Here is a 72,089-nt window from a genome sequence, read left to right on the forward strand (position 1 = left end):
GAAAGAGGGAGGGGGGTGAGTTAGTGGGAATAAGCGGGAAAAGTACAAGAGAGCAGTGATGTGCTGATGGCAGCCTCAGCCCGGTGGGTCCATCCCGTCCCGTCGTGTTCTGTTGTGCAAGTCTATGTGGGGTTTGTTTTGTTGTTGCACTGTAGTGAAGTTAGTGCGGATTGCTGCGTTTTAGGCTTGTGGTTGTGTTTGGTTAGAGTTTGAGAAGTGTATGCAGAGGGATGAAATTGTTAGTGGATTAGTTAGTTGGCATTGCTGTCCTTGCAGTTATGTCTATGTCTGATGTTTGCTATCATTCACTATTCCATCGTTGCTAATTTTCAATATTCTGTCTAGATGTGAGGCAGGCTAGTGATCACAATTCCAATCAAGTGTTGCACTTACCATCATTCACAGTTTCATCTAAGTGTGTTGCATGCTAACATTCACATTTCTATCTAGATGCGACACAAGCTAACGTTAAGAATTCCATCTGAGTGTGCTACATGCTAATATTCATAATCCCGTCTAGATGTGATGCAAGCTAACAATAAGAATTCCATCCAAGTGTGGCGCAAGCTCACATTCACATTTCTATCTAGATGTGACACAGGCTAAAGTTAAGAATTCCATCTAAGTGTGGTACACGCTAACATTCACATTTCTATCTAGATGTGACGCAGGCTAAAATTAAGAATTCCATCTAAGTGGTGCAAGCTAACATTCACATTTCTATCTAGATGCGACGCAGACTAAAGTTAAGAATTTCATCTATGTGGCGCAAGATAACATTCACATTTCTATCTAGATGCGACGCAGACTAAAGTTAAGAATTTCATCTAAGTGGCGCAAGCGAACATTCACATTTCTGTCTAGATGTGACGCAGGCTAAAGTTAAGAATTCCATCTAAGTGTGGTACATGCTAATATTCATAATCCCGTCTAGATGCTTAAAGGCAGTTGTAAGGTGGCCGTAGAGAGACAATTATTGAAGAAGGAGGTTAGATACGGAATAAGAAGGGGGTAAACCTTTTGAATAGGAAGGGTAGGTATGTAATCCGAAGGGGCAGCAGTAGGGTGGGATTTGGTTAGGAGGAGAGAAACGTCAGAGGAAGTGATAGGAGAAAATTCAGACATACAAACCGAGGGGGAATGCAAGGAGGGAGGGGGATGGGAGTAAGAAGGAGAGGAGATCATTTTATGGCAAAGAGAAATAATTTTTTCAGAGAAGAAGTTAGCAAATTCGGATGAAGAGAGAGGGGAAGTAGAAGAGAGGTCAAGAGGGGGCGGGGGGAGTAGACGAGAGAGGGTTTGAAAGATACGATGAGGATGAGAGAATTGGGAGTGAAGGAGGTTAGACTAGTAGGAGTGTTCAGCTGAATTAAGGCAGGAGTCATAAAGGGAGTGATATGAAAAGTAGGCAGTTTGGTTAGGGAGAGTAGGGGATTTGAGCCAGCAATGCTCGAAATGGCGGAAAAGATGCCTCTTGATTAGGAGGTGAGGGGAAAGCCAGGGTTGAGAAGGCTTACGAGTAGGGTGGAAAGAAGAAAGGATATAGAGTTGATCGAGACTAGAGGTTGGAGAGGAGGACAGAGAAGAAATGGCAAGGTCAGTTGGGAGAAAGGAGAAGTCAGAGAGGGGTGGAAGGGATGAAGCAAGTGTCAAAGAAGAGTAAAGGGTTAAAGTTTTGTAGGTCACGTCGGGTGAAAGAAGTGGAGAGGGGTGCGGAAGTGGGAGGAGGGGAGCAAGGAGTAAGGGAGAAGGACAGCAGAGTATGGTCAGACAGATAAGTGGGTAAAGAGGAAACAGGGGAGGAGGAGTAAGTAGAGTTAAAGATGAGATCAAGTGTGGAGCCGGAAGAGTGAGTAGAAGACGAGGGGAGAAGAGAGAGAAGATAGGAGTCAAGGATTGCGAGAAGGGGAGAGAGATGAGGAGGAGTAGGAAGTTGAAGGTTGAAATCATTGAGAACAGTGTGGGGGGAGGGCAAGGGGGAGATAAGAGAGCAGCGATGATCAACATCCTCTGGCAATAGATCAGGGCTAAGAATAGGCTCAGTAGGCACTATGAGATAGAGGAGGTTCTGGGCTCCCTCATTGAAGAGTCAGGATAGGGCTGTAATGGAAGGTGTCACTTCTGTCCAAGGAAGACAGGTGGTGGTCTTCAAAGCTCAGGTAAAAGAATTTGAGGCAGAGGTAGCTGCCGAATTAACTACAATGCAGGGTCCAGGTCAGACAAAGGGGGGTGAGGGAGGGGATGGCCAGCAGACAGGACTGGAACCTCGGGATCCACTTGAGCAGTAGGTGGAAGTGCTGCAGAAGGCGAGCGGTAAGTTAATCGAGGTGCAGGTCAACTCAGAATCCGGACGGGAGGCCACACCAGTGCCGATGAGCCCTAGGTGAAAGGGGCAGGCACAGAGGAGAGGCCCCAGGGCAAGCTGGTGGGGAGGCAAAGGTCACTACTCCCAGCAGAGCATTCACTGTCAGCAGGCAGGGACGGAGCCCAGGGATCCACTAATCAGCAGGTCAAAGCACTGCAGCAGGCGAACGGGAACGGTAAGATGATAGAGGCGTCCGCCCACTCGGAATCTGGGCTGGAGGCCACAAACATGTTGGATACTCTAACCACTATCCTTAAGAAACGTTGACTAGTGGTGTTGAGTTTACCCCCAACCCTTGCTGTTGGAAGTGGTAATTAAGCTGAATATGGGTGTCAGGGTTTTTTAGTTTCTGTCCTCTTTTAACTTTAACTTCCAGTGAGAATTGTTGGGTCCTTTTTGGGATGGTGACTTCCATGACCAGTGGGTGTTCCCCACCTCATTCTAAAGCCTGATGCTAAGTCACGCCCATGATGCGGCCACAGCCGGTCATCAGGGGTTTCATATGACACTAGAAATCTTAAGAGAGGTTGAATACTGGCCACCCATGGGGCAGGACCTCGACCAATACATGAAGGGTTGTCCTGTGTGTGCACAATTTCAGCCAACATCATTCACACACTGTGCTCCTCTCCAGATTTACAAGTCGGCTTTATCGGGCCCGTGAATCGCTCCTCCAGGGGGAACAAGTACATGTTGACCGTGACATGCTTGTTCACTAAATGGGTGGAATGTCTCCTGACCCCAAATTACAAGGCAGAAACACCAGCTGCCCTGATGATCAATCACATCTTCTTGTGTTTTGGACTACCCCAAAGGATTGAGTCAGACCGAGGTAGCCACTTCACTAGCGACCCAAGGGGCCCGGCGTATCGCTCCATACTCTCATCCGGAACCGGCGAGGAGAACCTGTCGATCCAGCGCTGATGGGAGAAGCAGACGAATTTTGCCACTTGGACCAAAAAGAAAAACAGAACATCCCAATCGCCCGACTTCCCCTTGACGGGTGGTCAAAAGTCAAGTCATGAGGGGGGGTTTGTGGGTTGTATTAACCCACTTATGCTCTGCCCTGTGGCATCACTGGGTGCTGATGGTTCAAGAATGATCAAAATGGCCGCAAAACCCTTGGGCCCGCCGAAACCTATGGAAATCGCACCACAACATGAAAAGATGGCTGACAAATCCACAATGAATGTCAGTGGTGGAATGGAGATTGCACTCCTGAAACATGTCACTGGGCTGCCCAACAAGTAAAAATGGAGGCTGCATGAAAAGCAGTGCTTGCTGAAAGAAATCCGAAATCTTGCATTTTAAATCTTTTCCTGGTTGCTGAAACTGCAGAGTGCTGGTACAAAACACCCACAAACATCCAATATTCTTGCTGGGTGCCACATTTTACTGAATTCAAGAAATCATTGTGAAATTGCAATATCCTGGAAAGCTAAATTGGTCATCAAAACAGCCACAGCACAAGTTTGCCTTCCTGTGGGATCTGTCAAAATGTGGGCGCAGTACCAGCGGCCGCCTGAATGATTGTTTTCAAAAGCCTGCATTAAAACTGTAAACTTGTATCACTAACATTTAATGTCTGAAATCTAAGTGACCTGTTATCAAGAGTAACCTAGGTTGTAACTATTTAAACCTCATGCTTTAGAGTCTGGAATCAGTGTTCTAGCTGCTTGTTTTAAAATTACAAGTTTATTTAAACCAAGAAAAATGTAACAAATGACATTTAAATTAAGCCTGACTGCAAGCCAAAACCAGTAGAACAACTTCCCCCACAGGGCCAGGCACCTTCCTTCTGCTCTCTAGACCAGGAACTCACACCCATGTGATGATTAAGAGGGGAGGAGAACTGGGGCTGCTGTGGGAAGAACACAATGGACTTCCTCCAAGGCAAGGAGATGCTAATCAGGAAGGATCATAAATGGCCTCTGCCAGAAGGAAGGGGGCAGAGATTGCTCCTGAGCTGCAAGGAGGAGAAGGAGGTGGGACCAGACAACCTTTTGTTGATTCACAATGGACAAAAAGCACATTTCTAGAAAGACTGATAATTTACTGTGTACAATTTTGAAAAATAATTAAACCCCGGACTTCTGAACCTCATTTTTGGGTGCACATTTTAAGAGGAACCAGAACTCTGTGCTATGTTCTGGGAAGTAACTGTGACAATTATCGTTTTGCAGCAAATGTATTTATGTAAAAAGCATGAAACTCACACGCTTATGCCCATGTGCAATGCTCACAGTTGTACACTTTTTTGGATAAACTAGATATTGCGTTCCGGCCCAAAAGGACAGAATTCTGTCAAAAGCTGACACAAGATCCTACAAGGACGGGGTTTGGAAGAGTATTTGCTCCACAAAATATGTGATCTAGATATGTTATTGTTATAAAGTTTGCAAAATTGCAAATATGTATTGCACTAAAAGTAGATTTTATGTTCAAAAGGCAAGGGGGGGATTCTCTGACTCATAAAACAACATCATCATGGTGACACCCTGTTTTCTCCTCCAATCAAGGGATAGGGAAGACTCTAGCCAATAGCCTACCTAGGGGGCGCACTTAGGATAAGCCAGCATACACACCCCCTTATCAAATGCCTAAAAAGAGACAGCTGAGGACTTAGCAAGACGCACAGATTCACCATCCAACCGATTGCTGGCGGAGCACCCTGCTAGAGGACTAGACATCTTCCTTGCTCCAGACTCCAGAAACTTGGCAAGCAGAAAGGCCCATTCTATAGCTGATCCATTCTCAGCTTGGCCTTAAAATTCCAGAAACCAGAATTTACCCCAGACCTTTAAGGGGAACCAAAGAACAGCCGGGCTGTGCTGTAACTACTTTCCTGCTAAAGAATTATTACCAGAATCCAAAGACCCAATACAGTAGTGTCGTGCTGTGACCAGATAGCTGTGACCAGAGCCATTGCTGACCCAGTCCAGTCCGGTGTGCCCAGCAGCCTGTCCCAGTCCGGTGTGCCCAGCACAATTTCTGAGCACAATCCCTGATCTTGGCGGACCAGAATTCCCAGCGGTTCTGTTCAAACCTATATAGTGAGTATCCATAGTATAGGACTGTCACTATGTACTATCCATAGTCAATCCCTATCTCAAATCCATCCTCTCTTATATCCAGAACTGCATTGTTAGGATTATTTTGAATTGCCTGAACTCTCTATCTCATCCCTACTATCTTCTTCTGTAATAGTATTGTTAAAAATATCTTTGCGCTGACATATTTCATCTGAAGAAGGCACGCTCCTCGGCACGCAAAAACCTGATCCAGAGGCGCTGTGGTCTAGTGGCTGCGCTTCTGTGTGCTATTTGCTTCTTCATAGTCAACCCCTAGTGTAGAGAAATCATGTTTGTCTTTTGAAAGCGCATCCCTGTTTTCTCATTTTGGTGCTCATTTGAAGAAAAAAAAACAGCCTCCAGTAAAACGTCCATAACTTCTTAGAATGTTATGCTAGACATAAAATGTAAACGTCTGCTTGTAGCTAACATCCACAGCTTTCCATATAACCAAACCGCATCTCAACTCCCTATAGTTTTCCCGCAATTGTGATTACCGCACACAGAAAAGTTTGCCGCAAATTTTGTTTTAGGTAAAATATTGCACGTGTAAAATAGCTTTTGATTGCAACCGACCTCAGTTTTCAGTTTGCACATTGCTTCTTAGTGTCAAATCATTGCTAGTGTTTGTCTGCAACCAGATAAAGTGGCTCCCATTAGAATTTAAACAATTTCAGTGATTTAGCCCATATTTAGTGTTTTACCCATGCCATTCAAAGCCAACTTTAAAACCATTTTGAAACCATTTTGACAATTTGACAATCAATTCTGTTGCTCTCTTGTGTTTGCTGGGGGGGGGAAATTGGGATTGACATTTGTTTGAATTTGGTATTCCTGGAACCTGCTCTCTCTCCTCCTATCCCTCTACATTGCATATTGGGGGTTGAGGAGTGCGCAGGGGGAAATAGTAACCACATTGCTATTTTGATTTGAACACACACCCACAAAAGTATTAAAGCATTGTTTTTGCTCGTTATTACTCCTTGTGATTAAAGATATTGCTTAGTGTGACATCACCCCATTGGTGATCATTGTATTCCCATTAAAATAGTGTGCTTATAATGTGAATATATAAATAAATATTTTAACTTTGCAAACCACCCTGATTCCTGATTCAGTGTGACCGGGGGGGAGGGTGTTCCAAGAGAGGGGTGTGATATGAGTGGTACATCGTTCAGAATGAAAAAACTTTTAGACACAAATAAATAAATAAGGATTTTAGTTGGGCATTACACGCTAGGCATTGACTTAGGTGAAATGCTGGATTGAAATCACTTACAATGCTATGTTTCTTCTACTGGGCTACACCATCCTGTTCATTGGGCGCGGAAAGTGCAATTAACGGTCCCTACACAGGGTAAATTTGGTCAGCATGCTGACTCTGCAATGTGTAAGTAATAGGTTCTGTTGGCATCTTGGCCAAACGTATATTTATTTTACCCTGGCCAGTACTTTTTTCTAGGCTACACCCTAATGGAAGTAATTTAACATTTTTTAATTTCATCTCAATTTCATTCTAGTTACAGACAAATGTTCTATGGAAAAGCCACAACCACACAAGGAAGGGTTTTATATGTTCCTTGAAATAGTGAGGGGGGTCCACTATACAAGGGCAGCCACTTTGCCCGGCTTTTACTCAGAGGTCATATGCAAAGTCAACATTCTGAGTGATTAAACTGACATTTACATTGTTCACTTTGACTTGAGCTGCCGCATACAGAGGAAAAAACAAGCAGTTGAAGCTTTCTGTGTGCTCTTATACACAGCCTGCCTCTTACTTACAAGCCAATTTCACAAACAGCATAGCCATCTGTTTCCAAACCAGATTAATAACCTTTATTGCAAACTATATTTCTCAATGTGTGAAGCTTATACTCATTTGAGTTGCAAGTGCAGAATTTAATGGTTGGAGATACTTTATCTCTGGGCACAGCTTGGGTGGCTCCAGAAAGCAGGTCTGTTCATTGCTTAATGAGGTGGGCCTTTCGCCGAGGGGCTGGTTCATTGCATATGGGTGTCGCCCAGACTAGCACTAATCCCTTTGCCTACATATACCTACTTATTTTGATTGTGTTTACCAAACCTATATCTTTTATACTTTCATATTGAATTGATTTGTATTATTTATAATGTTTGCATATATGTAAGAAAGGAATATTCATTACATCCATTCAAGAAAACTATTTTAATAGTACATACAATATAGACACATTTTAAATATAAACCTAAAATCAACATACTTTGGGCATAATACAGAGTTTGCTGGTATCCTGGTATACCCCCAGGATACTGGCTGTCAAAACCGCTGTTACCGGCACTTGATCTGCCGCATTACTGGCAGATTACAAGTGCCGGTAAGGGCGGTAAATCCCCATTTCATGGAGTTCCGCAGGACTCCATGGGGGATTTCCTGGCATTACCGGCACTGGTATTACGGGCTATTTCTGCCAGTGGAATGGTGAAATAGCCTTCAGCTCTCATCTGAGTGGCTGCCATAGGTAATTTCAGCAACCCCAGCAGCAAATTTGGAGTTTGAATCAAGGAAATAATCTCTCCAAGCACAAGGAAAGCCCACAGACGCTCACCAACATTAGAATATTTATTTATTTATTTGCATTCATATAGGGTGCACGCAGCCTGGGGGCATCAAGGCACTGTTACAAGATAATAGGCATCATTATGAGACAGGCGGCGGCTATTACCGTTACCGGGAATCGGCAAATACCGGGGCATTAAGGGCCCACCGGACCCGGTAATCACCCATTCCAGGGCGCCGGAATAAAATGCTCCCCATTCCCATTCGAGCCCCATAGGGCTCAATGGGAATGGGGAGGTCGGATGCACCGGCACAATTCAGAATGGTGTTGGTGCATCCAACATGGTCTGCCAGCTGGTGCCAGTCCGCCCGCAAGATCAGAACTGGCGGGCGGAAAAGCATGCACGCAGAACTCGTAGTTTTCTGGTCTGGTAGTAATGGTGTAATAGCTCACCAGCACCATTACTACCAGGCCGGCAAACTTATATGAGGCCCAATGGCTTAGTTACAGTGCATAGATAGGCGGCTAGGTTATATTTGCTCACAGGATAAGATCGCTTGTTTGTATTACTTGCTAGGTGCCTGGGTTACATTGGCCCATACCTGCGTTTAGATAACACGGATTGGTGACATATGTGATAGTGCAGCACAGGGCTACAGGTTGAGCTGCGTATCATGCTTCATTGTCAATAGAATACAGTTGTTTGACTTGTGACACAAAAAGTTCAATGTCAATGGGATACATTTGTTTGGTTTGCATTTACATTTGTTTGACATTAGACATGTAGTGGTAGCTGGGTAGAGGCCTTATGGCGCCGTGTGCGATGATTTAGGCAAAATCAATCATGTTTTTATTGCTTTGTGGAAGGCAAGATGAGAAGATTCAGCTCTGAGGACGCGTGGCACAGAGTTCCGGTGCCTGGTGGCAATGGAGGAGAACCTCGCCCCTCCACCTCTGGCACGTTTAACTCTGTGAACAGGAAATAGATTGGCGTATGGTGTTCTCGTGGGTCTGGAGGCGTGAGGAAGGATGACTCTGTGAGATAGGTAGCGGGTGCTGTGTGATGGACGCATTTGTGCGCGAGGGCAGGCATTTAGAAAAGAATGCGATGGCGGACAGGCAGCCAGTGCGCTTAATGTCTGGCTACTGAGATGTGTTCTCTTTTGTGGATGCCCAGAGCTGCACAAAGGGCGCTATTTTTAATGGTTTGAAGTTTGTCAAAATTTTTAGTTGAGGTGCCCGTGAAGAGGACATTGCAATAGTTCAACCTTGAGCCTATTAGGGCTCTAGAAATTAACAGGCGATTTGTGGTGGAGAAGATCGGTCTGATGGCATTGAGGAGTTCAGAGTAGTAGGCTGTCGAAACAGTGATTGCGCTAACTTGTCTAGAAATAGTTAGGTTGGGATCAAAGTAGACTCCCTGTGTTTTGAATGATTGAGAGAAGGGAATGGTGGTGTTGTCAATGGTGAAGGATAGATAACTGGTCATCAAGTTTGATGCAAGAGTCAGTGGGGGCTAACAATAGTAGTTCAGTCTTATTCACGTTCAAGAAATGCCAATTTTCAGCCATCCATGGTTGAGAAGCGTATACAAGTAGTGGACTCTATACGTGTGTGATTTTTGAAAGCCCACTTGGAACTATAGATTGAGCCCAATTTCTCTACCCAGGAATCCGTCTCTCTAAGCGATAATGCTGCAAAGACCGCGCTGCAGACGTCTAGGATTGCTATTGGTGGATCATTTCTTGGGCTCTTTCTCTCTATCTCCTTTCTTATAGATAGGAATGATATAGGAAAGGTTCCTATTAGGGGTAAGATATATTTTTGGATACAAAATACAGGTTCCTGACCATCAATCCTCAAGAGCTTCCACTTCTCTTCCTTCTCTCTCCCTCTACCCAGCTAACCTAGCACTCTGCTCTTTCCCTCTCTGCCTCTTCTTCCTTACAGGTGCCGTCTGGCCAGGGTCCCTGGCACAGCCCGCCAGTTCTCTTTCACACATGCCCTAGGGCCATGCACCCCACCCACACTCAATGCACTTGTGAATTAACCCAAGAGAGTGGCTCTCTCTGCACTTACTCCAGTCTACTCTGACCGGGTGCACTTGGACCTCCCCCTCCATGTGACCGTCTGTGCACTTGCATGATCCGTACGCACTGCGCCTTAAGATCATCTGTCTGTTCTCCCTTGTCTTCACTCCTTAATTTGCACTGACAAACAAGTTTGAAAAACTGCACAAAATGATGCGATATCACTGTAGACTTGAGTTTGAATGGTTCTACAAAGTTTGGTGCTGTTTTGCCAAGAGGGAACAAAATTAGAGGTGGTGTCCCAAAATATTTGAAAGGCTTATAAATGTGGTTCTGTTTCACAAAACTGCACATACGCGTGCTAAGTGATTTAAGACCCAGATTTGAATGCTTTTGCAAAGTTTGGTGGGGTTTTGTGAAGAGATGGCAAATTTATAAGGGGGTTTCAACATTTTTAGAAGGCTTATAACTTTATTGCTGCTTGACAAATGTGCACAAAAGATTTTAGAAAGATTATAGACCGATACAATGAATTTTGCTGCAAAGTCTGAATGGATTTTGTCAAAGGGGAGCTAAGTTATATGACTATTTTATGTATGTACATTTTGACACTTTCCAAAAAATAAAAAATGGATGGGTTGCAGGAAATTTGTGCAAGTAGCATTGGGAAGGACTCGTAAACATGGTTTTGCAAATGTGTCTGTGTTTTATTTATTTAAAAGTGTCATTATGTAGGTACACACAATAGTGATATGTATTTGGTGACTGAGGTATAGCCTGTGGTCATGGGAAGTGGCTAGACTGTCAGAGTCATGGCCTGTGGCTATGGGCAGTGGCCATTTTATCTGGGTCATGGCTAAAGGCCATGACTCGGATAATCTGGCTACTAGCCATGACCATGAAGAACTGGAAATGGGGTTGAAGTGGGCATAACCACCAGGGCCTGGCTATGTGGTTAAGTCTTTCAAAATCGGGATAGGTTTGAATGGGAAAAGATATTCTGCCCATGAGTAAAGTTCTGTTCGTGACTACAACCCACAGTGCTGCACAGGATTGCATTAACATATCGCTGTGACTATCGCTGCATACACTCTGAGAAAATGCTAATCAGCAGATAATTACCAAGCACACTGAACCAGGTGCCCACGTGGTCAGCAAGCCACCCCTTGAAATCATGAACCACCCTTTTTTGTAAGCATAGTGGGACAAGATATTGGGATTGGATTCCAGACTTATTTCCAAAACCTCGCAGCAATGACTGGCCCACAATCCACATGCCTTGCGATCGACCCTAGATCGCTGAATCACGTGTCGGCTGACTTCTTACAATAAATATGGCATGAAAAATGGTTTTGAAGACCTGTTCATTACGACAAAAGTTACTTATTGAATAACTGAGTGCTGACGTGAACAGAGCTCGCTCTCCTCTTCGGAGCCTAACACTTGAAGGAAGGGCACATTCACAAAAGAACCCAGTCACCTGCAGCAGGGTAATCTTTTTAAAGTACTAGATGAAGTGCAGTGATCTACCGATTCTAGCGCCCTGCAATTACTTGATAGCCATGTACTCTGATTTGATTATTGGGGCATGCAGCATGGTCGACACCTAGGTTTGAATGGGAAGAAATATTCTGCCTGCGGCTACAGTTTGAAGTGCTGTACTGAATAACAACAAACCTGCACAAGGAACATCAGCAAGCACCTGAAAGCATTGTTTTGTAAATCTATTTTGTGTTTTCTTTTTCCAGAGTGTACAAATGTAAGCACAATATATGCCTACTCTGAGTTACTTATTGGGACAGGTGGCCTGGCGAAGCTGTAGGTTTGAATGGGGAAAGAAAATCTGCTTGCGGCTTCAGCCCGGAGTGCTGGATGGGATTGCAGAAAAGTTGCACATGGAGCGTCAGCAAGGATCTGAAAGGATGCTTTAGTAAATCTGCCCAGTGTTTTACTTTTTTGAAATTGTCAAAACTAAGTACAAAAATAGTGATATAACTATTCTGCCGTGGCAGAAGGTCTGGCATTTGATGAGGACAAATCTCTACTTTGATTTGTCGTTTGGGGTATGCACTGATGATAACGACTCACATAAGTATACATTGCAAACAATATGTTTGTTGAAGGAAGTTTATAGTTATTTCATATATGTTAAAAGAGAAACAATTAATAACTTATATACAGTGATGTAATATTATGAAACATTTTCCCTTATGAAAATGTATTCAATGGACAGAAGAACTTTGTTAAAGGGGCATAACTGTTATGGTGTACCCCACCCTGGGCACTCCTGAGGAATTTCTGTGCCCCAGCAGTTAGCTAGTCTCCTGCCACCTTGGGAAACGCCTGGCAAGTAGATACCAGATTTAAGTATGATGTATTATAACAGCCACATATGTTATGGCTTGCTCACTTTCACCCTTCAGATTAAAGACATCACAAAAAATGGTGTTACCATTTCCAAATGCTTCCAAACGCTACACGTTATTCTGACCTTCCTTAATAGGACAAAAAAAGTAGAGGCATTCAGAGCCTTAATACTCTTTCATATGTATCACTGCTGCGGTTTATACTGAGCTCTCCTCACCTCTAAAGGCAAAACCCTCCAGTTTAACCTATTCAGAAATAGGCCACCAAGATCATTCAGCTCTCCTCATTTACTCCATATTCCAAATCAGTACACAGAATAAAGACAATGGACACTTACCTGAAGATTGGGATCCATAGTTGCCTCCATAGTTGCCTGCTAGAAGAGGATTGCAAGACAAAGTTGAGCCATTCTTTGCTTGAATTGCATATAGACTTGCTCGTATTAGTAATGTTCAGTACCAGCAACGTATAACATTAGAAACCAGATGTACATATAATGTGTATCAAAAGTCACATATGTTAGGACTTGCTGTCATTCACTCTTCAAATTCAAGATACCACAATGAAATTGTGCTACTCCTTCCACATGCTACAACTCACTCTGCACTTCCTTAATATGTCACATAAAGTGAGGTGCCCCGAGCCAAAATAGATCACTGCTCCAGACTATTCTACTATTCTTGTTTCTACCCAAAGCCTTGATTCTGCAGTTACAAGATATTCAGAAAAGGATGGCCCGGTTCATTCAGGGCCTGAGAGGAAACCTCCACATCTTAGTAGTCCTCAGTTCCCGGCATCAACTCCCAGAAGACAAACACATTTCTATAAAATCCTTGTGTACCGTTCGCTAAGTGTACTGGGATGTTGGCGAGGATATATTCATTGGAACCTCATCATGCACTGCCCTCCCAGGGTCTTGTGATCAGCAAACTACTTTGCACTTGTCATTGACAGTAGGAGAAAGTCAGAGTCAAACTGTGCAGCACTGCGGGTGGATGCTTATGGAGCAATTTCTTTAGCTCCATGAAATCATTGTGCACCCATCTGCACTTGGCCTCACACTTCTCAGGTGTAGGATTCTCCTTGATCCTGATTGCACCAGATTGGTTAAACAAGATACTGCTGCAGACTGCATCTGCACTTGGCCCCAGATTTTGCTGTGTGTGCACCATGGATGAAGCACATGTAGCGTAGTTGGCGTGATTATCCAGGTTCAGGCTTTTCCTGCATCTTAACGCTGTGCGTTGCAAAAATGAACGATTGCTGTAGATTTAATCTGCACTTGGCTACTCTAAAGGCTTGGCCCTAACTTACTGAAAAATACCTCGGCTGCTGGTCGTCAGGGTGGTTGTCCACGAAAAAAGTCTTCAGCTGGGCAACTCTGCCCTGCACTGACTCTACCGCTAATCAAAAGAAGGTTTTAATAAACAGAAATAGCTCCAGGATAATGACTTCCTTCTCCTGGTAAACTGTGTCAATCTTAGTCTGTTCATCAACAATCATTTGCAATGGCTTCTAATTCGACAAAAGGTAAGAGCAGGAGAATGACTCCTTCTCCTGGCCTCAGCGGCTAAGCCTTAAGGGCTGTCTCCAGGGAGTCTCTGTTAACATTCCTTATATGTTCTTTGTGTTCTTCCCGGGGATTTTACCTGACTTGACCAAATGTCCAGCAGATGGTTCTTTTCAGCACTATATATATTCCGATACTTCCAATGTATTCTTCTTTATTAACTAAACAGGGGAGACCACTCCCAAAGTGGTCTTGACTTCTTCTAGTATTCCCACCAACACTATTGTTGGAGAGACTACTCTAGTAACTTCCTTGGTTTAGAATATCTATCTTATGATTATTGTGAAGTGGGAGATTACTACTGATGCACTCTTTAATCTTGGTATTGGTTGTTTCCCTGGACCCCACTATGTTGTTCAGAAGCTCCTGGGAACTTGTCTCTGGTTCTTCCCAGGTTCTCAGGTTTTTCATTCCTCAGTCAACACTTCCAGCATCTATTCTTTCAGGCTCTTGTTTGAATATGTGCCTCCCGGAGTCTTTGGTCTGACAGCCTCGGCGTCCGTGTTCGACCTCATGGTCCAACTCCCAGAGATCATGGCACCGCATGGACTTCCCCGATCCTTAAGTGAGTCGGCTCCCGGTCGGCTCACATACTGCTTCCTCTGCTGCTGCTGCTTCTGCTTCTCGTTACCTTCTCCTCAGGGGACCAGCTCCTTCGCAGAGCTGTCATGGTTCGAGGTTCAAACTTCCCGGGCTCTGCTGGCTCGATGCCAGCTGTTTATTTCCTCAAGTCCTTTTTTGTTTTTTTGTCTTGTAGCTGGTTCCTCCCCAGCACAGTGCCAAAGTCCCTCCTTTGTGTCAGTGAAGTACTTTACATAACTCTTCGGTGTACTGTCTGGACCTAAAAGAGGCATAGGTTGCATAATTCCTTCAATGTTCCTCTCTGAACTGTTGGAGGAGATAAGTCATTATAACTGTGTCTGTATTTTCCATTCTTATTGTCTCAGTGATGTCAAGTCTTAAACAAGGAAGGAAGGGAATATTGCAGTAAAAAACAGTTGTGCGGGGGCATGGCTAGGCAGCACCTTAAAATGGGAAATTTTTGCCTAATTTGAGACGCATGAAAAGCCACTGATGCTGTGGACAAACTTGGGGACAGAATCGGATCACATGAAGCTTGATAGCAGAATCTGAACATGACCAGCAGCAGCCGTGGGGAGAAAAATGGCAGCGAGCGCCATCTGAGGAGAGCTACAAGCGAAGGGGGCTGACCCGCCGCCCGTGGACCGTGACGCTCTTCTCCTGAGGGTGACTCAGTGACTCGACACGGGAGGGGTCCCCCCGCTGCTTCTGCTGCGAGCTTGAGGAGAGAGCAGAGCAGCGGTCCGTCGGGACCAAGAGTCTTCCCCTTGGGGAGCCCAAAGGAGGGGGGTGGGCGGTGCCGCCGGCAGACTCTGCTTTGCGGCTTACCTAGAAGCAGGGCGGGCCGCTTATAGAGACGATCTTCGTGGAGTGCCGAGACTGCAGAGTTCTGAGGGAGTGAGCAGGAGCGGGCTGGGGACTTCGATCTGCTGGACCCGTGTCACGGCACTGCCCTTGAGAGCCCGCCCTTGATGGACCCTGGCGGCGTGTGGACCCAGGCCTCCCCCTGAATTGGTTAGAGGGGAGGCGGGAGACCATCAGGGTATCCGGGTGCCGGTCTAGGTGGGGGCTCTGCCTCACCGGAGCCTGCTGCTCAGTTCCCCTCTTGGGAGGTTGCTTGGGGTGGCGCACATGATATGCATCTAGCCCTGGGGAATGCTGGCTCGGGGAGGAAGACACAGAGGCACCCGGTCCTTTCTCTCAGGACCAAGTTGGTGGATGCGCGAATGCCGTGAGGGAGAGACCTCGACCCCCTCTGCATGCCTAAACGTCCATGAGCTGGAGACCCACCGGGAGCGGCATTACTGAGCCTGAGTGCAACACCGCCCCAGGGTTGGGGGAGACGAATCTCTGAACAATATTGATACTGCAGCATCCCCAAGGGACCGTTTAAATCCCCCAGGAGCCAGGAATAAATATAATTTACACTGTCCGCCTACTCTGCAGACGCTGGTTCTTTTCACCTGGTGCCCCACGCTCCTCCAACTGCATTGGGCTCAAACACAATAGTCCTCAGCAATCACCTCGGCAATCAGGAATGCCCAAAGCAGGGATAAAAAAGAAGGGACACAGCAGTTTATTTGACACCACAACCTGTGGACCGATTACCCACATATACGATTACGGCTGTGATCCAACCAGTATCATCCCTAATTCGAGCACAAAGCACGGCGATGTCCAAGGAGGAGCTAGAGCGAATGCTCAGATCATTCAAACAAGACATTACACAAGAGATTAAAGAAGAAATCAAGACCTCCAAAGACCCTTTGGCTCAATCCCTCACAGACCTTATTTCCCACCTCGGCGGGATAGAGTCCAGGGTCAACGACATGGAAAACACAGTATGCGAACAATCCCATAACAATGAGGCCCTTACAGAAAGAGTGAAGATCATTGAGGAGCAGTTGGTAGACATATCGGCAAAGCAGGCTGATTTGGAAAATAGATTGAGATGGAATAATATACGCCTCTGCGGTATCCCCCGACAGATCCCGGACCAAGGATTAACCGAATATGTCGAGGCATTGTTCAGATCCCTGCATGAACTCTCGTCAGGTGAAGAGTTACAACTAGACAGAACCCACCGGGTTTATTCATCGGCCCAACTTAGAAGGAACCTGGTGCCAGACGTGCTTAACCGAATACACTTTTTCCGCCAGAAAGAAGCAATCATGGCGGCAGCCAGGGCCTCGGACACGATACATTTCCAAAGCATGAAGGTCCAACTCTTCCAAGACCTGGCCCCCTACACGTTAGCATGCAGGCGGCGCCTACAAAAGGTAACCTCTTGGCTGAGAGCCCATAAAATCCGCTATCGCTGGGGATTCCCCTGCAAGTTGATATTCGGCTTCCAAAACCAACACTACATAATCTCCTCCGAAGAAGAGGTGAGAGCCCTTATGTCAGAAACACTGGATAACAGCGAGCCGAATCAACACGCTCAGAATACAGATGGGCCCACTTCGCACTCCTTTCTGAAAACTGGAAGAGGGAAAACTCGATGGCGACACATATCTGTGGCAAACTCGAGTCAGGAACCGGGCTCAGAGAGGGCAGCCTCTGCCCCGGGGGGACAACAACCCTTTCACCGTGAGAACAGGAGGACTGGGTGGCCACCTGACCTGTTTGTACTGCATTAAAAGTTTATTTCTGTGAGGACACGGTCACCCTGAGGATCTCCATGGTGTCACTCTTTCCTCGAAGCCAAAATGGACCCCATGTTGCCAAATGGAGGTTCTTGTCACATGAAGATGTCTGCTCCCCTTTCCTTGTTGGATGCTTTCAGGGACACCCTATCTTCAACCTTGGGACGAGGGATGGAGGAGAGAATGATCTGTCAAGTTATGCAGGCCCCCACCACCGTCGCATGCTCTGCCTGGCTGCATCCGGGTGCGTTAGAAATGTCCACTTGATACTCGGCTTGGGCGCCTGAGTGGATGGTGCCCAATAGACTCAAGTCTTGGTTAAAAGTTAACTCTGATTGTAGAAATAGTACCCTCTTAGATGGAAACAATTTGGCTTTTCTGTTTGACTTGCTATCATTTTGATTATTATTATTTCTTTTTCAAGTATAACCAAAAGCTTTTTAGTTGGTATTTTTACCTCTCTCTCTCCGGGGACCTTCCACAGGCCACAGTGTAATGAAATCTCTGGTTAGACACCTCTCTCCCAATCTCCTGGGGGGAGGCCATGTGAAGGGAAGACTCATGCGCTGAATTATGGCAACCCCGAGTTATAGATGCATTTCCCTTAATGTGCAGGGCCTGAACTCCCCCCTGAAGCGGAAAGTACTCCTCAACAGATTAGTGTCCCTAGATGCAACATTTTTATTCCTTCAAGAGACTCACTTGCGGCCTGAAGACGAATTCCTCCTCAATGACAGGCGTTACCCCACTAAATTCTTTGCCTCAAGTGGGCTGAAAAAATGAGGGGTTGCAGTTTTGGTGCGCCAAGGGATTTCCTGAATTTAATGGTTGGAGTTACTTCATCTCCGGGCACAGCTTGAGTGGCTCCTGAAATCAAGTCTGTTCAGTGCTTAATGAGGTGGGCCTTTCGCCGAGGGGCTGGTTCATTGCATATGGGGGTCGGCCAGAACATCAATAATCCCTTTGCCTACATATACCTACTTTTGTTGATTGTGTTTACCGAACCTATATATTTTATACTTTCATATTGAATTGATTTGGATTAAATATATTGTTTGCATACATGTAAGTAGGAAACACTCATTACATCCATTAAGTCAAGAAAACTAATTTAATATTACATCCAATATAGACACATATTAAATATAAACCTAAAATGAACATACTTTGGGCCTAATTCAGAGTTCGCTGGTATCTGGCTATACCCCCAGGATACTGGCAATCAGAATAGTTGTTACCGGCAATTGGTCTGCCAGCATTACCGGCAGATTACAAGTGCTGGTAAGAGTTGTAAATCCCCATTCCATGGAGTCCTGCAGGACTGCATGGGGGGATTTTCCTGGCATTACCGGCACTGGTAATTACTGGCTATTTCTGCTGGTGGGGCGGTGGAATAACCTTCAGCTCTTAGCTGTGAGGGTGCCTTAGGTAATTTCAGCACCCCCAGCGGAACATTTGGAGTTTGTATCAAGGAAATCATCTCTCCAAGCATAAGGTAAGCCCACAGAATATTTATTTATTTATTTGCATTCATATGGCATGCACACAGCCCGGGGGCATCAAGCCACTTTTACAAGATAATGGCTTAGTTACAGTGCATAGATAGGCGGCTAGGTAACATTTGCTCACAGGATAACATGGCTTGGCTGTATTAATAGCTAGGTGCCTGGGTTAAATTGGCCCATACCTGCGTTTAGATAAGACAGATTGGTTATGCATGTGATAGCGCAGCACAGGGTTACAGTTTGAGCTGCATATCATGCTTCATTGTCAATAGGATACATTTGTTTGACATTACACATGGAGTGGTAGCTGGGTAGAGGCCTTAGGTCGGTGTGGGTGACTTTTTAGGCAAACTGTCATGTTTTGATTGCTTAGAGGAAGGTGAGATGAGAAGACTCAGCACTGAGGACACGTGGCAGTGAGTTCCATTGCCTGGAGGCAATGAAGGGGAAACTCGCCCCTCCCCCTCTGGCACGTTTAACTCTGGGAACAGGCAATAGATTGGCATATGGTGTTCTTGTGGGTCAATGATACCAACAATACTTGTAACCTTTTCATCAGTAGTCGGAAAATATACATTTACTACCAAGATCTGAAAATGCATGCATTTAGAACCAAAGTTAACAGCAGGCAAGACATACAGAGACTTAGGGTCTCATGAGAACGGTCTTAATTCAAATTGAGTACGAGCTCTAATAGCTAACCCTCCTCTAGGTCGGCATGTGGCCTCTCGACAAAACACTTTAAATCTGTCAATATTAAGTTGTTTGATAAGCCAAATTTCTTGTAAAAGAAGGCCCTCACTAGGATGCTCCAAAATGGAGCGATTGCCACTGGTGTTCCAACAAAGCCAATTCACATGGTCAGCTTGAGTAGTTTGTCAATTACCATTTGCCCCCAGTGTGTCAGGAATTCAGTGTATAACCTCCTGCTGATTAAAAGCAACCTCCCAAGTGCGTTATAAAGAGGCATGCAGGCTAGATCTTTCTGTGCCTGTCATTTGAGAGGGCGTATTTAAGTTAACTCTATGAGTCGGAAGGCTGAGATTGATAATATCAGGAGTTTTAACTGTATGCTGCAACCCGTGAGTTCCAAACCTAACCTAAACAATTCTGTGATACAAGAGCACAATAATGAAACAATAGTAGGAGAAATACATTTGATCAAGGCCCAATTTTAGGGCTATCAACAGTGGTCACCAGCATATGCATCATATCTAGAGTGCTAATATTGACCAAGCGTGGCATTTTCTGCTCCAATTCTAATAAGAAGGTCTGATTTAAAAAAGGGCTACCTCAACGTGGACTAAGCTGTATCAATTTAACCCATTTACCCATTTACCCCAGGGAAATATCTCACTATGGGCCTTAATGTTGAAGATGCCCAATGTAGTGGCATGGAGGAATTGAAAGGCGGGATAGCATTGTTGAGGAAAGGGGCAAAGTATATTTAGGCATTTGCCGTTGCTCGTTTTGTTAAATGGTTGATTCATGTTATCAGTATCGTGACTGTACACAGCAGAATAGTTGTTGGATGCCCCCAAAGCTTCCATATCAGAGGTTAACTAGCAATGGAGTCACTGAGGCAGTCTACCCAGGTAACTTTACTCCAGATTGAGTGACTCCTGAAAGGAATCATTTATCCCTGTAAAAGAACTTTCTGCACAGTACCATCCCCTTCAGTCCTAGTAATCACGGTTTTCTTTATAAGTATGGGATGACCTTCTTGTGGTTGAGTGGGCAGGAGCTACAACTGAGGAGATGCTAGTGAAGTCATTGATAGTGCGCAGCTTGCGCTTAATGCGCTTCCTTCGAAAAGATGTGCAAGAGCGATACCAGGAATCAGGGGCTTCCCGGCTTCAATACTAACAGTAGAGGCGGCTACGATCCCTGGGGTCTCGCTAAGAGGCACTCCCTGAAAAGTAAATGGATCTTGATTCGCACAAATTAAAAAGAGTTTGATGAAACCTTGGCAGGAGCATTGTTCACAGCTTCCACCCCAATGATGCTGGTAGTAACAGCCAAAGAGGAATCAAGAGTGTGTATCGAATTACATCCAATTATGACGTCAACATCGTTGGATAATATGTATTTTAAGTCATGTTGCTCTTGAGCTATTTCTGAGCATTATGTTAACAGTGCTTCTATATAAGCCGACAAAGAGTTCATAGATAGAGAAGGCAAAGAACTGTTGGCAGGTTCGAAAAGGGAGACATTTCATCTTCTCTGACAGAGTCTGATGAATCCGATGATGACATCAGCCTTTGCTGGTCTGGGCTTGCAGAAAGATTCGTAACTATGATGTTGTCAAACTGTCATGATCTCTGCTTCCAAAAGGTCAGGGTTTTCCCAACTCCCTTGGAAGCAGATCCATAACCCAGGTTCCGAGTGCCAACCAGTCCCAATTGGGACCTTTTGGACCCAGTCCTGGCGCCAGTGGCACCAGGCTCATAAATATGCCCAGTCCCAGCGCTGGAAGCGCCGGGCTCATAATGCTTGGGTGGACTTACCTGCAGCAGACCATGCTGCTTACTTGCCTGCCAGTTGAGCCTCTGATCCTCTTCTGTTTGGAACTACTTTTCCTGTTGGTTGGGGCAGGAGCCACTCCCTAGATTCAGAACACTGGAACTCTTCTGGAAAGCAGGAACTCTTTTCTTACCTAGGCGTGGCTGTGGAAGGAGACACCTAAGCACTACAGGAGGCTATTTAAACCACACCCGATGGATGAATCTTGCTTTGCGTTGTTCTGCATCCTCTGCAGCAGAACGCTCATCGTGTCTTCTGCATCTGATCCTGGGCCTAAGGAAAAAGGCTTACCATCCTGAATCCAGTCTTCAACAACACCTATAAAGACAAGAAAGAACAGGTTAGCATTACGGTCTTCAGTGACAGCTCTTCACTTACCTGGTCCATCGGCTGTCACCAACGCCTCGCGCTGCATTCCGGCATCTGAAAGACAAAGGCTTACCTACTCTTCGTGCGCTCCGGAGGTCTTCACACTACATTCCGGCATCTGAAAGACAAAAGCTTACCAACTCTTCGCACGCTCCGGAGGCCTTCGGCGCTGCATCCCGCATCTGAAAGACAAAACAAGGTGCGTTTAAAGACATTGGGGAACTTTAATACTCACGTGCCATTACTCCTTTCCACATCTAACCCAGTGGGTATTCCGGCACCCTGCAGCTGCTCCGAACTTGTACCTGCAAAATAAAAAGACAGTTAGAGCGCATCGTGAAGCAGGCAACAAGCGCTTACTTACGTGCTTCCAGGAGCTTCTATTCATCACACGGGCTCCATCTTCAACTCACTTCAGCCCGTCATCCGCCATCGCCGGAACCCTGCAAAACAAGAGACATCATTACTAAAGACTTTAAAGACATTAGAATTACTCGAAACTTACCGTTCGTGCAGTAAACGACGGACAGCAGTCCTCTGAAGTCAAGAGGCCTGCTCCCCTTATCCAGTGAAGAAACTGGTTACAGCACCCTGCCCCGAGGCAGATGGAGAGCACAGCGTTCACTTACCTAAGACATCTTACCCTTCGAGTCAGACATACAGTGCACAGAGGTCCAGCCCAAAGAGCCAGCCGTGTGTTACACATCACCTTTGAAGATACAGTATACGCCCAGTCAAGACTGGCGCCTCTACGGGAATCAGGTGAGCGTTACAGAACGCAAAGCCTACCACAAAACTCCCATCCAGGTGCTATGGAAACCTCGGATACCGACCAGCTAGCCCAGTTACTTGGGGAACTAAGGGCAGAAGTGCATGCAGCCCGTCATGAAACGAACGCTCTAAGAAGGGAACTGATTATTTCCAAGGAGCGAACAGATGATCTCGCTAGACAATTGCTACAGTCACAAGCCGGACAGACCCCGTTACCCGCATCTGGGGGAAATCTTCCTTCTACATCCTCTATGAATCCAGTGCAGATCAACCTACCTGGGAATGTACCTCTGGCTCCGCCTGAACGATTTTCTGGTGACCCAAAGAGGTTTGCAGTATTTATCAATCAGTGCCGGTTGCATTTCTTATGCCGGCCAGCAGCCTTTCCAACTGATCAAGCTAAAGTAGCTTTCGTGCTTTCGTACCTTAGTGGCAATGCGGCAGACTGGTCGATCCCTCTAGTAAATCAAGATGATCCGGTCCTCCATGATTTTCAAGCTTTTCAGCTCAGTATGGAAAAACTGTTTGCAAGACATTCACAGGGGCAGGCCTTGGACAATGAGCTTCTTTCATTGCGACAAGGTAATCAAGACCTTTTGGCTTATATTGCGTCTTTCAACAGACTGATAGTGGAAACTCAATGGCCTGAGGACAAAAGGATTACGCTGTTTTATAGAGGTCTACGTGGAGAGCTCAAAGATGTGTTAGCCCAAGTAGTGAATCCCCCACAAGATTGTTCGGACTATATAGACTTAGTCGTTCAAATAGATCACAGACTGCAGAACAGGAAGGCCGATCGTTCCAAGTTTGATGCTCGAGTATTTTCCAAACCGCCAACTCCTTCCAAAGGAGTAGACTCCGGGGAACCCATGCAAATAGGGGGTCTGAAAGGTCCTCTAACACAAAAGGAGCGGGAAAGGAGAAAACAGTTGCAATTATGCCTCTATTGCGGAAACTCAGGGCACTTTCTTCGAGACTGTCCGGTGAAACCTGCCAAGAAGGCAGTAGGAGCTGCAGTTACCAAAGTTACAAACTCTGAGCAGGGAAACGACCTCGCCCGACAAGAATAGAGGTCCTCTTGCCGAGCGTGAAAACCAGTTCCGTGACCTCGCATTTCATGATACCTATGGTCCTCATTAGCCCTGATAATCCAGATCGATTACATGCAATTGAAGCTTACGTCGACAGCGGTGCCATCGGCAATTATGTGGATCATGAAATGGTTTTGAGGATGAATCTAACTCTTTGTCCCAAGGCTATAAGGACGTCATTACTACGGTGGATGGTACGTAGATAGCCTCCGGGCCAGTAATGCATACCACTCAAGAGGTGACGCTCTTAAGTCAAGATGGACACCATGAGAAGATTGTGTTCGATGTGATCAAGGCCCCTCAGTTTCAGATTATTCTAGGAATACCTTGGTTAGAGAAACACAATCCTCTGATCGATTGGCGAGCAAGAACGGTCCAGTTTCCAGAATGTGTCTCTACTTGTCACCCTCCACCTGGTGTTGCACTGGCAGCAATTTCTTCAGAGACTCCCCAGTTACCTCCCGAATACCTAGAATACCAAGATGTTTTCCGGAAGGATCAGGCTAACTCTCTACCTCCTCATAGGTCTTATGACTGCCAGATAGACCTGATACCTGGATCTACTCCTCCTTGTAGTAGAATGTATGCCCTCACCGAGCCTGAGAACCTTCACCTTCGACAATACCTGGATCAATACCTGGCAAATGGGTTTATTCGTCCTTCCAAGTCCCCTGCTTCTTCAGCTTTGTTCTTCGTTCCAAAAAAGGAAGGAGACCTTAGAACTTGTATAGATTATCGCTCCCTGAACCAGATCACCGTTAAGAATAGATATCCGTTACCTTTGATCCCTGAACTCCTGGACCAAGTCAGAAAAGCATGCATATATACAAAGCTGGATCTTAGAGGAGCTTACCACTTGGTACGAGTAAAAGAGGGCGATGAATGGAAGACGGCCTTCCGCACCAAGTATGGGCTATTTGAATATCAGGTCATGCCCTTCGGACTTTGCAATGCCCCGGCCGCCTTTCAATATTTTATGAACGATGTCCTCAGAGAGCTCATAGACGTGTGTGTTGTTGTTTACATTGACGACATCCTCGTTTATTCTTCATCGGAATCTGAACACCGGAAACACGTGAAAATGGTCCTCGAAAGATTGCGTCAACACAAACTTTTCGCTAAGTTGGAAAAATGTGTTTTCAACGTGACTGAAGTTGAATTCTTGGGATTCATATTATCACCTGGCGGAGTGCGTATGGATTCAAAGAAGGTCGATGCAGTTCTCAAATGGCCATCACCATCCTCCGTAAAAGGTGTGCAAAGCATGTTAGGCTTCGCTAACTTTTACCGCAGGTTTATCCCCGAATTCTCTCGAATAGTCCAGCCCATCACTGCCTTGTTAAAGAAAAACAAACGTTTTGAATGGTCTACCGAGGCGGAACAAGCTTTCCAGGATTTGAAGACTAAATTTATCTCTGCACCAATCTTAAAACACCCTCGCCCCGAACTCCCCTACATCGTGGAAACTGATGCTTCAAGCCTTGCCATGGGGGCAGTTCTATCACAAAAGGACCCGGTAACCAATCAGTTGCATCCCGTGGCATTTTGGTCCTGCAAATTCTCGCCTCCTGAAATCAATTACACGATTACTGACAAGGAACTTCTGGCTATCAAGTCTGCCTTTAAGGCTTGGCGGCATTATATGCTGGGGGCCCGACACACCGTTACTGTGATTACGGATCACCGAAACCTGCAATATTTGAAAACCGCAAAAGCCCAATCCTCTAGACAACTCCGTGTGGGCATTATTCTTTGCGGAGTTTGACTTCATAATTACCTATCGACCTGGTACAAAGAACGGTAAAGCTGATGCCCTTTCTCGGATGGGAGTGGAAGAACACTTGATCAACCCTAAACCTGTACCAAACATTCCCGAACAAAGAATTCTGGGTTTAATCGCCACAGAATCCATAGAGGAAGTTAAGGCTAAAGCCAGGCAACTTGTAACTCCAGCAGACATACAGAATTGGCATCTGCAGGGAAAGGACTTTGCAGTAAAGGACAACTTATTGTATTTCCAAGAACGATTATACCTACCCAGCACAGATTTACAGAAAAAAGTAATCTCTTGTTATCACGATTCTTTAATGGAAGGACATCCCGGTATGGCCAAGACCTCAGAAAAGATCAAGCGCTACTTCTGGTGGCCGTCTTGGAAAAAAGATATCAGAGACTTTATAATGTCCTGTGGAGTATGTGCCCAAAACAAGAGTCAAAAGGAAAGACCAGCAGGCCTCTTACGCGCTATTGACATCCCACCTCGCCCTTGGCATACGCTTTCTATGGACTTCATCACCGATCTACCTCCATGCTCCGGATACAATACGATTCTAGTTATCGTGGACTTATTCTCCAAGATGGCGCATTTCATTCCGCTCAAAGGCTTGCCAACAGCAGCAACTCTGGCCCGAGAATTTCTCGAAAACATCGTCCGACTGCACGGTTTTCCTTCGGTTCTAATTTCAGATCGAGGTAGTCAATTTATTTCTCATTTTTGGCGAAGTTGCTGTCGGTCGGCTCAAATTGATGTGAGACTATCGACCAGTCACCACCCTCAGACCGACGGACAAACCGAGAGGACCAATCAAACTCTGGAACAGTATTTACGCTGCATGCTGCAACAAACTGAAAAAACTTGGAAAGACATCCTTTGGATAGCCGAATATGCCTACAATAACTCTGTCCATTCGGGAACTGGGAAAACCCCGTTTTTTCTTTTGTACGGCAGTCACCCTCGAACCTCGGAGTTGGATCCCCTCCAAGATCTTGAAACACCAGCAGTAGACTACCTGCATTCTACAATCACCCAAGCCTTTAAGGAAGCTGTTTCTCACCTTCAAAGGGCTAAAGAACAATACAAGAAAGGAGCAGATCAACATCGGAAGGAAGCCCCTCAATATCAAGTAGGGGATCAAGTCTGGTTATCCACCAAATATCTACCTCTAAAAGGGCCACGCACATTCAACCCAAGATACCTTGGTCCCTATTCCATCACTACCATAGTAAACCCAGTAGCGGTCAAGTTGGACTTGCCCCCGCACATGAAGATACATCCGGTCTTCCACGTCTCTCTATTAAAACCCGTGCAACCTCAAACCCGACTAACTAAATCTCCAAAACCTATCCTAGTTGATGGAGAACTCGAGTTTGAAGTCAAAAGCATTCTGGACTCCAAGATCTCCAAATCTAAACTATTTTACCTAATTGACTGGAAAGGCTACGGCCCCCAAGAGAGATCCTGGGAACCTGCTGAATATGTCCACGCTCCTCGCCTAATCAAAAGATTTCACCGAACATTTCCTGACAAGCCAAAACCCCCGGAGAAGCCCGGTTTGGGAGGGGGCTTGAGGGGGGGTACTGTCATGATCTCTGCTTCCAAAAGGTAAGGGTTTTCCCAACTCCCTTGGAAGCAGATCCATAACCCAGGTTCCGAGTGCCAACCAGTCCCAATTGGGACCTTTTGGACCCAGTCCTGGTGCCAGTGGCACCAGGCTCATAAATATGCCCAGTCCCAGCGCTGGAAGCGCCGGGCTCATAATGCTTGGGTGGACTTACCTGCAGCAGACCATGCTGCTTACTTGCCTGCCAGTTGAGCCTCTGATCCTCTTCTGTTTGGAACTACTTTTCCTGTTGGGTGGGGCAGGAGCCACTCCCTAGATTCAGAACACTGGAACTCTTCTGGAAAGCAGGAACTCTTTTCTTACCTAGGCGTGGCTGTGGAAGGAGACACCTAAGCACTACAGGAGGCTATTTAAACCACACCCGATGGATGAATCTTGCTTTGCGTTATTCTGCATCCTCTGCAGCAGAACGCTCATCGTGTCTTCTGCATCTGATCCTGGGCCTAAGGAAAAAGGCTTACCATCCTGAATCCAGTCTTCAGCAACACCTATAAAGACAAGAAAGAACAGGTTAGCATTACGGTCTTCAGTGACAGCTCTTCACTTACCTGGTCCATCGGCTGTCACCAACGCCTCGCGCTGCATTCCGGCATCTGAAAGACAAAGGCTTACCTACTCTTCGTGCGCTCCGGAGGTCTTCACACTGCATTCCGGCATCTGAAAGACAAAAGCTTACCAACTCTTCGCACGCTCCGGAGGCCTTCGGCGCTGCATCCCACATCTGAAAGACAAAACAAGGTGCGTTTAGAGACATTGGGGAACTTTAATACTCACGTGCCATTACTCGTTTCCACATCTAACCCAGTGGGTATTCCGGCACCCTGCAGCTGCTCCGAACTTGTACCTGCAAAATAAAAAGACAGTTAGAGCGCATCGTGAAGCAGGCAACAAGCGCTTACTTACGTGCTTCCAGGTGCTTCTATTCATCACACGGGCTCCATCTTCAACTCACTTCAGCCCGTCATCCGCCATCGCGGAACCCTGCAAAACAAGAGACATCATTACTAAAGACTTTAAAGACATTAGAATTACTCGAAACTTACCGTTCGTGCAGTAAACGACGGACAGCAGTCCTCTGAAGTCAAGAGGCCTGCTCCCCTTATCCAGTGAAGAAACTGGTTACAGCACCCTGCCCCGAGGCAGATGGAGAGCACAGCGTTCACTTACCTAAGATATCTTACCCTTCGAGTCAGACATACAGTGCACAGAGGTCCAGCCCAAAGAGCCAGCCGTGTGTTACACATCACCTTTGAAGATACAGTATACGCCCAGTCAAGACCGGCGCCTCTACGGGAATCAGGTGAGCGTTACACAAAGCCAATAGCTGCATTCGGTTGCTCATTTGTACCACCCAGTGAGTTCCTCTGTAGACCAACACACACATTCAGAAGAGAATTATCGTGGTCAATGGAGAATGATCTCAGAAATTATTTTTCCAAAATGTCTTCTTGACTGGAAGAAATGGAAGGCAAGTGAATAAATCTAGTGCTCTCATCAGACACTATTTCAGTAACGGGAAACGAGCCAGAGATTTTAGACTGTTTCTCAACAACAAGTTCTAGTTTGCCTTTTTTTGGGTGAGGAAGATCAGGTGCGTTACTGACATGACGGTCGGGCTCCGATTACGTTTTACAGCATTTCGCAAAGGAACTACTCAGCGCTTGTGTTTACATTTTTTCAATGGTTTTAAATTAATGCAGGGAATAGAAGCAGATAAGGGTGAGGAAAAGTCTACTCACCACGCACTGCAACACTGACGGCGAAGGACAATTCCCAAGAGTTCCCTAGTGGAAGTGGGGGAGGACAACGCACACAGGCCCCAGCAAGCAGGCTCTACGTGGTGGATACAGCCTCCCCACCCTGCCCAACTTAACACACTTCACCACACTTTGTGCCAACCAGCAGAACGTGGGTTACTGAGGCCCAAAATGTCAGGTAGCCCTTTCTCTGAACTCAAGGTTCTTGCCTCCCTTAACCCTTAGCATGCTGGAGTGACAGTCAAGACCTTTCCTAGCCTGCCAACCAGCAGAAGGTGGGTTACTGTGGCCCCAAATGTCAAGTAGCCCGTTCTCTGATTTCAAGGTTCTTACCTCCCATAACCCTTAACATGCTGAAGTGAGAGTCAAGACCTTTCCCAGCCTGCCAACCAGCAGAAGGTGGGTTACTGTGGCCACACATTTCAAGTAGCCCTTTCTCTGATCTCAAGGATCTTGCCTCCCAAAACCCTTAGCATGCTGGAGTGAGAGTCAAGACCTTTCCCAGCCTGCCAATGAGCAGAAGGTGGGTTACTGTGGCCAGACATTTCAAGTAGCCCTTTCTCTGAACTCAAGGTTCTTGCCTCCCACAACCCTTAACATGCTGAAGTGAGAGTCAAGACCTTTCCAAGCCTGCCAAACAGCAGAAGGTGGGTTACTGAAGCCCCAAATGTCAAGTAGCCCATTCTCTGAACTCAAGTTCTTGCCTCCCATAACCCTTAACATGCTGGAGAGAGAGACAAGACCTTTACCAGCCTGCCAACCAGCAGAGGTGGGTTACTGTGGCCTAAAATGTCAAGTAGCCCGTTCTCTCAATTCAAGGTTCTTGCTTCCCATAACCTTTAGCATGCTGAGTGACAGTCGAGACCTTTCCAAGCCTGCCAACCAGCAGAAGGTGGGTTACTGCGGCCCCAAATGTCAAGTAGCCCTTTCTCTGAACTCAAGGTTATTGCCTTGCATAACCCTTAACATGCTGAGTGAGAGTCAAGACCTTTCCCAGCCTGCAAGCAGGCTCTACGTGGTGGATACGGCCTCCCCACCCTGCCCAACTTAACACACTAAACACACTTCACCACACCTTGTGGTGCTTTGTCGTAGGTTTTAAAAGTAGTTCCCTAAAGGAACAGCAGCAAATTCCCAGGGCAAAGCAACAGGGAGTCCAACGCTAAACATGTCTTCTCGCACCAAGAGTCAGTAATCACTAAACACACTTTGCTTCACTTCACATTTAACTTAAGGGCCATCAGCGAGGTGGAATCCTTTGCGGAAATTAGCACGTGCTCTGTGTCACGCAATGCTAGTGCTGTATTACAAAACGTGGCCGTCCCTTTTGTACAATGTGAAGGAGGGAATGATTTGCAATCTTTTAGTCACAAAGCCTCCTTTCGGCAGAAGAAAATTACTAGACAAGGGTTTAAGAAAAGCCCCATTCTAAATTTAGCAGAGACCAGGTTATAAGCAAGAATAGAGAAGACGCCACAAGCTCTGGGGTTGCGGCCATTAGGCGTCACTGTGCATGAATGGCGTGTTGCCTCCATCACTGCCCTTCCGGTAATTCAGAAAACCCCCCGAAATGACATCATGGGAGAAGCGGGTTGGTCGCTAGGTGGGTGCCGCATGTAAGGGTAGAGGGGCCTGGCAGCAGCCTCTTGTCCTGCCCTGTTGTGTCCAGCAAGATTTGTTTTTCCCTCTTGCCCATCCCAGCTCCTTTGATGTCTTACTGTAAAATTCTGAAGAGTTTATTGGTTCACATTTTTCAATGCAGAATTGGTTCTTAATTTGTTCACAATGAATTACTCTGAATTGTAGTTGCTCATCTCCTTAAACTATGAAAGGCAATGTATAGTTTCTTAGTCCGTACTGATGATTTAGCTGCTTACTGTGGCAATTGATTTGATCTAGGTTTGGCATTTGTTTGACAGGCTGTGTTGACGGGGATCCAGATATCTTGCATTATATCATGGGGCCGTAGTGTGGAGTTTGTGCGACTCTGGTGCTTGTCACCTGCCCCTGCAGTCCATCATGCTGGGGCAGTTGGCTCGTACCACAGCTGCCCATGGGGAATGGGGAACAGGGGGGTTCTGATAACTGACCCATATATTCCTTACTTTGCTGGGTCTCATAACTGAGCAACATCTGCCCAGGTTAGACCTACAGCTTGACAGGGGCATGGAAACAGTTTCCAGGTCATTAGAAATGCCTCTGGCTCGTGGACAGTATGAAGGTCTCCCAGTAATATTACAAACATTGCTGGATGGAAACAAATGTTGAATAAATGCAGCCATGTTCAGCCATGTCTGCATTGCATTGTCTTTCTATGCAAGTGTGTCCCCTAAGCTTTAGGCTTAAGTTAAAACTGACCCGTTCAGAAACCTGTGAATCTAGACAGAGTTTCCCTGTGGAACACTCAGAATGTCAATTTGATGGTGTCTATTAAGAAGAGGGATATAAAAAGGCAAGAAACAAGAGCGGCCAGTGTTGACCAGGCAAGGTGAGAAGCATGAAAATCATTGGCAATCGAACCTGCTCAATGAGTAAATTTGTGTCAATCACTGCCTCCTGCTCAGGCTCAGAACGATGGAACGAAGCAGTCCTGAGCCTATGTTTTCCGTGACGAGAGGACATGACACAGAGAATTGACCATGTGATAAATTGATTTGATCTTATTGAACTTGTAACTTGAGTAAGGTGGTAATGGCAAGTTCATTGAAATGAATAGCGTCTTTGGTGACTGGTCAGCCATTAATATTGTCTCAGCTACCTTCAGAACAATTGGATCCAAGGACCTTCAGGTTGTTGCTCGAGTGGAATAGGCCAAAGAGAAGTTCACTATGAGAACTGGTAGTTCTAGGTCTATGGTTAAGGATATGGTACCATACTGCAGAGAATGGAATAACATGAGGTATGATAGTGAGCTTAGGAGTGAAGATAGGACGCAGAGTGCTGCTAATGATAAACATGGGGTAAGCATGATCAGACTAGCCGCACCAGACTTGGGATGTCGGCCATCCTCCAGGAGGGCGGTACATGCTGCCTGCAGATTGATGCAAAAACAGGATGGTTCCCTACAAATACACAGTCAAATATTGGGACTCGTCCCTGGCTGTGAGAAGGACAGTGTGCTCTCCTTCATTACCCGGTGACACAGGTGCTACATGCATGACAGGCCCTCCTATGATGTCCTAAGGACATAGTTATGCGAGGATCTTGGGTGGCAGAAGAACTACATTTTTAAGCAGAAATAAAATAAATAATGAATAGTCTGCTAGGGGATCTAGGGAAGACACAAATGGGTTAATGCAAAGTCAGTCACACAGCACCAAATGTGAACTATCAACTTGTGCTTTAGAGGCCCAAATTTGTATATTGGCAGATAGTTGAATCAATACAGCCTAACACGTGTTTTGAGCATGCACGTGCTCTTCATCAGAGGCTTGTAACGAATAGTTAGTATTCCATCTGACAAATAAGTCCAGTCTGGCAGAGTTTACCAGCTGGTGTCCTGTAGGGTAAGTGATCAACTCTAATCCTTCGCAGTTGCGGTCAGTAACTTCATAATGCTTTTCACGGGTCTGAATTCAAAAGCATTATGAATTTACTGACCGCAACTGACTCTCTGATTGTACTGGCTACTGTATTTGTGCTGGCTGCTGTGTCTGTGCTGGCTCTCTGATTGTACTGGCTGCTGTGATTGTACTGGCTCTCTGAATGTACTGGCTTCTGTGATTGTACTGGCTGCTGTGATTGTACTGGCTGCTTTGATTGAACTGGCTGCTGTGATTGTTCTGGCTGATGTGATTGTGCTGGCTGCTTTGATTGTGCTGGCTGCTGTGATTGTACTGGCTGCTTTGATTGAACTGGCTGCTGTGATTGTTCTGGCTGATGTGATTGTGCTGGCTGCTGTGATTGTGCTGGCTGCTGTGATTGAACTGGCTGCTGTGATTGTTCTGGCTGATGTGATTGTGCTGGCTGCTTTGATTGTGCTGGCTGCTGTGATTGAACTGGCTGCTGTGATTATACTGTCTCTCTGATTGTACTGGCTGTTGTGATTGTACAGGCTGCTGTGATTGTATTGGCTGCTGTTATTGTACTGGCTCTCTGATTGTACTGGCTCTGTGATTGTACTGGCTGCTTTGATGGTACTGGCTGCTGTGATTGTGCTGGCTGCTGTGATTGTGCTGGCTGCTGTGATTGTGCTGGCTGCTGTGATTGTGCTGGCCACTTTGATTGTACTGGCCACTTTGATTGTACTGGCTGCTGTTATTGTACTGGCTGCTGTGTTTGTGCTGGCTGCTGTGTTTGTGCTGGCTCTCTGATTGTACTGGCTGCTGTGATTGTACTGGCTGATGTGATTGTACTGGCTCTCTGATTGTACAGGCTCTCTGAGTGTACTGGCTGCTGTGATTGTACTGGCTGTTGTGTTTTCAATGATCAGAAAACCCATGTGTGTGCGATAGGCTCTTTTGCCACGATACACTTTGTGCTGCTTTTTCACTAGACACTGATTGTAATGCTCTCCCTGGAAAGCTAGCAATGACCAATCATTAGTCGCCTGGCATGCAAGGTTAGCATGCATTTTCCCCGCTCGTTTGAGGACATTTCTCGATGCTAATAACTGTCTGCACGTAGTTCCTTATGCACTGGCCCAGGACTTGATGAGAAACCCTAGACCTTCAGGTAGAGGCAAGTCAAACTAATGTGAAGCATAATGTTCTCTAGGAGCCTTTAAACTGTTACTGGAGCAGAGCACATCATGCTGTCCATGTATCCATGGGACAACATTCCAAAACATGACACTGATTAATACAAATTGGCACTTACCTGGGTAACCCTGTGGCCGGCCCATTACACCTACAAGAGGGCAGAAGAGCACAGTTTCAACTTTCGGTATTTACCTCATGCATATGTATATTCAAAATCAGATCCATATTTCTAAAGCATGTGTGCTTTCATATATATGACTGAAATACCACGTTTCAGTGCATGTCTATTACATTGATGCACATCACCTGAGCATGCTGGAGTTAGAGTCAAGACCTTTCCCAGCCTGCCAACCAGCAGAAGGTGGGTTAATGAGGCCCCAAATGTCAAGAAGCCAATTCTCTGAACACAAGGTTCTTGCCTCCCATAACCCTTAGCATGCTGGAGTGAGAGTCGAGACCATTCCAAGCCTGCCAACCAGCAGAAGGTGGGTTACTGTGGCCCCACATTTCAAGTAGCCCTTTCTCTGAACTCAAGGTTCTTGCCTCCCATAACCCTTAGCATGCTGAGTGATAGTTTAGACCTTTCCCAGCCTGCCAACCAGCAGAAGGTGGGTTACTGTGGCCCCATATTTCAAGTAGCCCTTTCGCTGAACTGAAGGTCCTTGCCTCCCATAAACCTTAGCATGCTGGAGTGAGAGTCGAGACCTTCCCAAGCCTGCCAACCAGCAGAAGGTGGGTTACTGTGGCCCCACATTTCAAGTAGCCCTTTCTCTGAACTCAAGGTTCTTGCCTCCCATAACCCTTAGCATGCTGGAGTGAGAGTCGAGACCTTTCCAAGCCTGCCAACCAGCAGAAGGTGGGTTACTGAGGCCCCACATGTCAAGTAGCCCATTCTCTGAACTCAAAGTTCATGCCTCCCATAACCCTTAGCATGCTGAGTGAGAGTCAAGACCTTTCCCAGCCTGCCAACCAGCAGAAGGTGGGTTACTGTGGAACCAAATGTCAAGTAGCCTTTTCTCTGAACTCAAGGTTCTTGCCTCTCATAACCCTTAGCATGCTGAGTGAGAGTCAAGACCTTTTCCAGCCTGCCAACCAGCAGAAGGTGGGTTACTGAGGCCCCAAATGTCAAGCAGCCCGTTCCCTGAACTCAAGGTTCTTGCCTCCCATAACCCTTAGCATGCTGAGTGAGAGTCGAGACCTTTCCAAGCCTGCCAACCAGCAGAAGGTGGGTTACTGTGGACCCACATGTCAAGTAGCCTTTTCTCTGAACTCAAGGTTCCTGCCTCCCATAACCCTTAGCATGCGGGGTCTAGTTTGCATCATTTACTGATCCTCTTTCTCATGGTGTCCCTCAAGGCTCTGTCTTGGGTCCTCTTCTTTTCTCTCTCTACACCACCCCTCTCGCTGCTATTATTTCTTCCTTCGATTTTCCCTGTCTCCTGCATCCTACTGATTCCCAAAACCTTCTCTCTTGTTCTTATTGTCTGACTCTATTCTCTCCTCACGTTCTGCTTGTTTACTTTCCATTCAGTCATGGGTGGCGAATCACTATTCTGTCATTGTGTGTAAGGCTTCCTAGTGGCGAAAGCCTGGGTCTCTCCCACAACAACAACACATATATTGTATTCAGATTTCTCCATATTAATGAAAACAACAGTATTTCATCATTACTTTGACTATGACCTCATACTTTGTGGAATTACGTAACGTGTCGTGTGCTCAGGCAGTATCTGGAGTGCTCATATTCATTGTAACTATTTCATTTTGTTCTGAGGTTTTTGTATTTTCTGCTTGTGCTTCCCCCTATAGTCACCTTTAATTGAATTCCTTTTCTCAAGCTGCTTAGATTACTAAAGCAGCTCATGTCTTTATTTCTGTCTTTGCTCCACCAAGCCTTTCCGCAGTCTAATGCCGGCATTATACCACTTGGATTTTGGCACGGCATGAGCCGCAGCCATTTCAGATAACCCAGCATTCACATTCACGGGCAATCCCAGAGGGGTCTTTAGAAAATAGGCCACAAGTTCCATCCCCAGTGCTCCAGTCAGTGCTCCTGGGGGAAGGCCTGCAAGCTGCCTTAGAAATGTGCCTTTTGCCACAAGATTGTGCATGGCCCCAAATGTTGCGGCCATGTAGAGTCATTGAATGCATCAACCGCAAGGCATTTGCCAAGTCTGAAGCCACTGTACTTTTAATAACATTTTAGTGGTCCTTTGGACTTTAGGAGGGATTTTGCGGCTATGTTCCTGGTAGGAGCAGACCACTCCCTGCAATGCATACATGTTAGTCCCAGGTATCCTTCTATGTTATAATTATTAGGTGGGCATGTGCTTGACTTGGCTTTTTTCACAAACACCATCATTCTTGACTTGATTTTATTTTCCAACCTATGCATGCCCAGGTATTCTTCAGCATAGTGTAGTCCTTGCTGAAGGCCAGCCGGGGTCAAATCCAATATTGTGGTGTCATCTACATATAGGTGCCCAATACATGGAACAAAATTCAATTGCAGGTGGCAACGGTTTCTCCCTGCAGCGTTTGGGTCCACATCTTCTAAAAACAGAATGCATAGAAGTTGTCCTCCCTTGGCAGCATGCAGACCTGTCTGTCCAGGAATGTCTTACCCTTTGGGTCAGGCAGCAGAGATGGAGAACTCTGACCTGAACTGAAGAAGGTAGTCACTGAGAGGTGCACCTTGATGGAGGCGGCGGGCAATCCCTACTGCAACCAAAAAAGGAAGTAGTTGCAGTACTTTGACAATGTTCAGAGGAATGCTGCAGAGGCTGTTGCGTCTATTTTACTTTTGTAAACTTTCCTTGTTGAAGGGGATTTGCCTCTGCAAAAACTGACATTTCTTCGCCAAATAACTCGGTCTTCCAGAAGTAGGGCTGTTCAGCAGTCAAGCTGTTAATGATTGGAATCCTGTGTCATGATATAGGTTGTTCCCACCTGGATTTGTGCGGAGTGTCAGATGAGCCTGCAGGTGGGTCGGATCCATGACTGTCATCTTGAACACTATTGTATGCCAAATCTACCACGTGCACACCGGGACAAGCATGATCGCCTTGCATGGCAGTTTCTCTATGTGCCGCAATACTTCCGGGGTCAAGGGGATACGGGGAAGAGGAATTTCCCTGTCCAAGCAGATGCAAGAGATTCTCCAAACAATGCTGACTTTCAAAACCTGCTTAAACCTGCACCAATTGGCGTTCATCTTGGTTGTGAAGAGACCTACGGTGGGGACTCGTATGGCATGAAAAGGTATTTTTTTCATTTGACTGAAAATTAAAAAAGACAGATTTAGAAATATTGCTTTGAGAACACACAGAGCGGTCTTTCTAAACCTTAACTATCACGCCTCTGCCGCGCACCATTGTGCACAGGGTCTGACAGGCGCGACGGGGACGACGGTTGTGAGGCGTTTGCTTGCATTTGTGTATGTTGTGGGATAGTGTTTGTATTGGGGAGCGGGCTGGGGAGAAGGTGTGTGTCTGCGCGTGTATATTTGTATGTGAGGCGGGTTTGGACGCGTGCACAAGTTAAAAAGATGTTCGGGGGTAAAACCCCCATATTTCAAAGGGCAGGCAGAGAGTCATGTATTTTTTTTAAATTTAAGACTGCACCATATCAGCTGAAAACAATCTGGCTTTGTTGTATGTGGCCTTTAATATTCTAGATTAGCACAGAGAACCTGTCTTCGTTTGTGAGTGCTATATTCTTGTCCGGAGCTGAGTCCAGTCAGCCTCCAGTCCTTGCTGTTTTTTTGGGAGTAAGCAGTCATTGTGAGGAGCTGCACTATGTGCTCAACCTCTTTCTATCTTCAGTGGCATCCTGTTTAAAACTCCCTCCAGAGCGCGGAGCGCGGCACGGAGTCCAGAGCTGAGTCCAGTCAGCCTCCAGTCTGCCTACATCATCGACGAGGACACCCCCAACATAAGGCAATGTAAGGCATTGAATTGTCGGATTACCGGTAAGAGGAAAGTATGGTTACTGATGTACGGGCGCAGACGCGGCAAACAACTTTGAACACTCGAAATCAGTCCGAGCTTTCATTCACAGCCGATGCTTCCATCTCAACAGCTGGCGTGAACATTGTTGCTCCCTCTTCCCGTCTCCCTCATCCCACATTCCCTTCATTGCCCCCCCTGTCCTGCCTGTCTGCTGTGGCAGACACTCCTTGCCTTTCCACCCCCTCCTCCCCCTCCTCCCCTTCCTCCCTTCCTCCCCTTCCTAATCCGGTACAACTTACCACCGCCTCGCTGTCTTCCGCGAGTTTCTGTGGTGAGCTTGAATGGGGCCGACTTGAATGCCGACTCGAACGTTGCCCCAGCTGATGTAAACCTTGGTGAAATGTTGTCGGTCGACGTTCTGGCTGAAGCACCGACATCGCAGTCCTTGAATGTTAAACCTTATGTACTCCTGTCGGAAACATTCGGACATGTTATTGCCGACATAATGACTAATCAACTGGAAAGTCTCCCAGGATTGGTTGTGAACAAAAACTTAAAGCAGCTGCCGTCCCAGGCACATAGAGATGAAATTGATCGAGCCACTCAGACTATGTTGCCCGACTCCTTGCCTGAAGTTTCCCAAGCAAATATGTTGGGTGGTGTGGGCAGTGAGACTGTGGGAGAGGTGTCCTTAAATACAGCCCCATTTGATCTTGACCAAAATATAGCGATATCTGGGGCAAATGATCATCATCTACCGGTGCCACCTGCGCCACCGGCGATGATCGAAATTGACACCGCCTCCTTTCTATCTCCGTTTGATGTTACAGACACTGAACTTCTGGCTCTAAAACTACCAAATGGATTAGGAAACCAAACACACTTTTCCTTTGTCCCGCCTTTAAACAACAATTCTATACACAGCCCTACAGACAGCAGAGTTGTTGCTGAGACTACGATGTCTCGAAACGAGGCAGACGTATGTGGAAGAGATGTTTCACGTCAGCCTGACTCCCTTCCACCAGCGCCCTCGTTGCCCTCTCTTCTGACAGGCCCTTCTACGAAAAACCACAAAAAAAGTCTTGAGATTTAGCAGGACGCGAAGCGCGGCTAACTGAGAGGCTGACTGCGGATTATCAAGCAGTTAAAAACAAATTAATACACAGCTTTTCTACGGCCCCACAGAATGTATTGCTTCCAACAAAAATGTTGTTGGCAAACAGCGAAAAAGGAGTGAAGTTCGCGCAAGATCCTAATGGCACGCTTAAATCTTGGACAAATACACCCCACCAAAAAGATTCTCAGAATATCCAAAATATTGATACTACGTTAAAAAGAAAATCACAATCAAGCTCCTCCAAGGAACCGACTGAGAACCTACGATTTCACTGCAGTACTAAAGTATCCCAGCAAGCTCAGCAAGCGACAGGAAATGAATGGTGCTCTAGCAGACATGATGAACAGTCAAATCTTGAATCTGAGTCTGTTAATCATTCCAAAGAGAATTTATCGGTTGCAGCCGGAATTCAAATCCATAACAATGTCCTAGCGGCAACATCATTGGCATTGATTCCTTTTATCAAACTCATGGAACAAGTAAACAAGACTGTGAAAGATCAAAATGCCTTGCTGCACAATATGACAAATAAAGTCTCGTCTTTGGAACAAAACAACGTTCACTTAGTGTCTAGAGTTGAACGGGAAGCAGAAATCTAATTTCAATGGCAAAACCGCCTTGGGGACATTGCTATGAAGGACCACACAGACAAAAACGATCAAATGGAGGCGATTTTAGAAATCATGAAGTGGTGTCGCCACTCATTCTCCAGAAGTAAGACAGACATGGAATATCCCCCTAATGAGAGACCTCTACATCGCACAGTGAAATTAAATGCGAAAACAAGGGCAAAGGTAGACCAATGTAGTTCGACTGACATCTCTAAACACATAACTGTCCCAGGAAAGAACTTAGAGATACCTGTACTGGATAAAGCAAACAGTGAAATCATTGTGATTGCTGAACCACATTTGACTTCTACAGCTGAAAAACAGCCCAATGGTACTCTTGCAAACAAACCACACGAAGGGTCTGGATCAGACCAATGTAAAAACAACCCACTTGAAGCAATAGCGGTGGAAGCTCAACTTCCAAACCACGCTGCTGCACCGAGTTCTAAAGGACCCGTTACTTCTTTCAACATTTTTACTGGAACGGCAAAACTGTTTGTTCCTTCGATTACATCAAAACTAGGTGAAAAATCTATAAAAGCTCAAGCCAAAAAACAATCAACAAATAAGCAGCAAAATAAAATGAAAAATGTCAGAAATAAAACAAAACAGTTTGTGAGAAATCTTTCAACTCCTCACAAGTTGGGTCTGTTTTCACGCAATACACCAAACGATAAACAGGATGATAATGAGTGTATGCCTGTTCGCAAGTCCATGCCGAAAGAAATAACTAAAATAAGTGTGGTAGATCCTCCTAATCCAAATAAAAGACGAAGACTGGATTCTAACACTAGCTCAAAGAAAACTGATGTAAGTGTTATCGACTTATGTGATCTGTCCACATATTCAGCCGAGTCTGACGAATTGCAACAGTCAACACAAGAAGAAGAACTTTACCGCTCGGCCAGGAATCCTCCTCAAGGCCTGTGAAAAATCCACCAAGCGGAAATACCTAACGAAGGAGAAAGAAAGAAGACTTGCTTAAATGCAAATCAAAATTGCCCAAACGAGAATTCACAAACCTACAGCAGAAAGGATGACAATGATGTGGCTCACCAAAAAAAACTGACCTCCTTAAAATTAAATCCTAAAATGATGGCAGCCCAATGGCAAAAGCAAAAGCAATTGAATCCTAAAGAAACTGTGCCTGCTAAATCTAGACTGGAACAAAAACTATGGAGACTTAGGCTCGAGAATATTTTTCCAGATGCAAATGAAGTTAACCTGAATCGCAGAAATGTAATGCAATTGCTACACAACTTTCCGTCACTGAGAACGATAACGTAAAATGACATAGCCATTGTGGAATACATCATCGAGGACTCTCTAGATATGGTCTATCTACATATCCCTTCCCAGGCAGTAGAAAACACCATGCTCGCTGCAAAAGACGAGCTGTTGTCATACGGATTCGATCTGACATTAGAAACAACACACCGAAGAGACGGCTTCAGAAAAGCTGTGTCAGCTGTTGGTGAGCAAACCCATGAACAACGTCGTGAGGCATTAAGGAAACAATTTAACATCCAAGAAAGAACAGCCGGTAACCAAAATATCTCCTCCCAACCTTCAACACAGACTCGCGCGAATAGAACTTAGCTATTACAAACTAAGGAGGACGGAAATGGCCTTATATCATGGAATACTAGAGGTTTCCGGCACTTGTTTCAGAATTTCAACATCTCGATGAAAACCAACTTTGCAGTATGTCTCCAGGAAACATGGCTGCGGGAGGCGCCGTCTAGAGAAGGATATTCAATCATATTAAACCCGGCTGGGAAAAATCAATTCGGTCAACCGTTCTCTGGTCTTCTGACTATGATAAATAACGCATCAGGCTGGGAGATTTTAAAATAATTCTCTCCAAACTTGTTTGTGCAAGGATTAATCCTTCAAAACAGTCAGAGATCAAATGTACCATTCCATCATCTACTAATTCTCAACACCTATTGGAATTCAGCCATGATACCCTCATCTCATTTCATTCAATCAATTACAAAATTGATTGATGATAACATGGAATTATGGTCTGACCTACAAGTGATATTATGCGGAGACCTGAATTTCTCGTGGTTTGATGAGAATTTGATAATGAAAAAATTCAAGCATCAAGCTTACTCAACATGCAGAGGCTACCAATTTGACTCAGCCATGATTGCCAGGAACTGCCATATGCTCAACGGTCAAACCAAAGGTGATCGTCCTCCGAATATTACGTGGCAGCGTGATGGTACAAGAAAAATCATTGACTACATTTGGGCATCAAATACAATGCTAAATGAGATTCTACAGCTGAAGGTCTTGAAATCATCAAGCAGTGACCATAATCCACTTGAACTAACTCTAAAGGCATATTTCCCCAGAAATGCAGAGATCTTCAACCAACCAATTGAGGTGAATCAAAGAGGCAACAGACTAAAAATAATAGCAAGCAATTGCGGAAATTGAACGAAATGATAACCTCAGAGGAGACCGCTTCATGCGACAAACTAAACTATCCTGCGTTGATAGTAGACTTTCAAATCAAGTTCAAACATCCGAATTGCTGCTCCTTTCAAAAGAAATATGAATTTAGTACACTGGTGTCTCTAAAAAAAAACAACTATGCCGTGAGCTCAGGAAATTAAATAAAGAGCCAGATCCAAATAAATTGTTGCAAAGGAAACATCTAAAGACACAATATCAAAACTGGTTGAAATGCTTCAAAACGATGAGAGATCAAGAAAGAGGTGAACATCATAAATAATAAAACAATATTCCAGCAGGCGAAGACCCATCATGGTATCTCTAAGGCCACTTGGGAACAGCACATTTTGGTTTTTGGGAGCAACAAACATCAGCTGAGTGACGAAAGACTTGATGAAGTCCAGTCTTGGAATGTAATCGAATCTAAAGAAGATATATCAACAGCAATTCGACACTTAAAAGACTCGCGAGCCGCTGGACCCGATGGCCTTTCCAATGTCACACTGAAAGCAAACAACTAGCTGTGGACAACCTTCATTTTCCATCTACTCCTAACAATTGCAGCAACAAAAATGATACCTAAATCTTGGAACTCAGCCATCATAGTTCCCATTTTCAAAAAAGGATGCCGCGATGATCCGGCCAACTATCGACCAATTGCTCTCTTAGATATCCTGGGGAAGGTATTTGTGTCTTTTCTACAACAGAAATTGTCAAAGTGGGCTATGTGTTCCGGTCACTTCGACTTACGTCAGACAGGTTTTACCAAAGGCGTAGGAACAGAAGTGAACTTAACTATACTAAACCTGCTGAAATTAAATGCTCTACAACAAGGCAAGAATCTTTTTATTGCCTTTATTGATATGAAACAGGCCTTTGACTCCTTAGATCGAACAAAATTGTGGAAAAAACTGATAAACTGGTTGTGTCCATCGGAATTACTGCAGCCGATAATGGCTCTCCACAAAAATACCTCAGTTAGAGTGCGAATCAACGAAGCAGGTGAACTGACTGATAAAATAAGAACGAATAAAAGAGTCAAACAGGGGTGCCCTTTAGCTGCCCTGTTATTCAAACTTTTCATATCCAATATATCTGAAGCATTTACACAGACACGCTGTTTCCCCCCCGAGGATAGACAACAACAGCATTAGCTGGATAATATATGCAGACGATATTGTCCTAATAGATGCAACACCAATTGGACTTCAGAGACTGTTATATGCATTGGAAAGCTATCTATCAGACAATTTGCTGCAAACCAATGTAGAAAAAACAAAGGTCATGTCGATCGGAACTACATCCAAAAGATTAACAAAGAACTTTAGATGGAACCTTGATGTACTTCAGATCCAAGCTGTATCATCTATTAGATACCTGGGCATTGTTTATAACATCTCAATAAGAGAGCATGAATGGATCTGCGACCTGAAACAACGTATGTTGACATTTGCATTACAAGGATCGAAGCTACATGCCGAATATGGGAAATTTACCTTCAAACCTGTACTAACCTTTTATACACAAAAGGTTATTCCCTCGATCACGTTTGGAGCTGAGGCTGGATGGAACCCAGATCATCATATATGGCCAACCCTTGAAGGTCTCTTCTGGAGACGCATCCTCAAATTACCAAAAGGTGTTTCAATGATTTCTATTAGACCTGAACTCGGACTTAAATCAATGCATAACATAGTTGTCTGGAAATCTTTGGCCATGCTCCGAAAGATGTCACTAAAGGACCAGGCCCCGGCCTACAAAGTTTTTTCAAATATGATCCATCAACAACACTGTAGTATTACACAAAATTGGACTAGCGGTCTAAAACTGATTTTGGAACTGCAGATGTAACGTGGGAAACCTTGATAGACATTCCCCAAATTGCGAAACAAAAACTAAGGAAATGGAATTGGATAGATAACTTAGAACAAATAAATCTCCTATCTACGTCGATCGACTTAGGCTCTCTAACAAATTGTCTGGATCACCTACCAAGATACCTACAAAAATTTCCCTCAAGGAAACACTGTAATCAATTTCTGAGACTGCGGCTGAACGCACACACAACAAAGGAGATTCTATGGAGACGAAAAGCCCCCAAAATTGAGAATAATCTTTGTAGGTTTTGTGAAATCACAGTCGAATCTGTAAAACACCTAGTCATTGAATGTCCTAAAATTAAGGAACATCGTACTCGCTATTTGGGCGCTTTTGCGCCAATTGACAAGGTTATGGACAAATGGTGGCACCATATACTATCTGGATCAAACATGCCACTGACATGTGCAGTTTGCGATTTAGTGGAACATATTCTGAATGAGGACCAGTGTCAATCAGAAAGATTCCCTTTCCTTCCTTCATTGAATGATTGTCATTGAAAGACTGTCATTTCCTTGTGTTGTCTTTGTTTTCTTGTTTCTCTTGTCCTCCTGCAGATTTATGTTTATGTATGTGAAAGCAGGATCGTCTATTGTTTATTGTAATTGAAGTTTATTTGTAAACTAATTGTTACAATTAAAATAAAAAAAATAAAAATAAAAATATTCTTGACCCTAACAGAAGTTAGATGTTGTGCTGTGATTCACACCTGCATGCTGTGATGTCATGAATGTTCTGGTACTGGAATGCGTGTGCGGGTGTCCTGCTGAGTATCCTACGGAAGACAGTTAGGGAGGGGCTGGCTGAGTGACAGGGTGTGGCGGTGGATGTCCTTTCCTACTGGTTGTTTTGTTACCAAGAAGCGGGATAGGAGAGGGATGAAGAGGGGGTACTTTGGAGGCAGGTACCAAGATTGCTTCTCTCTTGCTGAAATTCAGTATAACAATAAGAGCATGGGGCTTGAGTCTGAGTGGCTACTGTTGTGTGTTTGCTGGGAGGCATCATGTACCCCCTGACCTGGTGTGTGCATGATAATCAATGCAGAGTGGGGCCAGTTGAAGCTCTTTAATCTCCTGGAGCTCACTGGGTGGGGAGAATGTTGGTCACTGAGCAGTGAAGATCCAGTTCTGTGTATTGGACTGTTGGGGCTGGAGTCAGAGTGGCTACTGTTGTGTGTTTGCTGGGAGGCTGTGTGTAGCCTCTGCCTTGGCGTGTGCATGATAAGCAATGCAGAGTGGGGCCAGTTGAGGCTCTTTAATCTCCCGGAGCTCACTGGGTGGAGGGAAAGTTGGTAACTCAGCAGTGGGGATCAAGTTCTGTGTGTTGAATGTTGGGGCTGGAGCCAGTGTGGCCATTGTGGTGTGTTATTGGGAGGCTGCATATTGTCTCTGACCTGGCGTGTGCAGGATACGCATTGCAGAGTGGGGCCAGTTGAGGCCATGCAATCTCCTGGAGCTCTCCAGGTGGAGGGAATGTTGGTCACTGAGCAGTGGAGATCCAGTTCTGTGTGTTGAATGTTGGGGCTGGAGTCACTGGCATAACAGGTGCCCCTGCAGCCCCCGCCGTGCGGGGGGGCCCCGCCAGCACATGTCCTAGGAGGGGGCTTTTTGAATTCAGTCTTCATTCATAAATAAATAATTTCTGTAACAGAAATAATTTCTTTATGAAGGAAGAGTGACTACAAAAAGAACATTTATTTTGAAGTCTGAGGGCTCCACCCTCCCCATGACATGGAAGATGCTAGGCTCGAGGCTCCCATGTCATGGGGTGAAAGAGCCCTATGACTTCAAAAAGAAATTGTTTTTTTTTTAAGTCACTCTGGGACAAGGAAGAGTGACATGGAGGTAATTCTGGGCCAAGGAGCTGATTTTGGAGATGGGGTAGGGGTGGTAGCGAGAGCGGATTTGTGGGGGGGGGCAGGATTGTACAACAAATCATAATGCTTTCCAGGTTAAGCAGGCATGATATGTGGTATTAGTGGCTAGAGAGGCATGTTGGTGCAGCCAGTCTAGTCATTCCTAAGTTTGGTATGACTTTTTTTAACTGGGCATTTCTGATAAAGCAGTCCTGCTAAGTGAATTACCTGGCTAGACTGCCATTTGGGGGCTGCTAGTCTAGCCGTTTCTTACTGCGGCATTGTATATTTTTCTGGGCATCTGTGATCAAATGATATGATATAAGTCATTTATAACGCAATGGTACACAAGGGTTTCTAGGCGCGACAAGAAAAGGGAGGGAAGATAGAGGGAGGACAAGACAAACAATCTTACTAAGCCTTGTGTCATTCAGATCATGCAAGTGCGAGAACGAGAAGTGCAAGGGGGAAGGGAGGAGGGAAGTGCAAGGGAGAGGGGAGGGAAAAACAGGGCAGCAATGCTCAGAGTAAGTGCAGCCATGGCAGCGTGGCTCTTGGTATTGCAAGGCAAACAAGGGACTGTAGGGTTACAGTTACAGCCCCTAAGTGCTTGGTAGGCCCAGAGGCAGTGCAAGGGTGACTGATCAAGAAAGAGTCTGGACTCAGTGAGACTCTGAGGGTAGCCAAGCAAACAGTCGGTACAGCGGACAGGTAGGTCAGGTAGGGCAGCAGGGGAGGGAGAGAGAGAAAGCAGAGGAGAAGAGGAAAGTTTTCAGCTGCTTCCGGAACTTCATGTGGTCCAGCTCAAGTTTGAAAGGGGCAGTGAGGCTATTCCAGAGGGAGGCACCTGCAGAGGAGAGAGATCTACCCCCACTCTCTGCCTGGAGAAAAGTTTAACCCTTAGAGAGTTGTAGGTAGCTGAGCGAAAGGCTTGAGAAGGAAGATATTTTGGAAGACAGCGTTGGATGTAGTGCGGACCCCAGGCCCAGAAAGCCTTGTAGACAATACAAAGGGTGGGGAACTTGATCCTTGCAGCAACTGGGAGCCAGTGGAGAGATTTCAGGGCTGGAGAGATATGATTCCTGGGCTTGAGGCCAAGGATAAGTCTTGCAGTCCTGTACTGGATTAGTTGCAGAGGGTGGAGAGTAGAGGAAGGCAGATTAAGAAAGAGGCTGTTGCACTGGGCCAGCCTAGAGAGAACCAGGGCTCTGGAGACCGTGAGCTAATGGGGGAAAGTGAGAAAGTGAAGAGTTCCTTTGAGGAGGAGAAGCTGGTAGTGAGCAGAAAAAGAGAAAGTGGATTCAAAGATGACACCAAGGTTGTTTGCCTCACAGGAAGGGCCCAAGGCGGAGAGGGAAATCAGGGGCAGGAGTCCAAATGAGAAGGATCGCCATCTTACTGACATTAAGGCAGAAATCGTTGGAGGCACACCAATCCTGAATCGTGGATAGACAGTCAGGAACGAGCAAGAGAGTAGAGGAGTATGAGGGGAGCCCGAAGGAAAGCAGAGTGTCAGCCGCATAACACTGAAAGTTAGAGGCAAAGGTAGAGTTAAGGTGGGCCAAAGGGGATAAGTAGAGGTTGAAAAACCATGGTCAGAGGATGGAGCGGAGAGAAAGGGACCAAGTTGGTCCTGGGAGGGGCTGTCCAAGAGGAAGGAGGTCAGCCACTCAAGGGCCTGATCCGTGATGTCCAGGTTCTCATGGAGTCGATTGATCAGGATTGATCAGGATGGCGTGGTTGACCGTGTGGAAAGCAGAGGAAAGATCAAGGAGGATAAGGACAGAAGGAATGCTGGAATCAAGGTTAGAGAGCAGATCTTTACAGGCGTTCAGGAGAGCAGTTACCGTGCCTCCGGCAGCTCTGAAGCCAGACTGAAGGTCATGGAGACAACCAACAGATTCTGTGAGGAAAGTAAGCTGGGAGATGGCCAGCTTTTCCAACAGTTTGGCCAGGAAAGGGGTGATGGAGATTGGGCAATAGTTTGCCGGGCACGCAGGATCAGCAGATGGCTTCTTGAGGAGTGGGTGCATAAGGGAGTGGTTAAGGGGAGAGGGGAACATTCCAGTGGCAAAAGAGTGATTACAGAAATCATCCAAGGTTAGAACAAGGGTGTCAATATGGACCTTGATGGTTTTGGAGCAGGGGAGCACCTGTTTAGATGACACTTTCATAGATCGGACTTGTCCAAAAACCTCTCTCAGGTGTTGTCAGAGAGAAAGAGGAGAAAGGAGGAAGAGAGGTAGAGATGGCCAAAGGGGGGCCGAGAGAGGAAGAGGGAGAGGAAGAGGAGACAAAGGACAGGAGTTTTAGCAGAGAAGTGAGATGACAGAGGGCCTGGGAGGGAACAGGAGAGGTAAAGACTGCAACAGGATTGATCAGTTCCTTGCAGATTTTAAAGAGTTTGGCCGTGTTGTTAGAGGCCACAGGCTTGAATGTGTGTTCTCTTCTTGATGAGTGTTAATGCTTCCACTGACATTTTCTAATCTAGGTAGGTCTAAATGTGGCCTGGCATGCTTTACTGTAACAATATTACGTGTCTACACTGGTCTACGTTGTGTAGGCACTTGGACATGTTTTCAATGTGGCATGGCATTTTTAATAGCAAAGTATTAATATTCCTGTGCACTGTTGGTGACTTGCATCTATTGGATTGGTGCTTCCCTACAAAACAATTTCAAACACTCTTGCTTTTTAGGCAATTTTTCTCAGAAAGTGTGCTATATACTGCATTCAAACACATATTTATATCATTCTACTAGTGCAGTGTGTGGCATAACCCTTCAGCAGCACATTCATGCGTATTTCGCAAGCTTGATAATCTAGGCCGGCCCAGAGTTTGACGCAACCAGTGATTTGTTGCTGAGTTGGGGGGCCCCCTAAGCATGGCTCGCAGGGGGGCCCCCACATTTTGTGTTACGCCACTGGCTGGAGTCAGTGTGGCCATTGTTGTGTGTTTGCTGGGAGGCTGCATATAGCACGTGACTTGGTGTGTACATGATACCCATTGGAGAGTACGGCAAGATGAGGCTGTGCAATCTCCTGGAGCTCTCCAGGTGGAGGGAATGTTGGTCACTGAGCAGTGGGGATCAAGACCTGTGTATTAAATGTTGGGGCTGGAGTCATTGTGGCCATTGTTGTGTGTTTGCTGGGAGGCTGTATGTAGCCCCTAACTTAGCGTGTGCAGGATACACATTGCAGAGTACGGCAAGATGAGGCTGTGCAATCTCCTGGAGCTCTCCAGGTGGAGGGAATGTTGGTCACTGAGCAGTGGAGATCCAGGTCTGTGTATTGAATGTTGGTGCTGGGGTCAGTGTGGCCATTGCTGTGTGTTTGCTGGGAGGCTGTATTTAGCCCCTGACTTGGCATGTGTAGTATAAACATTGCAGATTGGGACCAGTTGTGGCTGTGCAATCTCCTGGAGCTCACTGGGTGGGGAGAATGTTGGTCACTGAGCAGTTGAGATCCAGTTCTGTATATTGCATGTTGGGGCTGTAGTCAGAGTGGCCACTGTTGTGCGTTTGCTGGGAGGCTGTGTGTCGCGTCTGACTTGGTGTGTGCATGATAAGCATTGCAGAGTGGGGCTAGTTGTGGCCATGCAATCTCCTGGAACCCTCTGGGTGGGGGGAGTGTTGGTCACTGAGAAGTGGAGATCAAGTTCTGTGGATTGAATTTGGGGCTGGAGTCATTGTGGCCATTGTTGTGTGTTTGCTGGGAGGCTGCATGTAGCCTCTGACCTCGTGTGTGCAGGATACACATTGCAGAGTGGGGCCATTTGAGGCTGTGTAATCTCCTGGAGCGCTCTGGGTGGAGGGCATGTTGGTCACTGAGCAGTGGAGATCAAGTTCTGTTTACTGAATTTTGTGCCTGCAGTCAGTGTGGCCATTGTTGTGTGTTTTCTGAGAGGCTGTGTGTAGCATCTGACTTGGCGTGTGCAGGATACCCATTGCAGAGTGGGGCTAGTTGATGCTTTGCAATCTCCATGAGTGCTCTGGGTGGATGGAATGTTGGTCACAGAGCAGTGGAGATCAAGTTCTGTGTATTGCATGTTGGGGCTGGAGTCAGATTGGCCACTATTGTGTGTTTGCTGTGAGGCTGCATGTAGCCCCTGACTTGGCGAATGCAGGATACACATTGCAGAGTGAGGCTAGTTGAGGCTGTGCAATCTCATGGAGCTTTCCAGGTGGAGGGAATGTTGGTCACTGAGCAGCAGGGATCAAGATCTTTGTATTGCATGTTGGGGCTGGAGTCAGAATGGCTACTGTTATGTGTTTGCTGTGAGGCTGCATGTAGACCCTGACCTGGCATGTGCAGGATACCCATTGCAGAGTAGGGTCAGTTGAGGCCATACAATCTCCTGGAGTGCTCCAGGTCGAGGGAATGTTGGTCACTGAGCAGTGTAGATCAAGTTCTGTGTATTGCATGTTGGGGCTGGAGTCAGAGTGGCCACTGTTGTGTGTTTTCTGTGATGTTGTATACAGTCTCTGCGTTGGCGTGTGCATGATAAGCATTGCAGAGAGGGGCCAGTTGAGACTGTGCAATCTGCTTTAAATTCTCTGGGTGGGGGGAATGTTTATCACTGAGCAGTGGACATCAAGTTCTGTGTATTGAATTTGGGGCTGGAGTCAGTGTGGCCATTGTTGTGTGTTTTCTGGGAGGCTGTGTGTCGCGTCTGACTTGGTGTGTGCAGGATACGCATTGCAGAGTGGAGTTAGTTGAGGCCATGCAATTTCCTGGAGCTCTCTGGGTGGAGGGACTGTTGGTCACTGAGCAGTGGAGATCCAGTTCTGTGTATTGAATGTTGGGGCTGGAGTCAGTGTGGCCATTGCTGTGTGTTTGCTTGGAGGCAGTGTGTAGCCCCTGACTTGGTGTTTGCAGGATATGCATTGCAGAGTGGGGCCAGTTGAGGTGATGCAATCTCCTGGAGCTCTCTGGGAGGAGGGAATGTTGGTCACTGAGCAGTGGAGATCCAGTTCTGTGGATTGAATGATGGGGCTGGAGTCAGTGTGGCCATTGTTGTGTGTTTGCTGGGAGGCTGCATATTGCCTCTGACCTGGCGTATGCAGGATACGCATTGCAGAGTGGGGCCAGTTGAGGCGATGCAATCTCCTGGAGCTCTCTGGGAGGAGGGACTGTTGGTCACTGAGCAGTGGAGATCCAGTTCTGTGTGTTGAATGTTGGGGCTGGAGTCAGTGTGGCCATTGTTGTGTGTTTGCTGGGAGGCTGCATATTGCCTCTGACTTGGTGTGTGCAGGATATGCATTGCAGAGTGGGGCCAGTTGAGGCGATGCAATCCCCTGGAGCTCTCTGGGAGGAGGGACTGTTGGTCACTGAGCAGTGGAGATCCAGTTCTGTGTATTGAATGTTGGGGCTGGAGTCAGTGTGGCCATTGCTGTGTGTTTGCTTGGAGGCAGTGTGTAGCCCCTGACTTGGTGTGTGCAGGATATGCATTGCAGAGTGGGGCCAATTGAGGCGGTGCAATCTCCTGGAGCTCTCTGGGAGGAGGGAATGTTGGTCACTGAGCAGTGGGGATCCAGTTCTGTGTATTGAATGTTGGGGCTGGAGTCAGTGTGGCCATTGTGCTGTGTTTGCTGGGAGGCTGCATATTGCGTCTGACCTGGCGTATGCAGGATACGCATTGCAGAGTGGGGCCAGTTGAGGTGATGCAATCTCCTGGAGCTCTCTGGGAGGAGGGACTGTTGGTCACTGAGCATTGGAGATCCAGTTCTGTGTGTTGAATGTTGGGGCTGGAGTCTGTGTGGTCATTGTGCTGTGTTTGCTTGGAGGCAGTGTGTAGCCCCTGACTTGGCGTGTGCAGGATAAGCATTGCAGAGTGGGGCCAAGTCAGGCTGTGCAATCTCTTGGAGCTCTCTGGGTGGAGGGAATGTTGGTCACTGAGCAGTGGAGATCCAGGTCTGTGTATTGGAATGTTGGGGCTGGAGTCAGAGTGGCTACTGTTGTGTGTTTGCAGTGAGGCTGCATGTAGCCCCTGACTTGGCGTATGCAGGATACACATTGCAGAGTGGGGCCAAGTCAGGCTGTGCAATCTCTTGGAGCTCTCTGGGTGGAGGGAATGTTGGTCACTGAGCAGTGGAGATCCAGGTCTGTGTATTGAATGTTGGGGCTGGAGTCAGTGTGGCCATTGTGCTGTGTTTGCTGGGAGGCTGCATATTGCGTCTGACCTGGCGTATGCAGGATACGCATTGCAGAGTGGGGCCAGTTGAGGCGATGCAATCTCCTGGAGCTCTCTGGGAGGAGGGACTGTTGGTCACTGAGCAGTGGAGATCCAATTCTGTGTGTTGAATGTTGGGGCTGGAGTCAGTGTGGCCATTGTTGTGTGTTTGCTGGGAGGCTGCATATTGCCTCTGACTTGGTGTGTGCAGGATATGCATTGCAGAGTGGGGCCAGTTGAGGCGATGCAATCTCCTGGAGCTCTCTGGGAGGAGGGACTGTTGGTCACTGAGCATTGGAGATCCAGTTCTGTGTGTTGAATGTTGGGGCTGGAGTCTGTGTGGTCATTGTGCTGTGTTTGCTCGGAGGCTGCTTGTATTGGAGCTAGAGTTAGGAACCAGATTTGGTTGGGAGTTTAGCTGAAGTGAAGTGATTTCAGCAGATCAAACTAGTAAATGCTGGCCACAATAAAGTGCTACTTTATGTACAATCATATATTTTTCTCAGACATTAGCAATGTGTCATCACCTTTGCTTAGGAGTTCATAAATGTTAATGATCTTTTGGGGGGTTCTGCAGTAGGATTTGATTAGTCACTGCTGCAGTGTTCTAGCTCTGCCTCGTCCCTTGCATTTGCCTCAACCTGAACACGTGATTAATCTATGCTTATCTAAATTAGAAAAAGCGAGCTCCAGATGTGATCGCAATGCATTCATATATAAAGCGGCATGACACATTGTTGCTGCTCCTAAGCGCAGCATTTACATGTGATAATAGCCCAATTATTTGGGGTTCAAATCTGTGGCCTTCAGGCTGCACACACACATGTCCTGGGTGAGCGCTGGAGTGCATACCCACACACACACACACACACACATACACACAAACACACAGATACCGGTACAATAACACCCTATACATCACAAACACTGCATCCGTTCTGTGGTTCAAATATGTGTCCTACAGGCTGCACATAATGTCCTGCGTGAGCGCTTGAGTACACACAAACACACACACACCCCTGTGCAAAAACACCCTATACATCACAAACACTGCATCCGCTCTGTGGTTCAAATCTGAGGCCTACAGGCTGCACATAGATGTCCTAGGTGAGCGCTTCAGTACAAACACACACACCTGTGCTATAACATCCAATAAATCACAAAATACGTTGTGCTCTTAGAACAGGCCTGTAACACACACTGCCTTCTGTGCAGTTACAACTGTATATTGCATTCCCGTATTGCCACTTCTTTCCAACACACTTATACTGCCTTGTATATTAAGACTAGTTCATGTCTATTTCACTCTAAGCCCCTATGCTCTGTAGTGGCCGCCACACATGTCGCATGCACAGCACTTGTGTCATGTGCAGAGCACATGTGCATCAGTGACACCTCCATCTATGCAGCTCCAGCCCTCCCACTGGAAGCGTCGCCATGTGCATTCCTCCCTTCACAGCCCAGCTCAGTGCAGTGTAGCAGAAATCCCCCCCAGCCCGCCTTACACCTGTCCAGTACGACATACAGGTAACATGACCCTAGAACTCCATTCATTGATTGAGACACCATACTTCAGACTAACAGTACCTAAACTATGCAGTGACCACACTTCCCCACCATGATACACTGCTGCAAAGTGACAGCTATGCGCTATACAAAATATATTTAACATTGACATTTGACCGTCTGTGTCTGATATAGCTCACAGAGAATGTATCAATCTTGAGGATATAAGTCCCATTGCTGCTACAAAAGGCATATTACAGATAGAGCAGTGTCATATCTGCTACAAAAGACGTATTACAGACAGAGCAGTGCCATATCTGCTACAAAAGACATATTACAGACAGAGAAGTGTGATATCTGCTACAATAGACACATTACAGACAGAGCAGTCCCATTGCTGCTACAAAAGACGTATTACAGACAGAACAGTCCCATTGCTGCTACAAAAGGCATATTACAGACAGAGCAGTGTGATATCTGCTACAATAGACATATTACAGACAGAGCAGTCCCATTGCTGCTACAGAAGGCGTATTACAGACAGAGCAGTCCCATTGCTCCTACAAAGCGTATTACAGACAGAGCAGTGTGATATCTGCTACAAAAGACGTATTACAGACAGAGCAGTCCCATTGCTCCTACAAAAGGCATATTAAAGACAGAGCAGTGTGATATCTGCTACAAAAGACGTATTACAGACAGAGCAGTCCCATTGCTCCTACAAAAGGCATATTACAGAAAGAGCAGTGCGATATCTGCTATAGTAGAAGTATTACAGACAGAGCAGTCCCATTGCTGCTACAATAGACATATTACAGACAGAGCAGGCCCATTGCTCCTACTAAAGGCATATTACAGACAGAGCAGGGCAATTTCTGCTACAATAGACATATTACAGACAGAGCAGTCCCATTGTTGCTACAAAAGGCGTATTACAGACAGAGCAGTATAGTGTATTACAAACAGAGCAGTGCACTGTTGCTACAAAAGGTTAGGGTATTCATTTTTTTAAATTTCTATGGGTGCTTGGAGCCAGTGGAATACTGGCAACAACTGGCCTGGAGGGAAAATTCACTTTTCTAGCCCCTGGTGCAAGGGCCCAAACCCCACAGTGCAGTGGCCCGAACTTGCAGAACAAGTGATCTCAATACCAACCACCCTCCGTCCCACACATTCTCCAGTAATCTCAATACCAACCACTCTCCGTCCCACACATTCTCCAGTAATCTCAATACCAACCTCTCTCCGTCCCACGCATTCTCCAGTAATCTCAATACCAACCTCTCTCCGTCCCACGCATTCTCCAGTAATCTCAATACCAACCTCTCTCCGTCCCACGCATTCTCCAGTAATCTCAATACCAACCTCTCTCCGTCCCACGCATTCTCCAGTAATCTCAATACCAACCTCTCTCCGTCCCACACATTCTCCAGTAATCTCAATACCAACCTCTCTCCGTCCCACACATTCTCCAGTAATCTCAATACCAACCTCTCTCCGTCCCACACATTCTCCAGTAATCTCAATACCAACCTCTCTCCGTCCCACACATTCTCCAGTAATCTCAATACCAACCTCTCTCCGTCCCACACATTCTCCAGTAATCTCAATACCAACCTCTCTCTGTCCCACACATTCTCCAGTAATCTCAATACCAACCTCTCTCTGTCCCACACATTCTCCAGTAATCTCAATACCAACCTCTCTCTGTCCCACACATTCTCCAGTAATCTCAATACCAACCTCTCTCCGTCCCACACATTCTCCAGAAATCTCAATACCAACCTCTCTCCGTCCCACACATTCTCCAGTAATCTCAATACCAACCTCAATACCAACCTCTCTCTGTCCCACACATTCTCCAGTAATCTCAATACCAACCTCTCTCTGTCCCACACATTCTCAAGCATATGTAGTAGATATTATTGGTATTACTACTGTTTTATGCACTATCTTTTTCAGTTAGCAAACATAGTAAAATTGTTTCACTGGGATGATATAATCGGTGACACAGGAAAGCTGCGTTGTGAGCCTGGTTTTCCACGTGCTACAGTTTTCTAATTCATCTCCTCCCATCCCAGCTTTAGAGCAATGTAAAGAGGGGGCAAAGCTCGAGAATGTATTGGTGGAGCAGAGCCCTTGCTGAACCAGGGGATTTTGCTGGGATGGGAAAAGACCAATACCTGGCTTTCTACCTCCCGAGCCCACAACACAAAGCCCATACCCGCACCCTGTGCACTCACCCCTCACAACATGAGATCCTCACCTGCCATCCTGCCTCCCCACCAGTATTCTTAACAGACATTGTTAACATTATTTTTAGAGTTAAATTATAGAGTATAAACCCACATGAGTGATGCTTTACAGATAGTTAACGAAAATAATGCACAGTGAGGAAAAATGATTTGCTCAGGATCACATCGTTTATGAAGTATGGAAGTTGGGAATTTCAGCCCTGTCTTCCTGCTTCCACAGTTTCCCATTCTGAAATCAGGGGAGACTGCTTCGTCTTTTTCATCTTGAATATTAAAAACAAAAAAAAACTGCTCTCTGCCAAGTTGTTCTTGAATAGCTAAACTTGTTTACTGTTAATTACAATTAAAATGTATTATAATTGTAATCAATGCCCGTACAATTGTGTGTACTTTCAATGTACCAAGTCACAAGATAAAGCAACCCAAAAAATATAAAAGAAGCAGTCACTGAAACATATGTTCATAAAGCAAGTAGTCATCACTTAGAAAAAAGAAAGGGGGTCAAGTCACTCCCACACTCGGGTGCAAAGGCATACAGGTCGGATATCAAACTGCTGCCCAACCCTTCCAGATGTGTATCACCATCTCATTTACCCAGATCATCCTCCGGTGTCCTTCCCTTGCACCACATTATCAATGCCCCCCTGATTCTTACAATTAGCTTGCAGCCCGCAGTGCCCCTTTTGCTCCAGGCTTTAACTATTAATTCAATCTCATTCCCTTAACTTGCACGCACCTCCTTCCCTTGGCAACATTGCACAATCCCTGATTCCTTGCCATTCACACCCTTTAACAGCCCATCACACCAGGCCCATGCCTTGCCCCTCACCACCTTTTGTTGCCCTGTCTGACAGTTATATAAGAGACCACCTTGACTTGCCATTCATCCTCTGCCAGACAGGACAGGAAGTCGTGGTTGGGATCCTGCTGGCAATTGTGGCGGAATGTGGTTTAGTGTATTTTGTGAACACGTAATCTATAGGTGCAAGGATGTATCGGTGTCCATGTGACTTTGTATATGAATCTGGTGTTGATTTGCATGTGTGTCTTTTGAGGGTCACATAAGAGCACAAGGTTCTGGACGAGACAATGACAATGAAAAGCAATCACAGACTTTTGGGGTCATTCAGAGTTGGGTGGTAATAGTAAATTCATCAGTATTCGTTTTACTGCATGAACGGCGGCACAGGAGCGTCCCTCCAATAGAGTGAATTTCTTTTTTTAGAAATGGCCGTGTCAAGGGGACCCTTCTGTGCATTACGACAATCAACAGTAGTGATATGAGCCTCTACTGTGCATACATGGAAAAAAAGAACCTTTTCACATTACCGCCCTTGGATGTGGTATTTCTGAAACAGCACTGGAGGTGTTCCAGAAATACCACAGTCGGAGCTGGTAACTTTCTTCAGCGGTATTAAAAAATCTGCCCACCTCTGAATGACCCCCCTTTATTTGCAGTCTTCTAATAATTAATATCTGAATATTACATAATTCTATGCATGCCCAAAAGTAAGTGCCCCAAATAGTCCCAGGGCCATTCCTATACCCACTATATAAGTAGCATCCGTGAGTGCTATTTAGGGTGCTATTAGGCTATATTTGCATGACCACACAGGGATCAAGAATGCACCAAACACGGGGGACGCATTCGCACAGAATCAAGCCGAGGGCAAACTCTAATAAGTCATGGATCTTGATCACCTGCTGTGCATTCTACCAGGCTCATGGTGTAAGGGGCACAGGGGGGCCAACATTACCATGCAAGGTCACATAATCATACTGGAACATGCCCCTGCCGCATAGACCCCTCCCCCTCTCGCCATCTGTGGGAGCCATGTGCCTCCCGCCATTTACACAGAATCTTTGCAACACTATTTCATTGTGGCAGCCTGGACCCCACCCCCTCTTGCCATCTGTGGGGGCCATGTGCCTCCCGCCATTTACACAGAATCTTTGCAACACTATTTCATTGTGGCAGCCTGGACCCCACCCCCTCTCGCCATCTGTGGGGGCCATGTGCCTCCCGCCATTTACACAGAATCTTTGCAACACTATTTCATTGTGGCAGCCTGGACCACACCCCCTCTCGCCATCTGTGTGGGCCATTTGCCACCCCCATTTACACAGAATCTTTGCAACACTCTATTTCATTGTGGCACCCTAGGCCCCCTCTTCTCACCATCTGTGGGGGCCATGTGCGTCCCCCCACTTACACAGAATCTTTGCAACACTCTATTTCATTGTGGCAGCCTGGACCTCTCCCCCTCCGCCATCTGTGGGTACCATGTGCGTCCCCCCCTTTTACACAGAATCTTTCCAACACCCTATTTTTTTGTGGCAGCCTGGACCCCTCTCCCTCTCACCATCTGTGGGGGCCATGTGTGTCCCCCCCATTTACACAGAATCTTTGCAACACTCTGTTTCATTGTGGCAGCCTGGACCCTTCTCACCATCTGTGGGGGCCATGTGCCTGCCCGCCCCCCCATTTACAAAGAATCATTGCAACACTCTATTTCATTATGGCAGCTTGGACCCCTCCCCCTCTAACCATCTGTGGGGGCCATGTGCCTCCCCCCATTTAAACAGAATCTTTGCAACACTATTTCTTTATGGCAGCCTGGACCCCTCCCCTCTAACCATCTGTGGGGGCCATGTGCCTCCCCCCATTTACACAGAATCTTTGCAAAACCCTATTTCTTTGTGGCAGCCTGGACCCCTCTCATCACCTGTGGGGGCCATGTGTGTCCCCCATTTACACAGAATCTTTGCAAAACCCTATTTCTTTATGGCAGCCTAGACTCTGAAGGATTCCGTCTTTTTCTATTCTTTATTTTACAGTTTGGAGCTCCGTGCCATGGGGCGGCAGCTGGACTAGCCTGAGGGTCGATTGCCCTTTTACCCCTTTGCCAGTCCACCCCTGGTTGGGGCTTAAGCGAGGGGTTTTGATTTAAGGCTCACAAGCAAACTCTAGCGAAAATGCCCTCTGCTTACATATCTAATAACACAAATGATAGAACTCATAGGTAAGCTTCACACCAGCCATCATGGTGTCTGTTTATACAGCGCGTCCCACCATACACCTGGACCGCTCTGTAATTAAGGGGTGCTACTAATACCCAACTCATGTGAGCACATGTGTTAACCTCAGTGGGACAAAGAGTCTGAGTTGCTCCGATAGTGATTTAAGCCTCTAAGTCAACGGCAGCCTTTGGCGCTTCAGATTTATTTATTCAGCCATTTTTAAAGCGCTCACACAGCCGTAGGCATCGAGGCGCTGTTAAGAGTTTTTTTTTTTTAGTTGCATCATTTTTTTTTGTTTGTTTTTTGTCCTAGTTTCGTATTTATAACGCGCTTAAATACCCAGAGGTTTCTAAGCACGGACCCGGGGATCGAACCTGTGTTGCTTCATGTCGACTTTCTTCCAAGGTGGGCAGAAGGCACTTACTTGGCGAATGGACGCTTAGGCTGGAAAGAGATTTCTGGACGGACCCATTCAGCCGGAGCCTGAATCGCCTGGTCTCACAGTATGAGGGTGACAGACTGCGGTTACACTCATGACTGCTTCATGCTGAGGAAATGAGGGCCCGGACCGCTTCACCGCAGCACATGTTGGAAGTAGTCGATGCACGTCCCAGGGGGAATGGGCAGGGCACCGTATTTACAGAGGCCGTCTGCACGTGTGCACAGGCGATGTGCTGTGCAACCCCCGTGCGTGCGGTGCACTGGCGTGGGTGCACGTATGTTGCTCCCTGCAATGTGAGAGGCTTACCAGCAAGCAGGGCCATCAGGCACAGGGACAGGGCTGCACCCTTCAATGTGAGAGCCATCAGGCACAGGGACAGGACTGTGCCCTTCAATGTGAGTGGCTTACCAGCCAGCAGGGCCATCAGGCACAGGGACACGGCTGCACCCTTCAATGTGAGAGGCTTACCAGCAAGCAGGGCCATCAGGCACAGGGAAAGGTCTGCACCCTTCAATGTGAGAGGCTTACCAGCAAGCAGAAACATCAGGCACAGGGACAGGGCTGCACCCTTCATTGTGAGAGTCCTTCAATGTGAGAGTCTTACAAGCAAGCAGGGCCATCGGGCACAGGGACAGGGCTGCACCCTTCAATGTGAGAGTCTTACCAGCAAGCAGAACCATCGGGCACAGGGACAGGGCTGCACCCTTCATTGTGAGAGGCTTACCAGCAAGCAGGGCCATCGGGCACAGGGACAGGGCTGCACCCTTCATTGTGAGAGTATTACCAGCCAGCAGGGCCATCGGGCACAGGGACAGGGCTGCACCCTTCAATGTGAGAGGCTTGCCAGCAAGCAGGACCATCGGGCACAGGGACACGGCTGCACCCTTCAATGTGAGAGGCTTACCAGCAAGCAGGGCCATCGGGCACAGGGACACGGCTGCACCCTTCAATGTGAGAGGATTACCAGCAAGCAGGGCCATCGGGATAGGTCAGGGCTGCACCCTTCATTGTGAAAGGCTTACCAGCAAGCAGGGCCATCGGGCACAGGGAGAGGGCTGCACCCTTCTATGTGAGAGGCTTACCAGCCAGCAGGGCCATCGGGCACAGGGAGTGGGCTGCACCCTTCAATGTGAGAGGCTTACCAGCAAGCAGGGCCATCGGGCACAGGGACTTCTATGTGAGAGGCTTACCAGCCAGCAGGGCCATCGGGCACAGGGCGAGGGCTGCACCCTTCAATGTGAGAGGCTTACCAGCAAGCAGGGCCATCAGGCACAGGGACAGGGCTGCACCCTTCAATGTGAGAGTCTTACCAGCAAGCAGGGCCATCGGGCACAGGGACAGGGCTGCGCCCTTCAATGTGAGAGGCTTACCAGCAAGCAGGGCCATCAGACACAGGGACAGGGCTGCACCCTTCAATGTGAGAGGCTTACCAGCAAGCAGGGCCATCATGCACAGGGACAGGGCTGCACCCTTCAATGTGAGAGGCTTACCAGCAAGCAGGGCCATCATGCACAGGGACAGGGCTGCACCCTTCAATGTGAGAGGCTTACCAGCAAGCAGGGCCATCAGGCACAGGAACACGGCTGCGCCCTTCATTGTGAGAGGTTTACTCTTTCTGTGCTCAGCGTAAGGATTGGATCACTGCCCTCTCACCTCTGCTCAGGAGAGGATAGCTCTGTCTTTTAAAGCATTTTCCATCCAATCACAATCATTCTTTGAGATGAGCTGTTCACCTGCACCAATCGCTGCCACATATTTCGAGGTTGCATCTGTTTGTTTTCTCATCCTGGAAAAGTCCCTTAATTCCTTTCCAAACTGGATTGGCTGGGGTTCAACCCTGGCAGGGGAAACAGACAGGAGTGTGCGTTGCATGTGAGAAGGCATGGTGACAGAGAATACATGAATTAACTCAATACAGGCACTGTCGACCTGCAGCTTAGGGGAAACACATGCAATGCTACATAGGTGATCATACATTCTACCACGAAGTGATGGATTGGAATGCCTTTTATCATATCCCATGTATGCCAACGAGAGGGGGTGGCACGGCTTCTAGGAAGGCGTTCACTGTATGCAAACTAGAGGGGATGGCACGGGCATTCTCCTGAGACTTTCTCTGTATGTCAACTAGAGGGGATGGCACGGGCATTCTCCTGAGACTTTCCCTGTTTGCCAAAGAGAGGGGATGGCACGGCTTCTAGGAAGGCTTTCACTGTATGCAAACTAGAGGGGATGGCACGGCCATTCTCCTGAGGCTTTCCCTATATGCCAACTAGAGAGAATGGCACGGCCATTCTCCTGAGACTTTCCCTGTTTGCCAACGAGAGGGGATGGCACGGGCATTCTCCTGAGACTTTCCCTGTTTGCCAACGAGGGGGGATGGCACGGACATTGTCCTGAGACTTTCCTTGTATGCCAAAGAGAGGGGATGGCACGGCTTCTAGGAAGGCTTTCACTGTATGCAAACTAGAGGGGATGGCACGGCCATTCTCCTGAGACTTTCTCTGTATGTCAACTAGAGGGGATGGCACGGCCATTCTCCTGAGACTTTCCCTGTTTGCCAACGAGGGGGGATGGCACGGACATTGTCCTGAGACTTTCCTTGTATGCCAAAGAGAGGGGATGGCACGGCCATTCTCCTGAGGCTTTCCCTATATGCCAACTAGAGAGAATGGCACGGCCATTCTCCTGAGACTTTCCCTGTTTGCCAACGAGAGGGGATGACACGGGCATTCTCCCGAGACTTTCCCTGTATGCCAACGAGGGGGATGGCACGGTCATTCTCCTGAGACTTTGCCTGTTTGCCAACGAGAGGGGATGGCACGGCCATTCTCCCGAGACTTTCCCTGTATCTGGAGGGGATGGCACGGCCATTCTCCTGAGACTTTCCCTGTTTGCCAACGAGAGGGGATGGCACGGCCATTCTCCTGAGACTTTCCCTGTATGCCAACTAGAGGGGATGGCACGGCCATTCTCCCGACACTTTCCCTGTATGCCAACGAGAGGGGATGGCACGGAGTCTAGGAAGTTGCCGCGCTTAATAGCAGGAGTCGCAGGTGTACCTGCACTCAACTATTAAGGTTTCATTGTTTGGCAACTCAGCACAATCAGTTTGTACTGTTATCTTTCTGGCAGCTAAATGCCACCGCAGCTGCAAGCAAGAGTGACAATTAGGAGTGGGCCACAATCCCACTCAGGAAACATTTCGATACCGCCTGCTGGGCCAATTACCGCCTTGTGTACCGCAATTTTGGCGTGTTGTTTATTAGTCGGGAATATTTAGTTTTTTGGTGAAATTTCGCTTTTTGTGTGGTCCAAAACACACATAAAAACTACATTTCAGAAAAAAAACAAAATCTAGCAGGTAAAACATCCAGTTTTCCATTGGAATGGAAGGAGCTGTTTTCGGACACCCCTAGCTACAATTACAATACCGCCAGTTTTCCATTGGAATGGAAGGAGCTGTTTTCGGCCACCCCTAGCTACAATACCTCCAGTTTTCCAGTGGAATGGAAGAAGCTGTTTTCGGCCACCCCTAGTTATGATATGATATGGCATTCATAGCGCGCCTATACACAAGTGTTTCGAGGCGCGACGAGGCAAGGGGGGAACAAAGGGAGGACAGACAACGATCCTACTAGGCCTGGTGTCATTCAGATCACGCAAGTGCATTGGAAAGTAAAGTGCGCAGGGGGAGGGAAGAGGGAAAGTGCAGTACATGGGAAGTGTAATAAATAAGACACATAAAACAGCCAGCTAGTGGTAAGTGCAAAGGAAGTGCAGACGTAAGTGCTGGTAGGGAGACTGAAGCGATACATAAACGGTTCCCAAGTGCAGGGGTTGCCAAGGCGGCAGTGCAGGTGGGTAATTAAAGGGGCCTGGGCCAGAGATCAGAAAGGGTGGCCAGGAACCAGTGCAATAGCAGTCAGGAGTTCAGCAAGGGAGGGGAGGCGAGAAAGCAGAAGCAAAGAGGAAGGTTTTGAGGTGTTTCCGGAACCGGAACCATACATCCAGTTTGCCAGAGGAATGGAAGGAGCTGAGCTGTTTTCGGCCACCCCTAGCTACAATGCCTCCAGTTTTTCAGTGGAATGGAAGGAGCTGTTTTCGGCCACCCCTAGCTACAATACCTCCAGTTTTCCAGTGGAATGGCAGGAGCTGTTTTCGGCCACCCCTAGCTAAAATACCTCCAGTTTTCCAGTGGAATGGAAGGAGCTGCTTTCGGCCACCTCTAGCTAGAATACCTCCAGTTTTCCAGTGGAATGGAAGGAGCTGTTTTCGGCCACCCCTAGCTACAATACCACCAGTTTTCCAGTGGAATGGAAGGAGCTGTTTTCGGCCACCCCTAGCTACAATACCACCAGTTTTCCAGTGGAATGGAAGGAGCTGTTTTCGGCCACTCCTAGCTAAAATCCCTCCAGTTTTCCAGTGGAATGGAAGGAGCTGTGTTCGGCCACCCCCAGCTTCAATAGCTCCAGTTTTCCAGTGGAATGGAAGGAGTTGTTTTCGGCCACCCCCAGCTACAATACCACCAGTTTTCCATTGGAATGGAAGGAGCTGTTTTCGCCACCCCTAGCTACAATACCACCAGTTTTCCAGTGGAATGGAAGGAGCTGTTTTCGGCCACCCCTAGCTACAATACCACCAGTTTTCTATTGGAATGGAAGGAGCTGTTTTCGGCCACCCCTAGCTACAATACCACCAGTTTTCCAGTGGAATGGAAGGAGCTGTTTTCGGCCACCCCTAGCTACAATAACTCCAGTTTTCCAGTGGAATGGAAGGAGCTGTTTTCGGCCACCCCTAGCTACAATACCTCCAGTTTTCCAGTGGAATGGAAGGAGCTGTTTTCGGCCACCCCCAGCTTCAATACCTCGTTTTCCAGTGAAATGGAAGGAGCTGTTTTCGGCCACCCCCAGCTACAATACCTCCAGTTTTCCAGTGGAATGGAAGGAGCTGTTTTCGGCCACCCCCAGCTACAATACCTCCAGTTTTCCAGTGGAATGGAAGGAGCTGTTTTAGGCCACCCCTAGCTACAATACCACCAGTTTTCCATTGGGATGGAATGAGCTGTTTTCGGCCACCCATAGTTACAATGCCTCCAATTGTCCAGTGGAATGGAAGGATCTGTCTTCGCCACCCCTAGCTACAATACCACCTGTTTTCCAGTGGAATGGAAGGAGCTGTTTTCGGCCACCCCTAGCTACAATACCTCCAGTTTTCCAGTGGAATGGAAGGAGCTGTTTTCGGCCACCCCTAGCTACAATACTTCCAGTTTTCCAGTGGAATGGAATTAGCTGTTTTCGGCCACCCCTAGCTACAATACCACCAGTTTTCCAGTGGAATGGAAGGAACTGTTTTCGCCCACCCCTAGTTACAATACCACCAGTTTTCCATTGGAATGGAATGAGCTGTTTTCACCACCCCTAGTTACAATACCACCAGTTTGTTGCTAGAGTAAGGGTGGGATGAAACAGGATAGGGTAAACCTGCACCCAGTTCAGGAACCTCTAATGCACCAATCGGACAAACAGCTTGTGGTTTGCCTCCAGCAGTGCAATTGCACAATAACATTTGGGGCCAGGTGGTCCTCCTTTTTTAGAAATTGGGAGAGATAAAGATTGCTTCCAACTTACTGGCACTTAGTTTCACAGATCCCTATATAGAGTTAAAACAGAGACAATTTACTCAGCAGACAATACCGACACATTTTCTGGCAGGTAGGAAGCCAGAGTCCGGCATCAAAACTGGGGATAGAGGGAATTGCTGTTTTGAGAAAATAATGTAAAGGACAGTGTGCGCACTGTTTTTTTTTAAGTTAATCACGGATGCTGTTAACTCTGACTATTGTTTTTTTTTTACCCCACATAGTAATTTCACAAGGATGTTGGACTATATTTAGTATCTCTGCTTCCTTACACTCCTTCCTTCTGGTTCCTCACATTGCTCAGGACTGGCGCTGCTCAGTTTCATTTGTACTACTGCACCACAAGAGGGCGATCTTAGTCTGCAAACTCTGCCAAACAAAACTCCTGTTTTTGGCGTTTTGCAAGCCAACAGCTTCTAAAATGCAGGCACATTTCCCATTCAGCCAGTGCCTGCTTTACCCCCTCGCCTCGGCAGATGGAGCTCTCCATTTGCTGTTGTTCATAATGGCAAGGACAGCTGCAGAGGCCTTCTCCTTGGAGTATTTCACTTAGTGTTTCTTTAGACACTGCTGCAGAGGCCTTGTCCCTGGAGTATTTCACTTAGTGTTTCTTTAGACACTGCTGCAGTGCTCCTATCTCTGGAGAATAGTTGCCTGCTTTGTTGCTGTAAGCTCTGCTGCAGTGCCCCTTTCCCTGGAAGCTCCACCCTTACTGTTGCTGTAGGCTCTGCTGCGGTGGCCCTGCCCATGGAGGCTCCCCCTTACTGTTGCTGTAGGTTCTGCTGCAGTGGCACGGCCCATGGAGGCTCCCCCCTTACTGTTGCTGTAGGTTCTGTTGCAGTGGCACGGCCCATGGAGTCTCCCCCCTCCCTTACTGATGCTGTAGGCTCTGCTGCGGTGGCCCAGCCCCTGGAGGCTCCCCCCTTACTGTTGCTGTAGGCTCTGCAGCAGTGGCCCGGTCCCTGGAGGCTCCCCCCTTACTGTTGCTGTAGGCTCTGCTGCAGTGGCCCGGTCCCTGGAGGCTCCCCCCTTACTGTTGCTGTAGGCTCTGCTGCAGTGGCCTGGTGCCTCGAGTAACCCCTCTTTACTGTTGCTGTAGGCTCTGGTGCAGTGGCCCTGCCCATGGAGGCTCCCCCCTTACTGTTGCTGTAGGTTCTGATGCAGTGGCACGGCCCATGGAGTATCTCCCCTCCCTTACTGTTGCTGTGGGCTCTGCTGCGGTGGCCCTGCCCCTGGAGGCTCCCCCCTTACTGTTGCTGTAGGCTCTGCTGCGGTGGCCCTGCCCCTGGAGGCTCCCCCCTTACTGTTGCTGTAGGCTCTGCTGCAGTGGCCCGGTCCCTGGAGGCTCCCCCCTTACTGTTGCTGTAGGCTCTGCTGCAGTGGCCTGGTCCCTCGAGTAACCCCCATTACTGTTGCTGTAGGCTCTGGTGCAGTGGCCCTGCCCATGGAGGCTCCCCCTTACTGTTGCTGTAGGCTCTGCTGCAGTGGCCCGGTCCCTCGAGTAACGCCCCCTTACTGTTGCTGTAGGCTCTAGTGCAGTGGCCCTGCCCATGGAGGCTCCCCCTTACTGTTGCTGTAGGTTCTGATGCAGTGGCACGGCCCCTGGAGTATCCCCCCTCACTGTTGCTGTGTGCTCTAATGCAGTGGCCCTGCCCATGGAGGCTCCCCCTTACTGTTGCTGTAGGTTCTGCTGCAGTGGCACTGCCCCTGGAGTATCCCCACCCTTACTGTTGCTGTAGGCTCTGCTGCAGTGGCCCGCCCCATGGAGGCTCCCCCTTACTGTTGCTGTAGGTTCTGCTGCAGTGGCACGGCCCCTGGAATATCCCCACCCTCCCTTACTGTTGCTGTAGGCTCTGCTGCAGTGGCCTTGTCCCTGGAGGCTCCCCCTTACTGTTGCTGTAGGCTCTGCTGCAGTGGCATGGCCCCTGGAGGCCCCCCCTCCCTTACTGTTGCTGTAGGCTCTGCTGCAGTGGCCTTGACCCTGGAGGCTCCCCCCTTAGTGTTGCTGTAGGCTCTGCTGCGGTGGCCCTGCCCCTGGAGGCTCCCCTCTTACTGTTGCTGTAGGTTCTGCTGCAGTGGCACAGCCCCTGGAGTATCCCCACCCTTACTGTTGCTGTAGGCTCTGCTGCAGTGGCCCTCCCCATGGAGGCTCCCCCCTTACTGTTGCTGTAGGTTCTGCTGCAGTTGCACGGCCCCTGGAGTTTCCCCTCCCTCGATTACTGTTGCTGTAGGCTCTGCTGCGTTGGCCCTGCCCCTGGAGGATCCCCCCTTACTGTTGCTGTAGGCTCTGCTGCAGTGGCCCTGCCCATGGAGGCTCCCCCTTACTGTTACTGTAGGTTCTGCTGCAGTGGCATGGCCCCTGGAATATCCCCCACCTCCCTTACTGTTGCTGTAGGCTCTGCTGCAGTGGCCCTGCCCCTGGAGGCTCCCCCTTACTGTGCTGTAGGCTCTGCTGCGTTGGCCCTGTGCCTGGAGGCACCCCCCTTACTGTTGAAGTAGGCTCTGCTGCAGTGGCACGGCCCCTGGAGGCTCCCCCTCTCCCTTACTGTTGATGTAGGCACTGCTGCAGTCGCCTTGCCCCTGGAGGCTCCCCCTTACTGTTGCTGTAGGTTATGCTGCAGTGGCACAGCCCCTGGAGTATCCCCACCCTTACTGTTGCAGTAGGCTCTGCTGCAGTGGCACTGCCCATGGAGGTTCCAACTTACTGTTACTGTAGGCTCTGCTGCAGTGGCACGGCCCCTGGAGTATCCCCCCCTTACTGTTGCTGTAGGCTCTGCTGTAGTGGCTCTGCCCATGGAGGCTCCCCCTTAGTGTTGCTGTAGGCTCTGCTGCAGTGGCACGGCCCCTGGAGGCTCCCCCTCTCCCTTACTGTTGCTGTAGGCTCTGCTGCAGTGGCCCTGCCCCTGGAGGCCCCCCCTTACTGTTGCTGTAGGCTCTGCTGCAGTGACACGGCCCCTGGAGGCTCCCCCTCTCCCTTACTGTTGCTTTAGGCTCTGCTGCAGTGGCCCTGCCCCTGGAGGCTCCCCTCTTACTGTTGCTGTAGGTTCTGCTGCAGTGGCATGGCCCCTGGAGAATCCCCACCCTTAATGTTGCTGTAGGCTCTGCTGCAGTGGCCCTCCCCATGGAGGCTCCCCTCTTACTGTTGCTGTAGGTTCTGCTGCAGTGGCACGGCCCCTGGAGTTTCCCCACTGTCCATTAGTGTTGCTGTAGGCTCTGCTGCGTTGGCCCTGCCCCTGGAGGCTCCCCCCTTACTGTTGAAGTAGGCTCTGCTGCAGTGGCGGATAGTTTCTATCCACAGGGTGAACCACTTCCAGTCTAGGTGGGTTTGAAAGAAGTTCTTTCTAATCAGTGTTAACTGAAAGTGGGGTCACAACAGTGACCTGGTTAATGGTATTACACCATATTGGTACTAGGACAGAAGTTTTTAAGTTTCTGGGAACTACTTGAACAACTTCCACTACATGTGGATTTTCAAGAGGCTCTATCACCTTAGCAGCAGCTAAAGGTGGGGTCACAGGAGTGACCTCTAGCTTTGTGGGCCTAGGGGCTTTGTCCCTATTTGAAGTTATGGGTGCTACACCCAAGTGCCCTTCAGAGTGGCAGTTAATGCCTTTTATCTCTAAGGAGGGGTCTCCTAAGGGGACCTCTCTTACCTCAAGGTTAAGAGCCTCAGCCTTTTCACAAGGGGGCTCAGCTGAGCCAAATGCCACAGCTTTTCTGCTATACTTAGTATTGACAGATTTCTTAAGGGATGAGGAGACAGCACTTTTTGATCTAACTCTATTCTCAGAGTCCCTTGAGGGGTTTGGATATGGAGAAGCTTTCTTCTTATATCTATCTATGAGAGCTGTTTTTACCCAATCCCAGTTACCGCTTTCTACTTCATGTAAATCCAAGAGCACTTGGTAGTCTCTCTTGTGAAGTCTAATAAGAACCCAGGGTATTCTATCACTCTCGCACAGACCAAACCTTGTACAAGTGAGGGTCACAAGTTTTCAGCCATACAACAATGTCATACTTCATATCATACTGACTCACCAATTCTTTGAACCTGGAAACTGCAGACACAGAAGACCTGGAAAAAGAACTGTCTTCTACAGACATGTCATACTTTTTGCCCTGTTCCCACATCTCCATATTGTTTTTCCACAGGTATTTTCTTATATCCAGTTCCTTAGATATCTCAGAGCACATGGTAGGCAGTAAGGTAGAGGCAAGAGAATGAGAGGGGATTGAACTAACATCTTCCTCATCAGAACCCTAATATTCCTCCTGTGAAGAGTTTGGACAGCTGTCTGAACCCTCATCATCCTCACTCCCAGCAATATTGTTAGAAGTGGACACAAGTTCACTGAAACCATGCATCACCCTTTGTAGTAAGTCAAGCTTACTTCCTTCACAATTGAAGCCCTTCTCTATACACATTTTGACCACATTTTCCATTGCAGTATAAGAGTAGTCCTCAAGCCTAAAGCAGGCCATGGTGTTGGTTCTTGTTTTAAATACAATACGTACACTTTACCTTGGCTAAACCAAACCTACTGGATGGTTTCCTTTGGATACAAAGTATATCAATAATCAATGTAATGCAATCCACCTTTATCCCAGCGCATGGCAACAGTGTTAGGACAGTGTTTCTGAAGCCCAAGGGCTTAGTAAAACCATTCAACTGATGCCGTGCAAGACTCCACTCTTAGTATAAGGCTGTACCATCTAAGTATATGGTAGCGTAGACAGAGCAGCCAGGCTTATTTTAGGAGGGAGAGAGGGCAATATACACATTACAAGTGAAATTGTAATACAAATGATCCAAAGAAACACTGAAACACAATGTATGTAAAAATAAAGGATTTATTTAAATAAAGGTAGGCCCAGATAAATCTGGGGGTAAGTAAGTACTAAAACATTATAAGAAATCACAGTATAAAAACACAACACTATACTTGAATGCACACAAACCCAAGTATAAACCTTATTTGGAACACCTAACAGTAGTTCTAGGAAAGTAAAAACCTTGTTATACACATTTAGTATAGGTCAAGCCTATTCTCTGGGAGTAAAAGACCAATTATTACTTTCAGATTACATTCAGTAATACAAGGGCAGTAGGCCCTTCCAGTTGTACAGTGACTCTTGGAACAAATCACATAAACAGTCAACTGGACAATATACTTTGGTGAATAGTGAGACACTTATCCTAGGTGCAGTAAAAACCTATAACTACTTTTGTCATCACACACAGTTATACCACGTGAGTAAAACCTAAGTATGTAATAAACCATTACAGATGCATTTGAAATCAGGGACCCCAGAATGAGGTAATCAATAACTCTGGTAACTTATGTGGGATGGCACACAGCTAACACAAGGTAAGTAAAACCCACATACTTTAACTTCACAATGAAGAGGAAAGTAAAACCCAATGTCACACTTTACTGAATAGTTATTCTAGGTAGACAACAACCTAATGTAGACTTATTAAGGACAGGCTAGCAGCAAGTCAGGGGAAGCAAGACCCAGTTGGGGGACACTCATACAGTTATCCTAACAGGACTAACCTGGTGATACCAACAGTTGAAAGACACTCATACAATTACCCTACAGGAATAATCTGGTGAAACCAACACATTACTTTTGTGAAGAGGCACAACCGAATCACAGGGGAGTAAAATACCTTCACATCTACTTTCTATTAGACTGGCAACACAGCGGCTAAGGAAGAAAATATGTTAACCATACTTTTAAGAATAGTGCATCACACATTCAAGATCAGTAAGAACATTTGTAACTGTTCACTCTTAGAATTACTGTTGCCAACCAACTCTTTACAAGTTAGTAAAACACTTGATTTCTTTTCTAGGCAGAAGTCCCAATCCATTCTAAGTCTTTCCCTTATTCTTGGAGCATGAGTGTTCTCAGTGGCAGAAGGGGGTCACTAAGACTAGTGACCAACAGGCAGTGTTAGAATAAGTTCTTTAGTAGCGAAAGTCAGAGTTCCTTAGGAAAACTGGGCAAACAGGTGAGCACTTTACTTTTAGGGTTAGAAGAGGGTCCAGGGGCTTCACAGAAGACACTCCAGCAGGATTCTAGCAGTGGGACAGGGTGCTCTGGACGAGGGGCCTCCCAATCACATGAAACACCCCAGGACTACACAGAAATCCCAAAAGGCTCAAGGTAAGTATATGACCAAGCCAACACAGTACCTCAGCAATGAAGAAGAGATTGCAGCAGAACTTCCGGGTCTGCAGCCAAATACCCGGTCAGTGGATTCCTTGTTCTGGAGACTGAACGTAAGACCTCAGAAGGGACTTTGCAGCAGGGATCGATGAAGAAGTCTCTAGGCAAGGCTTCCCTTGTGGCTGAATGTGGTTTTGCCGGATTTGGTGCCTTTTCAAGGAGCACAGAAGAAGACAAAAAATCATGGTTGAATTCTCATCATTTTAAAGGTCCAGCACTCTTGTGAGGGGAATATTTGGACTCGATTTGTGTCTCTGGAGATAGACCAGGATGCCCACGAAGTTTCAGCGAGATTCGGAATTCGGAAGAACGTGCACTGCACAATGGCTGGAGGTCCCAGGGTATTGGGGTATTTCAAGAATGCAAGGTCGCAGCAACCCATGGGATGGTTCAAAATGCGGGACTTTTTGAGTCTATTGGGTCTCACAAGGCCCTGGGTTTGGGTCATTGTTTTCGTGGGACCCCAGGTTGATTGGAAGTAAGGGCTGCAGCAGGCTCCGGTTACACAGCAGTTTCCCCGGTCGCTGGAAATCATCTCTGCCACTTTTCCTTCGTCATCCTTCAGTTTTCTGTTCCAGTGGTCGACATGACTTCAGCTTCCAGGTTTCCAGTATTTATCAGGAACTACAACACACACTCTGCATTATCTCCCTGCATATTACAAGAAAGGGGGATCTGGTTGTCCAATTAGGACAGCCAGCCCCCTATTGGAATTTGTCCCAGTTGAAGCAAGACGTAAGACAAAGGATGGCGACGTTTTGGACTCCTCCACCATGAAAGAACAAAGAAATATCGAGGCTGAGTACCAAAAAGGAAATACACCAATCACAGGCTGAAAAGATTCACAGATCTTGTATTACTGTACAGTTTACAAAGCAAAACAGATAGCTATCTGGCTCCCAACACCTCACAATGTGTACCAGCCGGCAAGGAGAGGTGAGAGAGTGTTGGACATCTAAACATTCATGCTTTTATACAATTCGTGTAATAGCCTCTTTTCACGTTAATAATTTGTGGTCTAGAGTTCATGCCTAGTTCACATACAGATTATACAATATTATGCAAAGGATTGCATTGGTTCACATTTCCATGAAGACACAATGGTGATGTATGTTCTCGATTCCCGCGGTAAGCTTTATACAAAGTTCTTTTACAATACAGTTCGACCAATGCATACGCTGGAGGTTTGTTCTTCATTGTCCCAATGTTAATACAAGGATGAGTCTTGTGAGCGCAGACAACACTTAAACAACAGTTCATATGAAGCACAAGCTCTCATTGCTCAGTCTAAACAGTTGGCTCTCGGACAGCCTAAACATTAATAGAACTCAAAGGTTGGAAGGCTTGCTTGCAAGTTGAAAACTTAGTCCACAATTTTAGAACGAAGAACACACAAGTAGAAATCAAAATGGCGGATGAATATTAAAATGTTGGCGAAGTTAACCCAAAATCAGAACTTTGTAATGTGGTTTTCCGTGTAGCGCGAGTAGGCTTAGGCCAATATAAATACTAAGGAGGCACTATATAATTACCGTTTAACATCCACTTCCTGTGCTTACAGACTGACTGGAGCCTGGGTGGGTTGTCCAGGGGACTCCCGCCGAAGACAAAACTCACACAAAGGAATTTCCCTCCCTGTGTGTCAGGGGAAGGA

General features: G+C 47.0%; 1 long non-coding RNA gene across 1 annotated transcript; it reads right to left on the reverse strand.

The window, feature by feature from the left end:
• Window positions 1-12,707: 12,707 nt before the first annotated feature.
• Window positions 12,708-60,208, reverse strand: LOC138580422 (uncharacterized). Its single transcript, XR_011304309.1, has 3 exons — window positions 60,108-60,208; window positions 33,403-33,432; window positions 12,708-12,746 (listed from the first exon to the last, which is right to left on the reverse strand). It is a non-coding gene; the product is annotated as an uncharacterized lncRNA (long non-coding RNA).
• Between the last annotated feature and the right edge of the window lie 11,881 nt (window positions 60,209-72,089).

Source organism: Ambystoma mexicanum, chromosome 1p (genome assembly GCF_040938575.1).
Source record: "Ambystoma mexicanum isolate Mex_15411 chromosome 1p, UKY_AmexF1_1, whole genome shotgun sequence".
Classification (NCBI taxonomy): Eukaryota; Metazoa; Chordata; class Amphibia; order Caudata; family Ambystomatidae; genus Ambystoma; species Ambystoma mexicanum.